This window comes from Propithecus coquereli, unplaced genomic scaffold, assembly GCF_000956105.1.
Source record: "Propithecus coquereli isolate 6110/MARCELLA unplaced genomic scaffold, Pcoq_1.0 Scaffold39, whole genome shotgun sequence".
Lineage (NCBI taxonomy): Eukaryota > Metazoa > Chordata > Mammalia > Primates > Indriidae > Propithecus > Propithecus coquereli.
Genome location: NW_012149618.1, coordinates 2,812,375 through 2,879,478, shown reverse-complemented (window position 1 = coordinate 2,879,478; position 67,104 = coordinate 2,812,375). Strand labels below are relative to the sequence as shown.

At 50.0% G+C, this 67,104-nt stretch overlaps 5 protein-coding genes and 2 non-coding genes across 11 annotated transcripts in view; 1 reads left to right on the top strand and 6 right to left on the bottom strand.

The window, feature by feature from the left end:
* Positions 1-6,933, bottom strand: part of EMILIN1 (elastin microfibril interfacer 1) — a 7,892-nt gene extending 959 nt beyond the window's left edge. Inside the window, exons 1-7 of one of the 2 annotated variants that reach the window (XM_012652464.1) lie at positions 6,261-6,933; positions 5,175-5,300; positions 4,493-4,713; positions 1,461-3,398; positions 959-1,075; positions 480-497; positions 182-319 (exon numbers count right to left, since the gene is read on the bottom strand). In XM_012652464.1, the coding sequence (XP_012507918.1) occupies positions 182-319; positions 480-497; positions 959-1,075; positions 1,461-3,398; positions 4,493-4,713; positions 5,175-5,300; positions 6,261-6,433 (2,731 nt within the window). In that variant the 5' untranslated portion in view covers positions 6,434-6,933. Of the gene's footprint in view, positions 1-181; positions 320-479; positions 498-958; positions 1,076-1,460; positions 3,399-4,492; positions 4,714-5,174; positions 5,301-6,260 lie in introns of those variants that run through there. The other variant, XM_012652465.1, reaches the window with a different exon arrangement.
* Positions 6,934-12,763: 5,830 nt separating this feature from the next.
* On the top strand, positions 12,764-14,022 carry OST4 (oligosaccharyltransferase 4 homolog (S. cerevisiae)). Its single transcript, XM_012652479.1, has 3 exons — positions 12,764-12,862; positions 12,989-13,126; positions 13,767-14,022. The coding sequence occupies exon 2, from the start codon at positions 12,990-12,992 to the stop codon at positions 13,101-13,103; it is 114 nt and encodes a 37-aa protein (XP_012507933.1). The 5' UTR covers positions 12,764-12,862; position 12,989; the 3' UTR covers positions 13,104-13,126; positions 13,767-14,022.
* Positions 13,866-30,333, bottom strand: AGBL5 (ATP/GTP binding protein-like 5). 2 transcript variants are annotated; one of them, XM_012652467.1, is made up of 16 exons: positions 30,163-30,333; positions 28,790-29,050; positions 28,370-28,541; positions 27,883-28,046; positions 27,130-27,307; positions 26,680-26,858; positions 25,803-26,259; positions 25,157-25,326; positions 24,679-24,814; positions 23,830-24,032; positions 22,996-23,210; positions 16,965-17,120; positions 15,767-15,879; positions 15,409-15,455; positions 14,785-14,918; positions 13,866-14,400 (listed from the first exon to the last, which is right to left on the bottom strand). In XM_012652467.1, the coding sequence occupies exons 2-15, from the start codon at positions 29,002-29,004 to the stop codon at positions 14,870-14,872; spliced, it is 2,454 nt and encodes an 817-aa protein (XP_012507921.1). In that variant the 5' UTR covers positions 29,005-29,050; positions 30,163-30,333; the 3' UTR covers positions 13,866-14,400; positions 14,785-14,869. The 2 variants fall into 2 exon arrangements, with proteins under 2 accessions (XP_012507921.1, XP_012507920.1); XM_012652466.1 differs by lacking the exon at positions 15,409-15,455.
* A 347-nt stretch (positions 30,334-30,680) lies between these two features.
* TRNAA-AGC lies at positions 30,681-30,753 on the bottom strand. Its single transcript has one exon. It is a non-coding gene; the product is annotated as a tRNA-Ala (tRNA).
* A 342-nt stretch (positions 30,754-31,095) lies between these two features.
* TRNAY-GUA lies at positions 31,096-31,185 on the bottom strand. Its single transcript is given in 2 exon segments — positions 31,096-31,131; positions 31,149-31,185. It is a non-coding gene; the product is annotated as a tRNA-Tyr (tRNA).
* A 13,698-nt stretch (positions 31,186-44,883) lies between these two features.
* TMEM214 (transmembrane protein 214) lies at positions 44,884-53,712 on the bottom strand. Of its 2 annotated transcripts, none has more exons than XM_012652468.1 (17): positions 53,483-53,712; positions 52,340-52,539; positions 51,609-51,759; positions 51,187-51,321; positions 50,865-50,947; positions 50,352-50,457; positions 50,158-50,239; positions 49,775-49,876; positions 49,239-49,380; positions 48,715-48,806; positions 48,391-48,439; positions 48,082-48,195; positions 47,755-47,872; positions 47,072-47,168; positions 46,360-46,528; positions 46,063-46,208; positions 44,884-45,906 (listed from the first exon to the last, which is right to left on the bottom strand). In XM_012652468.1, the coding sequence occupies exons 1-17, from the start codon at positions 53,634-53,636 to the stop codon at positions 45,780-45,782; spliced, it is 2,067 nt and encodes a 688-aa protein (XP_012507922.1). In that variant the 5' UTR covers positions 53,637-53,712; the 3' UTR covers positions 44,884-45,779. The 2 variants fall into 2 exon arrangements, with proteins under 2 accessions (XP_012507922.1, XP_012507924.1); XM_012652470.1 differs by having other exon boundaries at positions 49,239-49,275.
* A 3,774-nt stretch (positions 53,713-57,486) lies between these two features.
* MAPRE3 (microtubule-associated protein, RP/EB family, member 3) lies at positions 57,487-62,314 on the bottom strand. Of its 2 annotated transcripts, none has more exons than XM_012652474.1 (6): positions 62,188-62,314; positions 61,260-61,405; positions 60,444-60,645; positions 58,991-59,145; positions 58,711-58,863; positions 57,487-58,415 (listed from the first exon to the last, which is right to left on the bottom strand). In XM_012652474.1, the coding sequence occupies exons 1-6, from the start codon at positions 62,306-62,308 to the stop codon at positions 58,347-58,349; spliced, it is 846 nt and encodes a 281-aa protein (XP_012507928.1). In that variant the 5' UTR covers positions 62,309-62,314; the 3' UTR covers positions 57,487-58,346. The 2 variants fall into 2 exon arrangements, with proteins under 2 accessions (XP_012507928.1, XP_012507929.1); XM_012652475.1 differs by having other exon boundaries at positions 60,489-60,645.
* Between the last annotated feature and the right edge of the window lie 4,790 nt (positions 62,315-67,104).

Below are 67,104 nucleotides of genomic sequence, written 5' to 3'. Positions count from 1 at the left end.
AATGATTCTTCACCCTCCCCACCCCACATCCCAGCCCAAGTTGTGGTAAGAGTAAATAAATGAAGGAAAGAGTAGGGGTCTCCTCAAATCAGAGAATGAAGATTCACATTGTCTGAAGAGGCTGTCTGCACAGCCTCATTCGTTTCCCCAAGTGCTCAGCCCAGCCCCCTGCCAGGTTTACCTGTCTCCGGATCGTAGTAGCCTCCATCATTGAGCAGGACTCTGTCGAAGGGGACTGTGCCTGGCTCAGACCGGGGCAAACTCAGGGCAGCTGAAAATGCCACGCGTGGCACAGAGAGTGCTGGTGCCCCCTCCACTCCTGGGTGGGGGAGGGTGGATGTTAGAGTGGATGCTCAGGGCAGAGCTGCCAGCCCCCTTCCCCTCCTGTATCTCTACCCCCAGGGCTACCTGAGGACTTCCATCCTCCAACCCCTAGTTCAGTTCTCCTCCCTCAAGAGAATCAAATGAGAGGAACTTACCCTGTTCACCCTGGGGACCTGTGGGAAGCGGAAAGGGAGCAGTGAGAAGTAGGGTAGCTCTCATTAAGTCACTCAGCAAACATCTGCTGAATCTCTCTTGCTGTGCTGAGTGCTATGCAGACTTCAAAGCAGGAATGGGGGTGTCAAGAAAAGGAGGAATAGGTGGCGTCCATTCTGTTCAACTACTGGGCCCTGAGCCCTAGCCCCCAGCCTCTTACACCCCAGGCAGCCCTTCTAAGCTCAGCTTTAGTCTCCAATATGACAGTGGGGCCAACATACCCAATTAGGCAAACACAGTGACTGTCCCGGCTCCTAGTCATTTTCCTCTGTCTTCCCATTATCAGCCATGTAGAACCTCAATTCCTCACCCCTTCCCCCTTCTCTGTTAAATACAGAGTGGAATGTCTACACTGGGGCTGCCTGGGGTGGGTGGGAGGTGGTGGCAACCCTGGCCACAGCAAGGGTCTCAGCCCACATACCTGGTGGCCCAATGGGCCCCTTTTGTCCATCCTTGCCTGGAGATCCTGGAGGTCCAGCAGGGCCTGGAGGCCCCTGTACCCCAGGAGGCCCTGGGGGCCCAGCTTCTCCTGCAGGCCCTACAGTGACAAAATTAATTTTTTGAGAGCCATGAAAGGAGTTCCCAACAGACAAGGAAGATGATGACTCTGTGGGCAGGGAGATGGATAAAACAAGTGGGGCTTTGCAGTTTGAGGGGGAAATGGGGACCCTTGCTGCCCATGCTGGACACCTGCTGGCGCAACATCCCACCTCCACCCACAGGCCTATATGAGCAGCCAGAGGGAGGGCAGGGAGCTAAGACCTTGCATCATCTCTTTCAGGCAAGCTGTAATGGTTAGGGCTGCAGCTCATGCTGTGCAGAGCGAGGAGAAAGTAGATGAGATTGAGGTTAGGCTGTTGTGGGGGAGTGGGGGAAAAAGGGGCTTGAAAGGGGTCCCTCCATGCCTCCGCTTGTCCCCTTACCAGTGAGGTCCCTCAGGCTGAGCTGCTGCAGATGGTCCTCCAGGAGCAGCAGGGAGCTGTTAAGGGCACCAAGCCGTCTGCCCAAGCCCGCCTGTGCCCCCAGCAGCTTCTCCAGCAAGGCTGCCTGTGTCTGGCTGGTGCTGTTGGTTTCCCGTAGCCCAGCCCAGAGCCCAGCCACGTGTCTGGAAAGGCCCTCGCGCAGGCCCTGCAGTCCCCCGGCTACAGTGTCCAACCGCTCGCAGACTCCCTCGAGACGGCCCAGTCGCCCCTCTAGGCTGGGGCACTGGCCAGCCTGTGTCTGTCCCTCCTCCAGGCCTCGGAAGCGTTCCTCACTCTCCGTAGCATGCTCTGTGGCCTCCTGCTGCAGCCTATTAATCTCAGAAATGATGCGGTCCTTGGTGGCCCCCAGGTCAGCCAGATCAGCACCCTGGCCCTCCACAGTGGCCTGGAGCTCGTGCAGTGAGTCATTGAGGGAGCTGAAGGTGAGAATAACCTCAGACAGCTCTCCTTGCAGGGCCTGTAGGGCTGAGCCTGAGCTGCCCCCAAACACGCTGAAGCCATCCAGGGGCCCACGGCTTGGTCCCCCAACACCTGGACCGGCTCCAGGGCCCCGTGGAGGTAACAGGGGGCAGGAGCAGCGCTCCACACCATCCCGAAGGCGGCCCAGTTCCTCTTGGACACCACCACAGGCCCCACAGCCCTCGTCCCCCCGTGCCTGCAGCAGACCCTCCAGTTGGCCTAGGCGGGCCACTGTGAGATTTAGCCTCAGTGTGAACTCTGCAGCTGTCTCATCCTGCGCATCCATGCGATCCTGGAGCCGGCCCACGACCCCTTGCAGTCCCTCCAGCATGGCCTGCTGGGCCTCCCCAGCTGCTCCCACCTTGTGCAGGCCTGAGCCCACCAGCTGCAGCTGCCCCTCGCTGTCTAGCACCCTGCGCTCTAAGGCACTGAGGATCTCACTGACCTGAGAGTCCTGCTCCCCAGGTGCCCCAGAGCAGAGCTGCCCACATGCCTGCACAGCTCCTGCCACCTGCTCTTCCAGCAGATCCAGCCGCCCCCCCAGCTCCCCGCTCACATTGGCCAGCAGCCCCCCCAGCTGCTCCAGTCGGCCCCGGGCAGCAGGCAGCCAGTGGCTCAGCCCACCAGGATGCCCGGGCCAGCCCTCCTCCTGTTCCTCTGAGGGTCCCAGGGTGGAGTTGAAGCGGTCCTCCAGGCGAGACAGGCGGGAAGCTAAGCTGGTGTAGCCTGGGGGGTGGCCCCCCTGCCCCGCAGCTCCTCCCAGCTCTGTGCCTCTCCGTCCGCTGAGAACTGTCACCGAGCCAGCCACTACGTCCAGCCTGCGCTCCAGCTCTGCCAGTCGCCGGCCCAGCTCTGGAGGGCAGCATTCCTGAGGAGGCCTGCGGCCCATAGCCGACCCAGCGAGCTGCCGCTGCCGCTCCTCCACGGAGGCCAATAGCTTCTCCAGCGCTCGAAGCCGTTCCCTGTCCTCCTGCTGCTGCCGGCGGAAGCCATCCAGCCCTGCCAGGCACACAGAGCAGGACTCCTGCAGCCGCCGCTCCAGCTGCCGCAGAAGCTCCTCACTATGGCCAGGAGGGGCTGGGGCTGGGGCTGGGGTCCTGCTGCCACCTCCGCCGCCACTGCCACCACCACCACTGTGATGGTTGTTGAGGTGGCCCAGCTCCTGGTCGTGGGTGGAGACGCGATTGTCCAGGAGCTGCAGCTGGTGCTGGATCTCGTTGAGGGTTTCGTGCACTCCAGGGCGGGCAGCTGCATCTGCTGGCTGCTGCCTCCCATTGAAGGCTGTCTCCACAGCTCTCTGCACATCTTCTGCCAGGCGCCCACTCAGTCCCTGCAGGACCCCCCGAAGGCCTTGCAGCTCCTTCGTCAGGCTCTGCACTTGCTCCTCCAGCTGCTGCACCTTCTCTGACTCCCCAGGACCTGAGTAGGATGGGAGGCAGAGGGCAGAAGGGCTAGACCTGAGAGCTTAGGACCTACCTCCTAGATCCTGCTCACCCCAGCTCACCCCAGGCCTGCTCTGCCTCTCCTTTGGGTGAGTTAGGCAAGAAAAGGAGACAGGACACTCCATTCACTTAGTGCTTCTAGGCCAGATTTGAACCATGGGTTTGTTTTCCTTACAACAACTCCCCTGGGCAGATACCACTAACTCTTCCCATTTTACAGAGTGGGAAACAGAGGACCAGAGACGTTAGGTCGCTGACCATGGATTATAAGTTTAAATGAGTGGCAGTGCCTATTTTCAAACCCAGACTGTCTGGCCACCAGGCCCATGTCCTTTCCACCTGTCCAGTGCCTCTTAACTTCTTGGAAACGGTTTCCTCCTCTGCGAAAGGAGAATGACACTATGTGTCTTCTGTCATAGGGCTGTCAAGAGTGAAATGGGAATGTGGGGCAGGCACCTTGGACAACGCAATAGCAGCTATTACTGGGCAGCACTTTCCTACAACACCACAGGGACAAACAGGGGTCTGTGGATGGTCAGAAAGTCAGCCAGAAGTTCCTGTTTCCATAATTACAGTATGGCTATCTCGCTGGCAGGGAAACACAGCACATCCGGTGTGCCCAGCACACAGGAGGGAAAACAAGCAACGGGGACTGCTGCATTCTGGGACCTGCAGTCTCCAGAGCCACAGAGGGGGCTGGGACCTGTAGTCAGGTGCAGTGCATGCTAGGACTTGTAGTATCCACTGTCTATCCCCCTCGGACCACGGACCAGGCTTCTCAAAGGAATTCCCCTTCCTCCTGCAGCTGCTCCCAGCTGGGCAGGATCTTGGCCACACGTGGGCATCTGTGAGCAAGTTCTCACTCTCTGCCTTCTGTTTCTCTCAGTCTCTCTGTCTTTTGGTCTCTCTCTCTCTCTCTCTCTCTCTCTCACACACACACACACACACACACACACACACACACACACACACACACACGGGAAATCTCGAGGATCTCACCAACTCCCTTCTGTCCCTCTCTTCCCTGGCCCCGACTGCCTCCCCTTCCCGCCCTATGGGGCAAGCGCTCACCTTCTCCCCCCAGCCCGCTGAGGTGGCTGCCTGCACTGGAGCCGGAGAGGTTGGGGCGGGCAGGCCGGGGCGGGGGGCGTGGGGTGGAAGGTGTGGGGCCCAGCGCTGGCGCAGGACCCTCGCCACAGTCGTCGCCCCCATAACCCTGACAACACCTCCACTCCATATCCGTCACCGTCTTGTAGGCCACACGGTAGCGAGGGCGGAGGAAGCTGCGGTACCTGGCAGAGGCAGAAGGAGGCTTTTTGATTCCTCCCTGCACTGTCAGTGGTCCTGTTCCCTCAGAGATGGGCAGCCACTGGTGGGCAAGGCCTACCCCTCAGGCTAGGTCCCCCTTACTGTCCAACACGTAGCCTCGCTCAGTTGACAGCTGTCAGCTTTTTGGCCAAGGGCCAAATCCCTGTTCTTCCTCCCCTTGCCCCATGCTGGAACTCTGAGCTCCTCTCCCAGAGGGTGACCCATCCCAGAGAAGGCATTTGGGGGCTGGCAGGTAAGGTGAGTTTGCCCTCAGTATCCCACCAGCCAAACCGTTGCCTCAGCATCTGCTCAAAATGGCTCTGACTGCAGCCGCTACCCTGCCCCTGCTACCTGCTGTGTACAAATTCCCCAGTCAGCCACCCACCTTCCTTTGGCCCTGGCCTAGCTCCCACCAAGTGCCCATCCCCCACCCCTGGGGACTCACATGATGCTTCGTGGACACTGGGGCTGGCCCCAGCCACAGGGCTGGTAGTCCGGCTTGATCAAGGTCTCCACTCCATCCTCAAGGACACAGCTCACTGTCCGGGTCACCACGTAGGCACACCAGTTCCTGTAGGTACAACCCCATCTGGACCCAAGGACGACCAGAGATACATGTCCCAGAGGGGGGCCGAGGGGCTACCAGAGGGGCTGAGGAAGGGTCAGAAGATGAAGGGCCCTTGGGGGTCAGTGAGAGGGCTTTGGCAGGGGCACCCCCCACGCTTTCCTGTGTAGCAGGAGCAGATAAAGACTTTTCAAGATAGGCAGAGGTGCAGAATGGAAAGTCACAGCCACAGAGAAGTCAGTCCTCATGGCTATAGGGTCCTGGGGAGCCTCTGAATTCACACAATCATTTGAGTCCCTTTCTGGCCCTGTCTCAACCCTCAGCTTGGCCTGCCATGTGCAAGCCAGCCAGCAGGTCCCTGTGGGTAGTCCCCTGGATGTTGGCTTCCACCCACCCCTCAGGGGAGAAGAGAGGGCAGGCCAAGGTCCAGCTGAGGGTTAAGTAGAGAATAAGCCATTGATGAGCCCTGACCCCTCGGGGCTTTTAGTTCTACGCTCTTGGCCCCATTCATGCCAGCCTCTGATCTGTGTCCGGCTGGAGAGGTGGTAGGAGCAGAGCAGGAGTGGTGTCAGAGTTGCAGATTGCTGGATGGGGCCAAGGAAGCCCCAGAAAGGGACAAAAGGTCTGCCTAGCATCCAGGGCTGCTATAGCGCTGGCAGGAAGGCCTGGCCCATGACCCTCAGGACACTTTCCCCGGGACATCTGAAAGCAGGGCCCTGTGGGGAGGATGTAGGAGCTGATCCCTTTAGGTTACCTAGGCCATGTATCTGCGCAGGGCACCCTGGAAAAGGCCCCGCAGGAAGGTGGGCACGTGAGGAGCCACCTGATGGCTGGGCTTCCTCTCCCCCTCTTCCTTGCAGTAGGGGACACAGCCAGGGAAGGGTAGCCAAGGCAGTGGTCAGCATACCCACCTTCCCAGGGCCCTTCTCACCCACCCCGGCCTCGGGCTGGGACCCAGACTCTTACCTGTGGCGACTGGCAGGCCGGGGGGCACTTTGGGCCTGGGGGCCCCCAGGGCTGAGGGCCCCGCCACCGCCCCCAGTGTAGAGGCTGTAGCCCCGAGGAGGGTAGTTAGCTGCTCCTGCGGCTGCGGCCAGCAGGCAGCAGAGGTAACAGCTCCAGAGGGTGCTGGGGGCCATGGTGAGGCGCTCGGCAATAGCCCTCAGAGACACATCCTGGCCTGACCACTGGCGCCTCTGCCCGGCCCCGGGGGATGCCGCTGCTCCTCAGGACAGCACGAGCCGAGCAGTCCAGTCCTGTCCCCGGCTTCCTGCCGGCAGCCCCCAGCCACACGCCTCCTCCTTGGCTGCCTAGCCTGACCCCTCTCCCCCTCCTCTTTCCTCCTCAGGCTGCCGTCTGTCCCTCCCTCGGTTCCTTCCGCTCTCCTCTTCTCCACTTCTGAGGGGAGTTTGTTCTCTGTGCCCCTGGCCTCCTGTGCCTGGTCCCTGCCCCACTCAGATGCCGCTTCCTGGGCGTCCACCCCCTCGCCCCAGCTGGCCCTCTTCTGGCCTCCCTGTTCTTTTTTCCTGATGACCGGATCCTGGGGGTGACAGGGCTTTGCCCCTGTGGCTGTTCAGAGGCGCAAGAGTGGCTGTGGGGCGGGCCCAGGCCTCCTCCCTCCCTCGCTCACTCCCCTCCCCTCCCCCCTGTCTGGCTGGCGGTCCAGCCTCCCCCTTCCTCCCCCTACCTCTCCAACCATCGTGCGCCACATCTGCTTCTTGTTAACTCCGGGAAAGAGAGGGAAAAAAAAGGAAAAACAGAGAAATGTGGAGTTGCCGCCGGGCTTGGGGCCAGCCTCTCAGACGGGCCACATGGAGCCTGGGCCAAAGCTGGGGAGGAGGCCCAGGGCTGGTCCCTTAGACAGGGAACGGGAGCCAGAGCCACAGCTCTCCTGGGGCTGAGGCAAGCCTCCCCCGGGAGAGAGGACCCCAGGGAGCCCAGAGGGGAGAGCAGGACGGCAGGGCAGGACGGTGCAAGGGAGAGTGAACTTGGGCTCAGCAGGACATCACTCACCATCTAGCCCAGCTGCCTCCTTTTAGAGATGTGGAAATTGAGTTATTTCCCACTCTGGGAAAGTAACTTGTCCAGGGTGACACAGCACGGTCAATGGTAAGGCTGATATCTCTTCCTTGATGGCTGTAAATAAAAGCAAAAAAAAAAACTGGTAAGGCTGAGCTCACACCCAGGTTGTGACTTGGGAGAAAGAAGGAGAGGAGAACAGGCTCCCAGGCCAGGGAGAAAAAGGAAAAGGACTCCACTGAGGCAGGCAGGAAATCCAGAGAAGAAAGAAGAGGAAGAAAGGGATCTGGAAATGGGGAGCAGTCTTCTGTCAAGCAATGGAGGGGACATGGGCAAAAAGAGAAAGAATGTTTCTTAAAGGGCCAAATAAATATGGGTCCCAGGCTGGTCTCGGTGAAGGTCAGGCAATAACTGGGCGGGGTGTGTGGGGGTAAATTGGGACCTATCTGTACAGCACCAAAGGAAGTCACTCCCTAACCTGGAGGCAAGTCTGGTGGCCTCTGCAGCAGGGCAAAAAACCATCAGGCTGACCTGAAAGCTGCTCGTGAGCTGTCTGGACCTGTCAGTGTGGCCTCCTTCGCCATCTGGCCCTCAGCACTGTGTTCTACACCAGAGTCTCCCACATGGTGAGATGCTTGGGAGAGAGAAGTGGAGGGGACAGGGAGATGCCGTGTGCCAGGCACTGTGGAGGTGTCCAGGTAGCAAAGGCACTGTCCATTAAGGAGCAGCTGAGGCTGTTGGGGAATGGGACACAAGCCCCCAAACAGAGAAATGCCACAGGCACAACAGACCAAGTGTCAAGGGGACAGGACAGGGGGATGAGGCATGTTCTCGCTAAGAGGAGGGAAAAGACAGTTGACTGCTGCAGATGCTCAGAGGAGAGCTGAAGGAAAAGATAGAACCTAAACCGTGTTGGGGGGAAGGCAAGTGAAGAACAAAGACAAGGGAAGGGAGAGATTTTAGGCTCAGGAAAAGTGGTCAGCCTCAGTTTCCTCATCTGTAATGTAGGAATAATAATAGTACTCTCCATCCTAGGTTTGTGAGGATTAAGTAAATTAATGTATATAAAGCATTCCGGAACAGTGCCTGGCAAATGGTAAATAATAAATGCTATCTCTTTTTTCTGTCAGGAAGATGACTGGTTAGGAGGTTGCATTACAAGTTTTTGAGGAAAAGAATATATACATACACAGAAAGAAGAAGATATTGTTACTGAGAGCAATGAATAGGGTGTTGGAGCACATGAATCCAGTTCTGGTTCCGCCACTAAGTAGTGCTGTAACAGTTAGTGAATCCCATGACACCACCAGGAGTCTGTGTGTAGTCCAAGGTCCCTTCCAAATTCTGCATTGCAAAGTGATGTAAACTTGGGCTCTGGTGGTAACAGTGACCATGGAAAGGAAGGGAAAGCTGTGACTTCTTGGCCACTGCTTGGGTCATGAGGGACCAGATGAAAGGAGACACCAGAGAAAATTCCAGGGTTTGAGCCAGGATGGGGAAGTAGAGAAGAGAACAAGTTTCAGAAAGAAAGGTGACCTTAGTTTGGATATACTGAATTTAAGATAAGAGTAACACATCCCAGTGGGCATAAATGTCCAGGAGATGGTTAGAAATGTGGACCTTGATTCTAGGAACTATTTGCAGGGCAATAATTGGAAGGCATGAGAATGGATGCCACCAAATCTTCAATGTGACTCTGAGTGATCTGCCTCTGATGTCCTATGGCCCAGAATGTGACCTGGATGGCTGGGACATATGTGGGTGAAAAGAAAGGGTGGTGAAAGTAAATGCTGGAATCAACAGAAATGGAAATTTGTGGCTGACCCTTAGAAGCTTGGGGATCAGCACACAGGGACACTTGAATGAAATGTTCACAGGAGATCCCACTTTCGAAGAAGTTGTCAGTGGAAGGTTGCAGCTTTGTCCCTGGTCTCTGCATCAGTTCTGGGTCCTACTCTGGCCCTGGCAGAAAGCCAACCCACTTCCCTCCAGATTGCCCCAGCTGCTGCTACAGGCTTGCTTTCTCTTCTCTTTCCCTCGCTTCTCCCTTCAGGGGGCCTCTGGTAATCTGAAAAATCATCCCAGCCATCTTATCGCTGCCCAATCGTCACCTATTCCCTCTCCTGCCCCTTGAAGTTTAAAAATCTGTTGTAAAATTCAAGCGTGTCAAGTAAAAAATGTTGGCTTTGAAATACACTTGCAGTAGGTTGCATTTCATTTAGTCTTTTATTAGGAGCCAAAACCTAGGAGCTGACATGAATGTTTGTGAGGTCACAAAGCAATCGGTGGCTCTGAGTTCATCGGGGAGGAAAATTCCCATTGCTGGCTTGAAAGTGGGCAAGCAGGCTGCAATGGAGATGAAGGTTAAGTAGAAGGCAGTGCTGGCAGTGATGTGGCAGTGGTGGTGGTGGTGGTGGTGTTGGCAGGCAGCCATAAATATCCAAAGCAATTGGCAAGAGTTTCCGACACCAAAAAAGGCTAAGTTCCTGGGGCACCAGGACAGGATTTATTTTACAACCTCTCCAAGAGGGGGGATTTCCAAGGATTGAGTGCCAGTGGGAAATCTTGGCCATACTAGGCAACTAACTCATTCATTCAACCATCACTGACAGAGCAATGAGCTCATGTTTCCAGGGCCAGGACAGCCAGGGGGCAATAAGGAGCATTTTATGTGTAACCTCTCTGTCAGAGGACTGAATATTGGGAGGGAAAAAAGGTAGAATAATGTGAATTGGACCTTGGGTCATGTCAACCCAGATGGGAATCTGGGAAGCTTGTGGGGAGTCTTGAGCAAAAGTCCACCCTTCTCCAAATGCATACACTTTCCTTTTCCTTCCAACCCTTCCTCTAGCTATAATACTATAGAGCATGACCTCCCTGGACATAGTCCCCCCTTTCCCAGGTCTTGTTGATTTCTCACTCCTGAGCCTAATCCTAGCCTCACGTCCTTTCCTTGAAAATGTCACACTAATCAGAGATTCAGCTCTACAATTGCCACCCCCATCATCCCCACAAGTCCCCCCAGGGTAAGGCTTCACCCATCTCACTTCCCACACACTATTCTGTCCAAGTTTTTTTCAAGATTTGTCAGTTCTTAGTCGAGTCTAGTTCAGCCCTGGAGACCATTTTTTAATCTCAGTTCTTCCAGGCACTAGGCCAAATGACCCATTCAAGGCTGATAAAGACTTGCTGACCTAGGCACAGGAAGTTCTCGGAGGTGAAGGACATTTCTGGGTGGCTCTAAAACAAATCCTTTTCTGCTTGTCACTTATCCTAGGACAGCTTATTGAGTCAACAGTCTGACATGGAATGTAGAATGGAGGTAAGAGGAATAGGTGAAACTGTCTTTAACCAGTTGTGGAAACCTGGCCAAATCAATTACCTTCTGGGCCTCAGTTTCCTTCTTTATAAAATGATTTGAAGGCTCCCTCAGCTCTGACAGTCTAGGATACTATGCACCTGGGTCAGTTGGTTTTAGGACAGTATTGGAAATCTGAAACACTTCTAAAGCCTTCTCTCATGTTCATTTTCAGTCTAGAATGTTTAACTTCCAGGGTCAGCCTAAGGGTAGGGCTTATTTTAAAAAGGGAGGTCTAGTTCTGATTCAACAGTAGACATAAGTGTCTGGTTGGGCTTGGATCTGCTTCAAATTTCTAGGAGACATGAAGCATATTGATGTGTAATCCTTAAAATTTAGACCCTCACTCTCCCAGAACAGAGCTGAGAACAGACTGCTCACTGAGGCATGCCTAAGGGAGTACCTATCTGGGGTTTCACCAATGTTATGTGGAGGGAATGTGGGCTTGGGATTCTAAATATGAAACTTGGCCGGGCATAGTGGCTCACGCCTATAACCCTAGCACTCTGGGAGGCCGAGGTGGGAGGATTGCTTGAGCTCAGGAGTTCAAGACCAGCTGGAGCAAGAGCGAGACCCCGTCTCTCCTAAAAATAGAAAACATTAGCCGGATGTGGTGGCTTGAGCCTGTATTTCCAGCTACTTGGGAGGCTGAGGCAGGAGGATCCCTTGAGCCCAGGAGTTTGAGGTTGCTGTGAGCTAGGCTGATGCCACAGCACTCAAGCCAGGGCAACAGAGCAAGACTCTGTCTCAAAAAACAAAACAAAACAAAAAAACCCCAAAATACAAACAAGAAACTGAAAATAAATAAATAAATAAGAAATGTTTGGGAAATATTGAGTGGGGGCTGGGAGTTAGATAGGGGAGGCCAGGAGAACTACAGACTACTAAAGGCAGAGAATGTGCTTAGGAGCCACTGGGCTCAAGCATGAGGGCAAACTGCTAATGGTCCAGGCCAGGCCAGGGAAGCCCACTTTGGGCCAGTGCATCCCCAGCTCAGAGCACACACACAGCAAGTTGGTCCCCTGTCCCAGCCCCATGGCAGCTCCTGTAGAGTTTTCTTTGGCTCAGAGAAGCAGAGGCCTCCCCTGAGCCCCGGCCCCCTCCCCCCCCACTACCGCAAAGCAACTGGCTTCCATTACCCCTGACAGCTCCAGAGCAACAGCCCAGCCCCCGGCCCCAGCCTGGCTCTGTGCCGTTCCCTTTTATGGTGAAGCTGAGAGAAAGCAAGGAGCGAGGGGGAAGAAGCTGCTGGCTGGGCATATGGTTGTACAGTTCCAGGGTGCCTCCTTCCTCGCCAGAGACCCTAGGTCCTGTACCTGCCGCCACCTATCTTTTTTCTCCTCGGCGACCCACTCTGCCCCGAACCCACGACCCCTCTTGCTTGGCCCAACCCTCCTTCCCCTTCACCATTCCCCTCTTCCTCCTCCCTCACATCCGGGGGGGTGATTTCCCACTTGGCTGAAGTCCTACGGTTTGAGTTTTGATTCCGGGAGGGTCCACCCTATTTCCGACGCCCACCTCGGGGGGAGCCCGGGTAAGACAGGCACTGGTCAGACCACAGGCAGGATCGTTCTACTTGGTTGGATGTGGGTCAGAAAGGCTGGCGCCGGAGAGAGGAGCACTCGGCAGCCCTGGGCCTGTCCCCATTCTACCGCGCCTCCCACCTCCCACCCCCGTCCCCGCTGCCCGAGCCAGGGCGGGAACACTGAGGGCAGGACCCAAAGGAAGCACCTGGCTGGGCCGGGCCGGGAAGCGAAGGGTGGGCAGCAGTTTGGGGGGCTGGGGCAGGAAAGAGTTGGAGCCGAGTATCCCGCCCGGCCCCGCCGCCGCACCCTCGCCCTAGCCCACTCCTGGGCTCGGGGAAAGCGGCCACCGCAGCGTAGCTAACCCGGTCCCGGGCCGCGCCAGCTACGGCCAGCTGCGGCCAGCTGTGCGGTGCTGAGGCCCGCCCCACCCGAGTCTGGCCCTCCCACCGCAGCCCCGCCCGAGACGCCGCCCCAGACCCGGCCCCTGGCGAGGGCGGGCGCGACGCGCGGAGCAGGCGAGACGGCGGGCTAGAGAGGCCGTTCGACCGCGCCGCCCGGCCGGAAGTGGCTGGTTTGAGACTATGCTGGCTCTACGAAGTTCCGGCCCGGGTTTCCTACCTCTGGCTTGTGCGCTGAAGGCGTTGGAGCCGAGCGGAGCTGATCAGGTGAGAGGCACGCAGGCGCCGTCCCATGGCCGGCGCTGCTGTGGCTGGCCTGTGGGGGCGAGGACGGGTCCTTGTGAGGGCGGGGAGTGCGCCGGTCCAAGGCTCAGTCCCTCCTCTTCTCCGCAGGATGATCACGGACGTGCAGCTCGCCATTTTCGCCAACATGCTGGGCGTGTCGCTTTTCTTGCTTGTCGTTCTCTATCACTATGTGGCCGTCAACAATCCCAAGAAGCAGGAATGAAAGTGGCGCTTTCGCCGCCCCAGGTAATGGTCCGGGGCTGTAGCGCCCAGCCCCCAAAGAGCCGAGTGGTGAGGCCACGCCAGGGCCTGCAGGGTTCGAAACTTCAAATCAGAAAGTGTCGGGCCAAGCATGATATAGTCCAGAAGAACTGGGCCCTTTATCCACACAGAGAGTGCCTTGCCCCCTCCCCCTAAATTGCTCCTTGCTAGAATGGGAGTGGGTTTCTAATCCTCCTCAGTACCCATCTTCTGTGGTCCCCAGTAGGTAGATGCCCAAGTTGGGGTAGGGTTACAAGGAGGCACTGACACCGATAGGAACAAAAGTACTGAGAATACCCTCCAAATTGAGGATTTGGGCTCTTCACTTAAATAGCCCTCATTTTCCCGTTGTTTTAGCCTTATTTACGCAGAATTTTTTGGTGAGGGGGTGAAAGATGTAGAACTCTATTTCCGTGTTCTGAGGCCAGGGGCACTGATTGAGGGTTTAGCTACTGTAGACCATAGAGAAGTGGGGGGAGGGAGGGGAAGGGGCCTGGGAACCAAGTTTAAGTGTGGGTCAAAAATGTAAAGGGGAACAGGGTGAATGGGAGTTGACTCCCAAAGGATTCCCCAGAGGAAAGCTGCAGCATTTTCCTTACCTCAGGTCTTTCCCCCTCTTTTCTAGGGTTCCAGGACATAGTCTGAGGCAAGATGGAGGGTGTGAGGGGCCTTCACACTTCACTTCATCCCTTCTACCCATCACAACATACAAAGCAACTACACCTGGATTTTTCCAAACAACTTTTATTTCCTCAAAGTCTTCCTTAACCCTATGGAACAAGAAGCTGCCACTGAATAGGGCCCAGTGTAGGGGCTGCTTTCTTTTCTACTCCCTCCCCCCAATATAAAAATATAGATAATATTTTTTTGTGGTCCCAAAATCTTGTGCTGTGGAGGGAGGGAAGGGGTGGCAGGTTCCTGTTTTGTCCCATCTCAAGGTGATGCTCTGCAATGCCACAGTGTGGCTTGCATTCCAAGGAGTTATGGTTGTCACATGGAATCAGCAGCTGAGGGAGGGGACTGGCATATTTCTCACTGTGTTTCCCCATCTTAGGGGTATACCCTGGGCACGAATGTAAGAGCATTATCAGACCCGGGGAGAAACAGTCAGTAGGGGAGATTTAGGGACAAAACAAACCTCAGGTTGGCCCAAGGGCCCCCCACTGTAACAAATCCGGGATGGGGAGTCAGACAGACTACAGGAGATAGGAGAAAAGGCAGGGGCAGAGCGGGGCCGTGGGGGCCCGGCCTGAGGCAGCCTGCAACAGAGAAGAGAGAGGAATCAGGATAGTGAAAACTCTGCCCCTCTTCTGGTCTGTTAGCCAGAGGCTGGCAGGGGAAAGGTGGAGAGAGATTAAGAAGGGTAGGGATAGCCAGGGTGGTTACAGCACAGTGGTCTGATGCTGGAACCAGCCAGCTCCTAGGCCTTAGGCCCTAACTAGATGTTGCTTTTTTGTCTTTGGGAGTGAAGAATGAGGCCATGGTGGGAAAAAAAAATCAGGGACTAAATTCTTAATGAAAGTACATTTAGTCTTTGGGGTCAAAGGCAGTAGAGAAGGAAGAAAATTATATTCGAATGACAGAAATGGGAATGAGGGCCTAGAAGTCAAGGGTGGAGTGGGGAACTAGACCCTGATGCTCACCCTGGTGTAGCAGAGCGGGGTCCCGGCTCCGGCTCACTGCTCTCTCTGGTCCGGGGGATAGGGGATGTGGGGCCTGAAGAGCCTCTCATCCCTCTGCAAGTCGGCGGTGAGCCCCGGCCCAACCTGGGCCTAGCCTGTGAGGACAGGGGGTGGGCTAAGCCGCTGGATTTTTCCATGAGCTTTTTTGCTTCTAGGTTTGCTTCTAGAGTTTCCATGCATAAGAATGTAGTATAGGGATCAACAGAGGTACCAGGACCTTGAATTCCTGGGTACTGTCTGAGGGGGTGAGGTAGGATAACAGCCAGAGAACTCCTAGATTCAATTCACAACTGTGCACTCCAAGTCTTAACTAGGGGTAGCAAAAGGATCCAGCATTTAATCTCTGTGGCTATCTCCATTTAATCTCCAAGGTCTGGCTGAGTAGAGAAGCAATATGTAGAAAGATGGTAGAGGGTTGGTAGATGTCCCTCAGAGCCTTCTATGCCTCAGCCCCTGCCAGAACAGCTTAAGCTTCACCCATCCAGTCAGCTTCTGCCTATATTCAACTTTAGCTAACCTAGCATGGGGATTTGGACTGAAGTGGAGTTGGTGACTGTTCCTAGGAGCAGCAACCAGATGTGTTACCTGGGGAATCCGGGACCCCTCCTGGCGGAAACTCTCCTCGGGCAGGTCTGGGCAGAAAGAGAGGAGAAGCTAAGGGCAGGGGCAGGGAAAGCCAAAGCTAGCAGGCTGAGGTTGGGATGCATCTGACAGGGACATGGGTTGGAAGCAAGCAAGAGACCTGGCTGGTGGGGATGGTGGGAGGAGGAGGCACTGGACAGGCATGCACTCAGGCACCAGAGCAGCTCTCTGATATGGCTGGGGGTAGAGCCTGTAGAGAAGTGCTGAGCATTGTCCCCCACCACTACCCAGAGGAACAGCGCCTTGCTGGGTTCTGCCAGAGTTGTTATGCTAGGGACTGGGGAAGACCCAAAAATGTTACCTGTAATCGAGTCCTGATGCAGGGGATTCGAGCTCCAGTCCCTAGCAGACCTTTCCCAATCACCATGACAGCCTCTGGCTTGTCCCCTGAGGACATAAGTGGGCAGCTGCTCCCTAGAGAACGGAGGAAAGTGGTCATCAGGGTAGGGGCCACAGAGAAGAGCAAGTAACTTCCTTTAGATGAGGGTTTCTCAACCTTGGCACTATTGACATTTTGGGTTGGATAATTCTTTGTTGTGGGGAGCTGTCTTGTGCATTGTAGGATGTTTACCAGCATCCCTAGCCTCTAACCAATATATGCTATTTCCTCCTCTGCCCCCTCCCCAGTGTAACTACTAGAAATGTCCCCAGATGTTGCCAAATATCCCCTGGGGTGCAAAATTGACCCTGGTTGAGGCTCTAGGGTGGTCCACAGGGTGGAACAGCAACTTGGGACTACAATCAGAACCCACCCAAGCTTAAGTGCCATGTAAATTTACAGACTTTAGGGCCTACCCCAGTCATATATTTAACATTTAAGGATCACGTCAGCTCTATGCAAGACTGGTGAACTGATGGCACCCATTGAGAGTCAACAGGTTGGGAATAGAGGGCTCAGAGTGAGGTGGAAGATGTTGGACTGGAGTCTTAGAATCATTCCCATCCAATCCTTTACATAGCTGGGTCTATAACTTAAAAGGAGAGTAGCCAGCTTAAGTTTTGTGTGAATGATATGGTTACACAGAACATCGCAGTGATGACAGATGGAAGGCCTATGCTTTTTTTCATTCTCCAGTTTTGTTGCCCAGCTCCTGGAGTCAGGGAACTTGGGTAAGTAGTACTTTGCAGGTAGAAAAAGTCCTCAGGTTCCTCAACTGTAAAAATGAGGATCAAATGAGATCAAGTGCATAGAGCAGTGCCTGGCACATAGTAAACGCTCAATAAATGTTAACTATTATTTTATTATACAAAGACATTCATTAAATTCCAGCTTCCTGTACAAAAGCACTGGTGTTAGGGGTTTAGGATACCAGGAGGATAACTGATGCCCCTGGTCTGGAGTGGCCTGCATTATATCAAGTCAAGAAGGACATCCAGGTCAGGTGGCAGCGTGGCTAGGGAGAGTTCTTCAAGCCTAGTCAGGAACCTGGTCTAAGCCCTGGGAGGTAGGTAAGGGAAGAGATGGGCCAACCCAGATTTCAGTGGCAGTGAGTACAGACCTGATAAGTTGAGCGGATTGGGGAGTAGGCAGGAGCCCAGGTTGCGTGAAGGAGCTGGGCCAGAACTAGTAGGACCTGGGGATGGGACCAGGCTGCTTGCAGCAGGGCGATGGTTCAGTGGCTGCTGCCGTCGTCTCCTGTCCTGGCTTCGGGGCTCTGAGTGGAAGGGACACAAGCAGATAAAAAGGCAAATAAGTGGGGCACTGAGAAAGCCTTCACTGACCCACTGGCTCCCCTTGCTTAGAAGATACCTGTTTTCAAGCTTGTCATCAGACCAGCATTCCTCTTCTGAAGTAACTGTAAGATGGGTGGAAAGACCTAATTATCCAGTTCTCAGCCAGCCCTCATCCTACCAGTTCATTCTTTTGGCAAAGAAGTTATTGAGCTTGGCTTCTAAAACAGCTTTCCTAGGTTCTCTTACCTCTAACTGCTCCTCTTAACTCCCAAATCTCTTTTCTAGCCCTCTTCTCCTGAAATCCAGCTATAATTGTCCACTGGACATTTCTCTCTGAAAGTCCCCCACAACCAAAACAACTCATTCTCTCTCTTCCTCTTCCATTCTTCCTTCTTGGTGGAAAACCTAGCTGCTGGAAACTTTGTTTCATCTTTCTACTCCTCCCTTATATTTAGATTTGTGTTTAATCAAATCCTGACAATTCTACCTGTGCATTCATCTGAGTTCTTCCTTTATTCTCCCTCTCCCTTGTCATTGCCAGTGTCCAGATACAGGTACTTAACTCACTTAGGCTTTTGAAAAAAATTCCCTACTGGTCTCCCTCGCTTGAATCTCTTCCCTCGTACCATCTGTCTTTCACACAGGTGCCAGAAATTATTCTAACACAGAAACCTGATCAAAAATCACTGTGGCTCAGGCAAGGGGGAAATACTGAAGATCTTTTAAAGGATAAAGTTTAAACCTTTTAACATGGCACCTTCAGAGCCCTTCCCACTATGGTTCCAGACTACACATCCTTTGTAGGATGCTGAGAGAAAGAACAAACAAGAAAGTGAAAGCCTGTGGGACATTTCTAGGTTTGAGTCAGAAACAGTGATAAGAAAGAAGGTCTGAAGCAAAACAGGCAAATGATGTAAAAAAAAGTCAATGCAAAATGGAGAAGTAGGCATCAAGGGAAAGATACTAAGGGTACAACCCAGGAGTCTTGTCTCTAATGAGAGTTTCAGGATAGGAGACAAAGTCTGATTGAGGAGAGAGGCCTGATAGGGAAGACATACAGTCTTTAAAGACGGTATTTTAATCATCACTTAAAAGACCATCTTAAGACCTGGACAGGCCTGCCTGTAAATTTGTGAATGTGAGTACACAGCTTTGTTTCTCATGTTTTGACTTTTGTCCCCTGGTATAATCTAGGCCTCTCAGTCCCCATTGAGATAAAAAGTAAAAGGAGGAGCCCCAACTATTTCTTGGTTCTGAGCTATAGCAGTTCTGAGCTACATCAGTTTAAGGCTGAGTGCAGAAGTGATATGTGATCAGTTCTGCTTCCAGAGGTTATGAGATGATATTTTATGGTAATCAGCTATAGGTTCCATTTTGGGGGAGGCAGGATAGTATTGGGGCAAAGATCTGAGAGTTTGAGCCATACTGACTTCTCCTTGAATGAGTTAGAATGAATACTTCAAGGTCTTACAATTTAGAGGAGCAGTTATTTGACTCATGCCTAGGTCCTGTATCATTCCCCCTAAACATCTTTGGAGCTGTCCCTACATGTAGTACCCCAGATCTTATTGAATCCCTGGGATGATCAAAGATCTGATTTGTGCCCTCTAAGGGGTAGAAAGGTGAGACAAGTATTCAGGCTTCTAACTTCTTGCCTTTTATTCATTCAGTACATATTTGCTGATCACTTAATACGTGCCAAGTACAGTGCTAGGTGCTAAGGGAGTAAGATGTGTTAGGGGACACTTGGAGCTTTTGTTTGCAGTGGAAAAAGTAAATGTGGTGACAGTGATAGAGGCACTCCTCCTGTGTCCTGGTGACTCATTCCACAGGAACCTCCACTCACCATTAGACGTTGGCTGCTCTATCTAAAGTTATCTGTCAGCTGAGCCAAGGCATCGCAGAGACCAGGAAAGAGTTTTGCTAACCTCAAGGTTAAGTGACAAGAGCTGGGAAGGATAAGAGCAGTGGTGGTACGGTGACAGCTGAAGGCTCCTGCTTTTATACTTAAGCACCTTGTCTTTTGTATCAGCACTCTACCGGGTAGGCTGAAGGGCCAGGGAATAAATTCCAGGTACAGAGTAAGGACTAGGATGACACAAGTGAGGCACCTAGGGTGCAGAATTGAAGGAGGCACTGGCATGACCCTGACAGCGAGTGCCTTCTTCAATCATGTGTCCTAGGTGCCTCCTGTGCCTCCCCTACTCCTTGCTTTGCTTTAATCCATATATAACTGCAAGAAGGAGATGCTGGTTTACCTATCACCCTCTCCCCAGCAGGCCCTTCTGTTAGCTCTGTTTGCATCTGTTGTTGCACAGTATCTTGCAGGCTTTTGACTTCCCTTGCTCCATCACTGGATTAGCTATTCTCCAATGGCCTCTTCTTCCTCTGCACCAACAGCAGCTACTGATAGTACTGTCTGCCCTTCTGAGCCAGGTGGATGGGAACATGACTACGGGTCTGGGAAGGGGGTATTTAGAACATGTTTTGCAGCTGGGGAGAACAAGGTAGAGAAGATCCTGGCACTAAGGTCAGGGGGTGCTGGGAGTGAAGACTTATTCTGAGCTCTTTCAATCTCCTGTTGGCCTTCTAAATTGCCATCCTCCCAGCCTCCTGGGATAGAACTCATCAGACTAGTTCCCTGAATCTTTGCCTTAAGCTTCTGGCTAGGCTGCTTAGATCTTTACTGAAATTTCCTGGATAACCCAATATCATGTTTTGTTCTAGCCAATAAAGGATAGTCATTAATTAAATGTATAGTTAAATGTGATATAATTTTTATACATTACTGGAAAATTTCTTGTAAATAAATTCACAAGTCAAAAAAAATCCTTTGACAAATCACAATCCCTATTTTCGATTTGAAAAGTATAGCTGGTTTACAGTTAGGTTTCTGAGACATGGGGGTCATGTTCTTGCTAGCTTGGAAAACAAAGTATGCCTAGATGTGGCAGAGGCCAAAGAGCCAGATGTGTGGAACCAGGAAATGTCACAAAGCCACAGTATAGGCCAGATCACACTAGACAAAGATGTTTTCCAAAGTGTTGGTTGATGATACCAAGTCCAAATGCCACAGTCTGCATTATGGCCCCTCTCCCAAACTAGGGCCAATTTCCCATCCTGGAGTCAACAGGGATTTTAAGAGATGAAGCTGCAAAAATCAGCACCAGCAAATGCCCAGGGGAACACTGGAGTCAAGATTACTTGGATTTCACCTTTCAACCCCTTATAGTGTTCCTGTTTGGTATTATTAGTAACCCTTGTCTTGACCCCTTGACTTTAGAGATACAGTTTCCTAGTACTTACAGATATTTATGCAAGTCTCCTGGGGTGTCTCTGTACTTAAGCCAGCTCTCTTTCTGCTTCTAAACTCATTGACCTGGGGAATATACCTTCTCTCAGTAGGTTTTACCTGCCTCCCCCATATGTGGATCTCCAACCCTGTCATCTTCCCTTTTCCATAGTTCTGTCCCTTTTTGCCTGCAGGGCATCTCCATTTAGATAGCCCATGACATCCAAGCATGTCTAAAATAGATAACTCATCACTTCTTCCAACAAATGTCTTAATGTCACTATGACTTTTTCCTTTAGCTTGTAGACTTGAAGCCTTCTTAGTTCCTCTCCTGTCACTGAATCCTGCTGCTTCTATTTCTACTGTCTCTCTTTTTTTTTTGAGACAAAGTCTCACTCTTTTGCCCGGGCTAGAGTGCCGTGGCATCAGCCTAGCTCGCAGCAACCTAAAACTCCTGGGCTGAAGCGATCCTCCTGCCTCAGCCTCCCAGGTAGCTGGCACTACAGGCACGCGCCACCATGCCCGGCTAATTTTTTCTATATATTTTTAGTTGTCCGATTAATTTCTTTCTATTTTTAGTAGAGACGGGGTCTCGCTCTTGCTCAGGCTGGTCTCAAACTCCTGAGCTCAAACAATCCGCCCGCCTCGGCCTCCCAGAGTGCTAGGATTACAGGCGTGAGCCACCGCGCCCGGTCTGCTTCTATTTCTAATACTTGTATTTATCTCTCCTTTCCAGGCCCTGGTACAGCTTGTTGTCATCTCATGTGTAAACTACTGCAAGGCTCTTACCTCCCTTTCCTGTCCAATATGTATATTTCACAGAAAGTCTCTTGCTTTTGTTCCCATTACTCCTAGAAGCACACAGTTGTTATCATATGTCTCAGTTAATTCTTAATCCTTGTTCTCAAAATATTTCAACAGCTGTCCACCTAATTTCTCTTCACCTAATTTCCTTGGTGAAGGGCTTGGTCTTTTGCACACCACCTAGGTATATATGCTTTTTGTCTTCTCTATCCATCAGCTCTGTTCCTGTTCTGGCTGTCATTTCTCATTTCTGGAATGTTTTTGTCAAACCATATACTACCCATTCTTCAAAACTGTTTCTTAGCTGAACATTCTTTGGCTAGTCACCCTTGTGTTTATCTACCACAATAGCTCCCTGAGTCCCCTGGATGTTTGTAGTATGTGTGCTTTTATGTCATATTTACTGTCCTGTTTCCCCTATTAAGTTTCAAGTCAATCAACCAGGAAGTACTCAATATTGACTATTTATATTTTCTATTATTTATCTGGGGAAATAACAGAGAAACAGAATACACACCCCTCACCTCAAGGAGCTCAATGCAGTGTTTTGCATTGGGAGAGGGTCAAGGAGGATGTCAATAAACTACTAATTAAGAACTGCCTAGAATCTTCCAGTGACAACCTAGAAAAGGCTCTTTACTATTTCCCTTTTTAGTCAGGGAAGGAAAATTTGTGGTGCTGATGAAGGAGTTCCCAGAAACTACAAGTTAAGAGCTAGGAGAGGCTGACCAAAAAAGAAAGGAAGGAAAAGAAATAGAAAAACTTTATCCATATTTAACATGAGAAACTAGGTATACTGGAGCATGAAAGGACATAAATTTGAATAACTTAATAGCTGTGCAATCTTGGACAAGCCACTCTTAAACAGCCTCAGTTTCTTCATCAGAAAAATGGAAACACCATCCATCTCATAGGGTCCTTGTGAGGATTAAATGAAATTATACATGTAATACTGTCTTGTTCACTGTTAAATGCTATTTAAATGTGAGCCATTATTACTACTTTACTACTCTCTTTCAAATGCAGTACACAAAAGTGTCCTTTCCCAATGAAGATAGAATCTCAAAGAATGGGGCTTGGAATATAAGCAGGGATAATCAGGTTGTATAACAGAACATCTCAATGGTCAAAGCTGGTAAGAACCACTGCTTTCTCCTCTGTGGCTTCTCTAACTAGTTGAGCAACTGTGCCCACTGCTGGAAAGGGCTAGACTGTTGCATTCTATGCCTAGACTAGGAGCTGTCTGCAGTTCCATTTTTCTTTGTAAGAGTTGAAATCCTTCTGATATCATATTCTGAATAAGCTCTGAAGCCAGGAACAATTTCATCCCATGGAGACCACGGATAAGATTCCCCATCATTCTACAGTGCTGCAAGTTGGATTCCAAGAACATTCTCTTACACTGTCCTCACCTTAAACTGTCCCCAAGAAGACAGACATTGTCCTTGACGTGGAGGATCCACATCTCTGTTTGGCACTGCTTTGACTAATGTTTCATCCCCGGAAACTTCCCTGGCTCCTACCATGCGCTGAAGCCCAAGATACCCAGGACTCCCACCTGAGGCCACACACAATACTGCTCCAGAGTCATGCCGCAAGGAACACCAAGGTCGCAGGAGAGGCTACAGATTCTGCTACAAACTAATTTTATTGATTCACCCCTTGGTCCCAGGCCAAGTGTATATCTTCAAGCTCTCACTTCCCCCAGCAATGCCCCAAACAACCGAACACATGTTGCAGGGGCTCCCAGACTGGCTTACCTCTGACGGGGCCCAGCACCCGATGGTTGACCTTTTGGGTGCTAGAGCCCAGGCCTGGCAGCCCTGCAGGCCGACTGCCATGAAAAGGAAAGCTGGGGGAGTTCTTCATTTGTGGAGAGTTTTGTTGGCTGCTGCTGCTACCACCAGCACTTGTGCCAGTGCTAAAACTTCGTGCCCGGCTCAAGGTATTTTCAGAGCAGGAAACAGGCAATCCACTGCAAAGAAGCAGATGCCAGTTAGCCCTGGACACAGGAAGTTTGTGTCCCAAGGCTTTCCCCAGGGGCTGATGCTCAGTGAAGCTTCACCTCTGGGGTAAAAAGGCATAGGGACCCATTCTAAGGGAGAAGCCTGACTAATTTTCCTTTCCTTTCCTTTCCTTCCCTGTCCATGAGTGAGGTATCTAACCTGGGGCTTACCAGCTAATCTCAGAATGTCATAGGGGCCATCCCTTAGCAGCTTTATCTCTCAATTAATTTCCCCCTTGCTGCCTTGGCACTGGCCCTTAAACTCCCTTCAGTCAGTCACAACCACTGGAAGCTGAGGCCTGTCCTACCCCAACCACAATTATATCTGATCTTGTGCAGGGCTCTGGAGCAAGGAGTTCCCTAGCCTACTTTTCAGATATCTTAGAAGTATGTAGCTTCAGGGAAAAGGGAAGAGGATCTCATTCTCAAAATAGGAACAAATCTTAACTAATTTTAGTTTACCCTGAAAATATTCGCCACATGGTACTTTTAGGAGGAGGGAAAGAATACAAAAATCCATTGGAACTCCTAGCTCTAGAGCCCCGTCCCACTTTCCTACCCTTTCTCCCTTCCATCCTGCTGGTCTTACTTGTGACTTTTGGGTGGAGTTCGAGAGCCCCTCTTCTTGTTGACACCCACATTCATAGTGCTGCTTAGGCCTCGGCTGTTGCGCACATGTTTTAGCATCCAGGCCCGTAGGTTAGTGAGGCTGCTGTGCTCTGACAGCACAATCCGGGGCCATGGATTACACTCTGCCATGTCCAGAGCTGCGATGGCCATAGCTCGTCCCACCTGTGGGGAAGTCCAGTCTGGCTCAGCATCTTGGTCCTCCAGTCTAGGCTGCTGTGGGGGTGGGGTGCACAGCACAGTGGAAGGGAAGGAGAGGCCAGACCTAAAATTTGCTCAGTGGGAACCCTAACCTTTGTGCCCAGGCTGTTTATCTCAAGTCGATTTAGAACTGTTCCCTAAGCCATTGCCCATTTTAGGTCCCTCATCCTTTATGAACACGGGTGGGTATGCTTTCTGTCTGGCACCATGAAGGAATTCTCCCAGCAGAAGAAGGGGTTTGGCTCTCTTCTGTAATTTGCAGCTCTTTCTACTCCTCTATGTGTCCTAGGATAATGGAAGTCATCGAGACCACTCTAGTGCAGGTGCTTTTGAGCCCAGGACTGAATAAACCCGAAAGAATGAGGAAGACAAGCTCAGAGGCAAAGAATCTGACTTAGATGTGCTAGGGGATTTTCTGTGCTGTGGAGTGAGAAATGGTGCCTATTCACCTTCTCAATACCATTAGAGTCAGAGTCATACTCCTGGTTACTGAGGAAAGTAACCAGAGTGGTGAGCCATCTCTTCATAGGATCTTAGAGTCAGGCAGAGGAGTGAAGGCCTTTCTAGAGTTAGAGGTTCCCCTTTTTCCATTTATCCCATGTTTTCATACCTGCTCAAATAGTTCCACAGTGTATCTGGAGGGGAAAGCCGGCGGGGGAGGAGGGCTGGCACGCCCATTGTCATGGCAGGCAGCAGGGATGCTGTTTACTGAGCGTCCAGTGTTGTAGTTGCATTCAAGTGTGTAGCTAAGACACAGAGACCTTTATCAGTGTCCTGCCTGAACAGACATCAGGACACAACCACAGTGGACACCTCAGATAAGTTTAAGAAGGTAATCACTTGGAAAAAAGAGAACACAAATAGAAAGTGCTAATAACCCCCAGCAACTTAGCAATTGACCTTGGCAATATACCGTATACCCAAGAGGTCCCCCCAAAATAGAGTCCTAGACAGAAGATAATAATGGTAATCGTGAGGTTCTCTTTTGAGAAGACTCAGGCAGTCCCCTGCCTCTTAAACATCCTGGACCGGATATTGTTTTCTTTAGGGAAGCTATTTAATCAACTGTATCCCCATTTCTACCCAACCTGTGAATTATCCCTGAGGCTTTGAAGATTGCAACACGGCCGCTTCCCTCTTTAGACTGGCCATCTCTACGGTCTCGGGCATACATGTTCTTCTCTGAGAAATTACAGCCCTGGAAGTCGAAGTGGGCTGAGTTCAAGGAGATGAGCTTTGGATATAGCATGTTTTCCACCTGTTTGGGGAGGAAAAAGCCAACTCAGAAGGAAAGACAGAGAGAAAGAAGGGACAAGGGTCAAGGAAGAGATGGCAAGCATGGGACACAGCAGATATCATCACAACCATCCAGTAATCAACGTTTCTTGAGTTCTCACTCTTGGACACGATTTCTAGGTGTTGGGAAGCAATTCCACTTTCTTTTAAATTCTTAGCTTCTTCCCTTCAACAATGCAAAATTTTCCTTCTCCCCTGGATTTCCAAACTCTAGCAAAGACTATGATGCAGACAGCTTGACCCTCACTAAAAGGTCATGATGTAATGACTGGGACACAGGTCCCTATGCCATCTCTCCTTGGCCCTTCAAAGCTGATTCAGAGGTAGTCTACGTAGGCCTTCCTGCCATAAGGCTACTTTCCCTCTGTTCGTGCCCTAACCCTTATCTCCCAACCTGCAACACTTCCCATACTCACATGACATTTGTAGGCCTCCTACCTGGGTGTTCTCATCACTAAAGCTGTTTCCATACATGAAGCAGCCCCTTTTGGAAGCATGCCCATGCAAGTCCACATAGTAAGCAACCCCACTCTCTTTGGGGGGGATGGTATCAGGGGCTGGCCCCTCAAGCTCAGTAGACTGTTGTGGCATAATCCACATACTGCTGGGCTTCTGTTCTGCTGGCTCTGTCTGGGTCCAGGCCTCAGGGTTATCCCCATCAGATGAGCACCCATTGGAAGTTTCATTTTGGAGATTGTTGGCTTTCTCAAGGTCATAAAGAGGACCATCACAAGGGATATGGGGACTGAGCTGGTGCTCAGAGGGACTCTGGGAGTTCAGACGAGAATGCACATGGTGGTAGAGAAGCACAGCTTTAGCCCCATAGATGGCTGGGTGCAGGACGGCATCAGGCTTCAGGTACTGACGGTTCAGATTCACTCCACGTGAGTCTGTGCTGTAGGAAAACAAGGACTGAAGCGAGGTCTAGAAGACTGGGCAGTGAAAAGACATTAGAGCAGACAAAAAGGAGACAGAGGGAGACTGACTTAGCAAATGAGAGGCTGAAGTTGCATTAGGAAAGAAAGAATTGAAGACAGGCCCCCTCCTTGATCTGCTGTCACCCCTACCATAGAAACCTACAGATAGCTTCCTCTACCCAGATGGGCCTACATTCATCCTAGTTTTGCTCCTTCCCGGGAGTGCTAGTAGGTGCGATCTGCCTTCTCAGGTCACTGGAAGATGAGCTGGGTTTGCCCTTGTTAGGGTGCAAGAGGATTGGGAACACAGGAGAATCTAGAAGACTGACAGTATTTCATTGAGATGCAGTGCATGAGGGGGACTGGGAACAGTCCAGACAGGCTGGAAGGCCACTTACCGGTAGTGGCCCCGGACCACACCATCAGGGTTCAACATGGGAATCAGCTTAAAGACAAAGAGGCGACGTAGGGTTTGGGCCCGTGGGTCATCAGGTCGAAGGATGAAGTCCAGAAAGCCATTGAAGACAAAGCTAGATGGAGTCTCCCCAGGGTGTACCCTACTGCTTAAGAAGAATATCTGAGGTGGAGAGGAGAGCAGACATTAAGTTAGTTACCCTATAGTCCTACTCTGACAGTATATTGGGGGAGGGGGGCATGGATGAGGCAGGAATAGCCATTGGATTTCTAGCTGGCTGAGTCTGCAAGTGGAGCAAGAGTCATCACCCTTGCCTTGGGTTGCAGGCCAAGGCTGTGTCCAAGATGCCTAGAGATAAGACAGCCGTAAGCTATCAACAGTGCTTGGAGCCAGAGAAAAGCCAAAGAACTACCTTTATGCTATTCCCACTCACCCTCTTGCCTGTGAAACGGAATGGTCGGGGGGTGCTGGTGTCAGGAAATAGCTGCTCTAGACGGGGCTCTCGATCTTCTCGAAGCCCATGGCAGGAAGTGACCGTTAGCAGATCTACACGAAGTCCATCCAGAGAATAGCAAAGGAGCTCTCGGTGGTAATAGATGGTATCTAGGGGGCTGTAGGGATAAAAATCATGAAGCCAGGAGAAGTCCCTAAAGTATCCAGCAAGAGGTGAGCCTTGCTATCACCTCAGGATTTATAAAATTTGGTCCTTCATCCTAACCTTTGGGGCCTTACAGTCCCTTACAATGTTAAATGAGGCTAATGATTTGGGTGGGTTTGCATTGCCAGAATGCAGAGTACAAGACCGGGTGAACTTACTGTTTTTTTCTTCAGTGGTTCCCTAGCATAGGTTACTTTGTGTAGACAAAGAGAATTGCCCTCTGTGGAGGCAAATAAAAAGGTGTGCTGAGCAATGGCAGTGCTGGCTAAATTCTGGGGGGATAACTGATGGGAGCTGGGATAGTAAAAGGCATGAACTGGGCAAGTGAAAGAGTGCAGTGTAGGTGGACATATGCTGACAACATGGTTACACAGAAATGTATTTTTCAAAGATACCCTAATTCCCACATTCTGTACGGAGAAAAGACCGAGGAAGTTTTGGTTCAGAGATCTTAGGGCAAATTCCAGAAGAAGCAGAGGGGCTGTCTGATCCAGGACCTTGTGGCAGGAGTAAGAATGGGGATGGTACCTGTTGCGGGTAGGGTGGTTCTCCGGAAAGCGCTGGTCTAGCTGGTTTAGCAAATCCTGGCAGTCACTGTAGGAGAAGGGGTAGCAGAAGGCGAAGAAGGTGGTGGCCCCACGGCCCTCCACAAAACGGTGAACAAAGGATAACACAAACTGTGTTTCTGTCATCTGAAGAGTAGAGGAGGAAGAAGGAGGCAACATGCCATCGGTGTCGGAACAGAGCTCCTGCTGGGGCCACCAGGAACTGACCTCACATCCTTATCACCTTTGCCAACTTCCCTCTCTCTGATACTTTCCATGTGACAACCACCTCCTTCTAGGCTTCCTGAGGCAGGGGTTCATCTTGGACTCTGGCTAGCACTGGAGGGAAAGCTAAAACCAAAACCTGGTGTTCTGCCTGCCTCATCCTCTGTATCAAGGGCAAACTCCTCTTTACTTTCCTCTCCACTTTCAGCACCCAAGTCTTTCTTTCCTCCTCAGGGAAAACTTACTTCAAAGGTAGGCCGGTCTCGAATGCGTTCCCACCGTGGCCGGGTGGGCAGTGTGCGCACAAAGGGGGCCATGCCCTGGGAATACAGCTTGCTTTGCTTGTTCATGTTCATAATGTTGATCTTGATGAGTTTTCCTGGAGTTCCTCCCCGGACACTGAAGTAGAACCATGACCTGAGGGCCAGAGTAGAAGAGATAGGTATATATGGGAGGGTTGGCGATAGGATCTGTGGAAGAGCTGGAGCAAGCCAAATTGGAAAAGGACTATTTAGCAAGGAGGGAAGGAGGCAGGAGGGGTTGCAAGAGGAAGAGTAGTTTGCTGGTATGAACAGGCAAGTAGAAGGGCTAACTGAGGCATGGGTTTGGGGACTTGGACATTCCCTCTTTTTTCCTCTTTCCTCCCTTCATTTCTTTCCTCGTACCTGTTCCCATTCTCAAATTCCGTTTCAGCACAGTCTGGTCGGGTCCACACGTTGAATTCATAGTCAGGGGAAGAGGCAATGCCACCAGTAGGGGCTGATGCCCCACCTCCTATCCCTTCCCCATCACTAGACACAGATTCCACCTTCTCCACATGGGCTAGGTTCCCCGAATCAAAGCGTGAACTGAACAGCAATCCCCCACAGCGCAGCTCCATGGTGGGGCTGGGGAAGCATCCTCCTGCTCCACACTGGCCCTGAGAGCTGGGGAAAAATGAGGGTGGGGGTAGGGAGAAAAGGGAAGAAAAATGGAAACGAGTTTTTTTGGTATCTGGATAACTAAAAGCTATTCTTATGGAGTGTACCACGAAGCAAAAGGTGCTCTCCCCCATAGAAAACCAAGTGGCCTTCCAGCAAAGGCAGAGAAATCAGCACTTTGTCCCCTACACTAAGGGTTATAACTGACTTAAAGGGACCCCATTTTACTACATCTTGGCTGTTCCCAAATCAAATACTCAGTGGCTTAACTATGTTGAGAAACACTAGACTCTAATAAGCTTCTTTGCAGCCCATAGATTAGAGGATACAATCAAAGAGGTCAGATTTCCCAAACCTAGCCAAGATACACCCACAACACATGGCCATCTTTAGAGATGGGCCATTCTGGATCTCTGGTTCCTAGATTCGCTCTGCGCTTTCCAGCGCAGGGTAAAGAGAAGAACCAAGTTTTTAAGTTTAAATGGGTAGCTGCCTGTCTTTACCCCTCTGCCCTCACAAGTACTGACCAGACACGTTCTGTTGATGCTCCCCCCAGGAGCCCTGGAAGGGCTGGTTCTTCCTTTTTTTGTTCCTACCCTATGCCGACTAGAAAAGCGTGGCCTTCGCCAAGCCAAAGGACACTGGGCAGATGCCACCTGCTTACCTATCGACTGAATTCCAGTTAGGGCATGTGTCTATACAACCCCCTCCCACCCTGGAAGCACTGGACCCCTGCAAAAGCTACCCTGGTAGTTGTAGGTGAGCAGTGGGTGTCATAGGCACCCCTAAAAAAGGTGGGGTGGTAGAGTCCCATTCGGGGGCAGGGTGGTGGCTTCTCGACCCTCCGTTCGAGGACTCTCACACTGACCAGGTTTGCCCTGGGTAGGGTGGGGTTGGGAGGCAGGGGAGGGTTGAGACAGACTCACGCTGGAGGTGGGGAGGAAGGCAGGGCCTGGGGGTCAGAGGTGAGGCCACAGAGGCAGGGATGGGGCCGGGGAAGCCGCGCTGAGGGGCAGGGAGGGGCGGGGTGGCATTCGACAGGGACTCGGGCTGAAGGGGCTGAGAGAAGGGGGCGGGGCCGGGGCTGGCGGGGCCCGCAGTAACGCAGAGCCCCTCACCTCTCTCCGGGCCGGTGGTCCCGCTCCCTCTCCCGCTAGCGAGGCGGCACCTCGGGCCCCGGCACCCGGGCCCTCCACCCGGGACCCAAACAAAACCCGAGCTCCGCGGTGCCGGGACCCCGCTCTGCCAGGAAACAAGAAGTCTCACGCCTATTGGCCGCGGCTGCAGCTGGCTACCCGCCCAGTATAGCTCACTGCCATTGGTCAGCACGCAGGGTTCCTCGCACGTTAGTGGGTACCTGAGTGAGTGCCGTTTGGGGTCCCTGGCGGGCAGGCCCAGCCAGAGGATTCTAGCCACGGCTACTCCTAAAACGGCTAACGGCCTGCCGGGAGGCGGAAAAGACAAGGTGACCGAACGAGAAACTGGAAAAGACTCACCTGTGAAATAAAAGGGTATCGTGTGGTACAATTCATTGCTTAGTGTGCTCCTGTGTACATAATGACACTGTAACTGTGGTTCGGGCGATTTCACTCCCCCTCCCACTCTTCGGTGCTCTCGTGATAGGGCAAAAACCGAGTGGAGGATGCGGGCATCGATCCCGCTACCTCTCGCATGCTAAGCGAGCGCTCTACCATTTGAGCTAATCCCCCAGCTGGTGTTGGTTCTCTTCTCTTTACCTTACAGGTTGTTTTACGATGTCCGCAGACCAGGGTATCAACAGCAATTTAGGATATTTATTTAGCAGAGAATACAATGAGCAAGATATTTAAATAGGCATATGATAATACACCTAAGCAATAGCGATAAAGGCTAATATTGGAACACGTTACTATATCTTTGCATCTAACGCACAAGAGAGCTTTACCGTACACTACTTAGTATATGTGTCTTACTATCAGCAGTACTATGCAGAGTCAACAGGCAGCCTCTAAGTACACCTTTCTCCCCAGGGTGTAATTGGATTAAATTGAGACAAAAAGCGTCGCACGAAGTCCTTCGAGCCGGAATCGAACCAGCGACCTAAGGATTGCCGCAACTACATCCACTACAGTCCTCCGCTCTACCAACTGAGCTATCGAAGGCTCCGCTGCTGTTGGACCCTGCCGATTACTCTCTAATACTTACCGAGGCCGCATTCTTCCAGGGATTAAGGGGTTTCAAATTTGACTCCCACTTTTTCTAGCTAAAAGAGTCCTCCAGGATCAGAGCCCCTTGGGCCTCACAGAGCAGAGATAGCTGGAGACGGAAAGGCGAGGAAAGGACGCTGCCAAAAGACCCGGTTCCCAGCCCGGAACGAAGGAAACACAGGACATGCGCTTCCCGGGCATTCCCCTGCTTTTTACAAAGCGCTACCAGCGCCCGGGCAGTTTCCACAGCGGGCGAACGCCCAGCGAGCCGCCCGCGTCCCGGAGCCCCTGGGCGGCTTTCCCCCAGGTATGCCAGCGCACACTGGCTTTGCGGCCGCAACGCGCAAACTCCGTTTGCAAAGCCGATGGATCACTTTTCCTGTTTCTGCTCCAAATTTCCCTTCGGTTTCTCCTGGGGTGCAAGTAAAATGCATGCTCTCCTGACGTGAAGGACATTCCTTCAAGTAACGAACGTTTCGTCGGCATCTATTCATCTTGACTAGAGCAAGAAAGACACAGGCCACCGAGTGCTCGAGGCAGCAGGGCAGGGCAGGATCCGGCAGGTGTTCCCGTGATTCCGGGACCGGCCGGCGTGGCCGCGAGGCCCCCGGGAGGTGAGGAAGTGGCCCGTCGGCTGCTACGCGCGTGGGGCCGCGGGGCTGGAGAACAGGTTTTCCCGCCCTCGGAAGTGTTTACAAGCCAAGGGGATTCCTCTGCAGCAGGCCTCGGGATGGACACCCACATAGGGTCGGGGTCGGGCGGCCCTACAGTGCCGGGCACAGGCCACTGGTCTCCCTTGTGAGTTTATGCACAGGTCCGCTTACCCCGGGGAAATCGTGGGTTCCCCAGGGCCAGGGAAGGGTCTTCTGCCTCGTTTGAGGCCCCTCCCCTGCCACTGTGGATATCTAGATGTCTTCTGTGGGGTCATGGACTGACCCCTATGGGTCTTCCCCCACCTCTGTCCCTATCCCACTCACACCTTCACCTCTCTGTTCCATGGGCCTGCAGTGTCGGTCCACAATCCTTTGCCCACCGCAGCTACCGGGTTTTTAAAACAAAGAAGCAAACCTAAACCCAAGTCCTCTGTGAAGCCTTGCTTTGTACGTAGTCTGGCGGGGTGGGAGTGTGGGGAGATCTGGCCTGGGTTTCCAGCTCTTGGCCAACTGCCTGCGCTACCTCGAGCCACCCTTGCCTGGGCAAATCCAGGTCGGGTGATGGTTTCGCACCTTGCAGCTCCAACATTTTATGATTTCTCTCAGGCCGAGCTTTAAATCCAAAGCTATCTGCTAACACAGAGCGCAACGCGGCTTTCTCCCTTGTGACCATTCACAAAGCAAGAGGTTAACATCTTCCCGTTGATTTCTTGGTGTAACTTCATTCTGCCGATGCAAATGCGGCCATAGTGTCTGAGAGCTGTAGCCTGGGGCGGTATTTCTTGGCACGGTATTTAGTACTATAAGTGATATATTGATTCTCTCTCTCTCTCTCTCTCTCTTTCTCGGGCTGGGAAGCGGAACACATTTTATTATTTTGCCTTTTTTTTTTAAAATTCAGGTGAAATTCACATAACATACAATTAACCATTTTAAAGTGAACAATTCAGTGGTATTTAGTACAAAGACAGTGTTGTGCAAATATTACCTCTCTCTAGTTTCGAAACTTTTTTTTTAATCACCCCAGAACACCTTGGACCCTTTAAGTAATCACTCCCCATCATCACTTCCCCTTATCCCCTGGCAACCACTAATCTGCTTTCTGTCCCTATGGATTTGCCTATTCTGAGATCGCATATAAAATAAATCATAAAATATGTGATCTTCTGTGTCTGATTTCTTTCACCTAGCATAATGTTTTTGAGACTCATCCAAGTTGTAGCATGTATTAATACTTTGTTCCTTTTTATGGCTGAATAATATTCTGTTATATGTCAGTCCATGACCCCACTGAAGACACCTAGACATCCACAGTATGTACACTATTCCCTTGTAGTACGGATATTCTACAATTTGTTCATTCATTCATCTATTGGTGAACATTTGAGCTATTTCCACCATTTAGCTATTATGAATAATGGTGTTGTGAACATTCATGTACAAGCTTCTGTGTGGACATATGTTTCATTTTGCTTGGGTATATACCTAGGAGTGGAATTGCTGGGTGAAATGGTAATTATATGTTTAACTTTTTGAGGAACCACTGAACTGTTTTCCACAGCTGCTGCACCATATTACATTCCCACCAGCAATATATGAAAATTCCAATTTCTCCACATCCTCGCCAACACTTACTTTCTGGGTTTTTTAAAAATTATAGTCAATATTTCAGTAAACTGAGCTCAACTAATTATAAGCATTTTCCTATGTAACTTAAGATACTTTAAAATCACTATTTTTTTCCTTTATGGCCATCATTTATTAAAAACTAATCATTGATACATTCTTATTGAAAGAGCTAAAACATTTTTCCTTGTAGCTTGTAGCTGACCCTCTGATAAAGGTATGTATAGAATGCTACAGAAACACAGAGAAACTATTTGGGAAAGGGGAAGAGAGGGAGCGAGAGAGGAAATCAGTTTCAGAGGTAGTGACAGAGCAGAGCTGAATTTTGAAAGATAGGTAGGATTTACACTGAGTGGAGTGGACATCAGGCAACAATCGCTGGGAGATGGAAATATAGGACCCTGGTCATGGAGACAGGACAAAAGATGAAAAATGAGCAGAGACCAGGACAAGATGGAACTTTCATGCAAAAGAATTTGAACAGCAATTTCTTATGTGTCAGAGTCCTCACAATTCTAACAATTTTGTTGTTAATAGCAGTTAATATGAAAATCTGGGAAAATCATCAAGTGGTGGAGAAAGTTTAGCTAAACAACAATTTAGTGAGGACCCATTTGGCACCAAGCTTGGGGCTAACACTCATGAATTAAAGTGTGGACTTTAATATTGTGGTTATCAGTTAGGTTAAAATCCCTTTTTAAAAATAGGAGATGTTGCAAGTGAGTTTGAATGAGTAGGTATTTCCAAGATTGGATAAGAGCATACAGCTTCAGGGTCTAATTTAACTGATAAGTGATCCACTCGTTTTTTTGTGGGGGGACAGAGTCTCACTGTGTTGCCCAGGCTAGAGTGCCCTGGTGTCAGCCTAGCTCACAGCAACCTCCAACTCCTGGGCTCAAACAATCCTACTGCCTCAGGCTCCCAAGTAGCTATAACCGGCATGTGCCACCATGCCCGGCTAATTTTTTAGTTGTCCAGCTAATTTCTATTTTTTTTAGTAGAGATGGGGATCTTGGTCTTGCTTAGGCTGGTCTCGAACTCCTGAGCTCAAATGATCTGCCAGCCTCAACCTCCCAGAATGCTAGGATTACAGGCGTGAGCCACCACGCCCAGTTAGGAAGGTGTACCTTTTAAGAGCATTGAAGAATTTTATACTTTTTATTGCTTTTATTAATGGAATCTTTACCTCATTTTATTCTCCAACTGGTTATCACAGAATATGGGAAACCTTTTAATTTCTATATCTCATATCCAACTAATTTACCACTTATTAGTTCCAAACATTTTTTTTAAAACAGTAACTAGGAATAAAACCCTTTCATCTGCAATTGATTTTATGTACTATTTACATTGCTTATTTGTTTTTCCTGCCTTATTGCTCTGGCTAGAACAGCAATTCTCAGAATGCTTGTATACTCTTAAAAATATTAAAGATCATGAAGAGTTTTGATTTATGTGAATTACATCTATCAATATTTATATTAGAAATTAAAAGTGAGAACATTTAAAAATATTATTTAATCAATCAATAGCAATGAAAACTCCATAGCATTTTAAATAAACAATAAGTATATTTTCAGAAACAAAAAAACTTTGATGAGATTGGCATTATTTTACATTTTTGCAAATCTCTTTACTATCTGGCCTAATATAATATAGCTGTATACTTGTGTCTTCTGTATTAAATCTCTTATTATTTGTTGCTTTGGTTGAGCTATAAAAAGAAAATCTGATTAGCCAGAAGAGGTGGCGCACACCTGTAGTCCCAGCTATTCAGGAGGCTAAGGCAAGAGGATTGCTTGAGCCCAGGAGTTTGAGGTTGCAGTAAGCTATGATGATGCCACTGCACTCTAGCCCAAGCAGCAGAGTAAGACCCTGTCTCAAAAAAAAGAAAAAGAAAGAAAAAGAAAACCTGGTTTTGCAGATATGTAGTTAGAAAAGGAAAGAGATAATTGTGGACATTCTTCTGTGTTACCACATCAAAATTTCAATTTTCAACATCTTTTACATTAAAATGTATTGGTCTGTCCTGTACTTTGAATAGATCTTTTACTTATGCATTATTTTGCAACATTATGCATTGGTCATTTGGAAAATATTGGTTGACTGAGCTTTGCAGATCTCTTAAATGTTGACACATTTTATTATTTAGTATCAAAAAATCACATTTATGAATATTACTTCCCATGTCATCAGAAAGGGCTTTAGTGTTAAGAAGCTGCCAAGCTAATGGAGAAAGGTACAAGTTTTCCAAAATTCTAATTTTATTTAAAAGTTCAAATTCTATTATTGGCAACAAATACTATCAGCTGTTTTCCTAGTAAAAGGCTCACTATGTTCATTTAAAAAATGTCTGTCAAATACACACTAAATAATCATAGTTTGTCAGTTGTCCTTTCAATTAAAAATAGTGTTCCAGGACATTATATATTGATAAAAGGGTCACTTTGTCAAGAAGATATAACAATTATAAACATATATGTGTGAAACAATAGAGCCACAAAAGAAATGAACCAAACATTGACAGAATTAAAAAGAGAAACAGACAGTTCTACAATAACAGTAAGGCCATTCAACATCCTACTTTGCAATAGATAGAACATCTAGACAGAAGTTCAACAAGGAAATGGAGGACTTGATCAACACTACAAACGAACTAGACCTGTCAGACATACATAGAACACTTCACCTAACAATAGCAGAATATACATTCTACTCAAGTGGACATGGCATATTCTCCAGGATAGACTACATGTTAGGCAACAAACCAAGTCTCAATAAATTTAAAAAGATTTAAATCACACAAAGTACCTTCTCTGGAATGAAGCTAGAAATCAATAACAAGGAAAACTCCACAATTCACAAGTATGTGGAAATTAAACACACACTGTTAAGCAACCAATGAGTTAAATAAAAATAACACAAAAGAAATTAAAAAATACTTAGAGATTTATAAATGAAAATGAAAACACAACATACCAAAACTTATGGGATACAGTGAAAGCAGTGCTCAGAGGGAAATATATAGCAGTATATGCCTACATAAAAAAAGAAGGTCTCAGATCAGTTACCTGATTTTACACCTTATAGAACTAGAAAAAGAAAAGCAAACTAAATGCACAGCTAGCAGAAGGAAGGAAATAATACTAGAGTGGAGTTAAATAAGATAGAGAATAGAAAAACAATAAAGAGATTTGATGAAACCAAAAGTTGGTTCTTTGAAAGGATCGATTAACAAAACTGACAAACCTTTAGCTAGAATGACAAAGGAAAATAGAGAAAAGACACAAATAACTAAAATCAGAAAGGAAAGTGAGGACATTACTACTGACCTTAGAGAAATAAAAGTGATTAAAAGAGAATACTATGAACAATTAATTATATGCCAACAAATTAGATAACCTAGATAAAATGGACAAATTCTTAGGAACAAAATACCTAGAAGACTGACTCAAGAAGGTACAGAAAATCTGAAAAGAAATATACCAAGAGATTAAATCAGTAGTCAAAAACTCCCAACAAAAGAAATCCAGGACCAGAAAGCTTCAACGTGAATTCTACCAAACATTTAAAGAAGAATTAACATTACTCCTTTCAAACTCTTCCAAAAAATAGAAGAGAAGGGAACACTAACTAATTCATTCTGTGAAGCCAGCATCGTCCTGGCAGCAAAGCCAGACAAAAGCACCACAAGAAAACTACAGATCGATATCCCTTATGAATATAGATGCAAAAATCTTCAATAAAATGTTAGCAAACCAAATCCAACAGCATATTAAAAGGATTACACCATGACCAAGTGAAATTTATTGAAAGAATGCAAGGGTGTTCAACATAAGAAAATTGATCAGTGTAATATAGCACAATATACCACATAGAATGAAAGAAAAAAAAACACATTATCATCTCAAATGATGCAGAAAAGACACTTGACAAAAGCCATCAGTCTTTTATGATAAAAACACTTAGAAAGCTAGACATAGAAGGGAACTTCCTCAACATGATAAAAGACATTTTTCAAAAACCCACAGCTAACATCACACTCAATAGTGAAAGACTGAAAACTTTTCCCCCTAAGCTCAGGAACAAGACTAGCATGCCCACTTTCACCACTGCTATTCAACATTGTACTGGAAGTTCTAGCCAGAGCAACTAAGCAAGAAAAAGAAATAAAAGGCATCCAAATTGGAAAGGAAGAAGTAAAAACTATTCCTATTTGCAGATGATATGATTCTACATATAGAAAATCCCAAAGAATCTACAAAAACATTATTAGTGCAAATTCAACAAAGTTGCAGAGTACAAGATCAACACACACACACACACACACACACACACACAAAACCCCAGTTGTGTTATGCCAACAATGCACAATCTGAAAAGAAATTAAGAAAATAATATCACTCACAATAGTATCCAAAATGATAAAAACATCTAGCAATAAATTTAACTAAGAAAGTAGAAGACTTGTACACTGAAAACTATAAAATATTGCTAAAAGAAATTAAAGAAGCCCTAAATGAATGGTGGAAAGATATCCCAGGTTGATGGATTGGAAGGCTTAATATTGTTAAAATGGCAATAATACCCCAATAAATCTACAGATTCAATGCAGTCCCTATCAAAATTCCAATAACTTTTTTTTGCATAAATGGAAACTGCAATCCTCAAATTTGTATGGCACTGCCAGAGCCCCCAAATAGCCAAAACAATATTGGAAAAGAAAAACAAAGTTGGAGGACTTTCTGATTTCAAAACGTACTACAAAGCTACAATAGTCAAAACAGAATGGTACTGGTGTAAGGACTGACCTATAGACCACTGAGATAAAACTGAAAGTTCAGAAATAAACCCATATATCTATGGCCAATTGATTTTTGACAAGGATGCCAAGACCATTCAAGGGGGAAGGAATAGTGGTAGGACAACTGGATATCTACAGGCAAAAGCATGAAATTGGACCCCTACCTTATGCCATATACAAAAATTAACCCAAAATGGATCGATGACCTAAACACAAAACCAAAACCATAAAACCATTAAAAGAAAACATAGGGGTAATCTTCATAGACTTTGGAGTTTTGGCAATGGATTCTTAGATTTGACACCAAAATCACAAGCAACAAAAGAAAAAAAATAGATAAATTGGACTTCATAAGAAGGCCAGGCATGGTGGCTTGTGCCTTTGATCCTAGCACTTTGGGAAGTAAGGAGGGAGGATCACTGGAGGCCAGGAATTCGAGGTTACAGTAAGCTATGATTGGGCCCCTGTACTCCAGCCTAGGTGACAGAGCCATACACTGTTTCTCAAAAAAAAAAAAAAAAAAAAAAAAAAAAAAAAAAAAAAAAAAAGAAAAAAGAAAAAGAAAAAGAAAAAAAATTAAAAACTGTGGTATGTGAAAGGACATTACCAAGAAAGTGAAAAAGAGGCCGGGTGCGGTGGCTCACGCCTGTAATCCTAGCACTCTAGGAGGCTGAGGCGGGTGGATCGCTCAAGGTCAGGAGTTCAAGACCAGCCTGACCAAGAGTGAGACCCCGTCTCCACTAAAAAATAGAAAGAAATGATCTGGACAACTAAAAATATATATATATGGAAAAAATTAGCCGGGCATGGTGGCGCATGCCTGTAGTCCCAGCTACTCGGGAGGCTGAGGCAGGAGGATCGCTTGAGCCCAGGAGTTTGAGGTTGCTGTGAGCTAGGATGATGCCACGGCACTCTACCCCAGGCAACGAGTGAGACTCTGTCTCAAAAAAAAAAAAAAAAATGAGCAGATTCTTCCAAGGCACTCTGGATAAATATCCATAATGCCAGGTCCCTCAGCAGTGTGCAGAGATGGAGCCAAACAACCAAGAGGAAAATAACAAGTGTTGGGGAGGATATGCAGAAATTGATTGGGACCCTCGTATGTTGCTGGTGGGAATGTAAAATGGTTCAGTCATTATGGAAACGCTTTGGTGGTTCCTCAAAGAGTTAAGCATAGAATTACTATATGACCCAGCAATTCCACTCTTAGGTATATTCCCCAAATAATTAAAAACAGGCACTCAAGCAAATACATATACACTTATGTTCATTGCAGCACTGTTCACAATAGCTGAAAGGTGAAAACAGCCTGAATGTTCAGCAAGGGATGAATGGAAAAACAAATTGTCGTCTATACATATAATGAAATATTTTTCAGCCATGAAAAGGAATGAAGCATTGATACATGCTACAACTTGAGTGAACCTTGAAAATATTCTTCTAAGTGAAAGAAATTAGAAATGAAAGGTCATATATTATATGATTCTATTTATATGAAATAACCAGAATAGGCAAATCCACAGAGATAGCGAGTAGATTGATAGTTTCCAGGGGCTGAGAGAAGAGGGGCATGGTGACTGCTAATAGGTGTAGAGTTTTCCTTTGGGGTGATGAAAATGTTTTGAAACTAGATAGAGGTGATTACTATACAATACTGTGAATGCACTAAATGCCACGGAATTATTCACTTTAACATGGTTAATTTTATGTTATGTTAATTTCACTTCTTTTAAAAAAATATAAGGAAGGTGTTCCATGAAAAAAGTGACTAGTTTAGCTTGGAACTCAAGCAATTGCATACAAGAGCTTTTCTTTGAGGCAACCACTGTACTTCAGTATGCACAAGTGCTTTATGCAGTCTTCCCGTTTCTTCACAAAGAAATTTAAAAAGATATGTTTTAACAAAAGTAATAAATTTTACTGCTTCATCGAGGACATTCCTAAGTGAAATTGGGTTTTTTAAAATAATGTGAATGTGTGGTGGTGAAGAATCTGACTATTGGTACGCTGTCTTGATTCATGCTAACGTACGAGCAGTTTTACTTGCTTTTCCACCCAAAAGAGTAAATGTCAACAAAGGCAAATGACATCTTAGCATTATTATGAAAATAATTCTGACTTCTTAGAATCCCAGAAAGGGTCTCAAGGATCCCCAGAGTCCACTGATCGCATTTTGAGAATTGGTAGTCTAGAAGGTTCACATGATGTTTAATAGTGATAGTCATAGTAGGCCCACCCAGGTTCATGACATCAGAGTCTCAATAACTTCATAGCCATCACCGTCAGTGAGGACTTGTCCAGCTAGCATGCCGTTGGCCCTGGTTTGGCTTCTAGGGGAATCTCACTTAATGGCCTTCTATTATTTAGGTACTGAGTGAACCATAGAGAGAAATTTTAAATTACCTCCCACCAACTTCAGGAATTCCCCTACCATCATCGCATTGGGATCTTAGTAAACCTATTCTTTCTTCCACACTACAGTGTGTAGAAAATATAATTTTCTTCCAATATTCCTTGATCTGGACCAGCAACATTCTGTAAGTGACATCTGACCATAGGTGAAGACTAAGCAACTCTTTTTTTCATAGCTTTAAACTTGCAGACACCCAGGCCCAAGAGTGGACAGTATTGCTTTCCCTCTAATGCCTCAAGAAAACATTTTTAGGTGTCACTTTCTACCCCACTGTCTTACTCCCTACAGATTCTTCCAAGGCAGTGTTCTGCCCCTGAATAAATGTCCATAATGCCAGGTCCCTCAGCAGCGTACAGAGATGGAGCCAAACCACCAGGAGGAGAAGTGGCTGTGGGCCCGGGAATTGTGGAATATGTGGCCCAGTGAGAACATGGTAAATGTACTGTCAAATCCTCATTTAAATGAAGCAACTTTTAGTTGAGTTTTCCTTTTTCAGTATAGTTTTCTAACCCTGTCAGTTCTCTGTGACTATTAGAAACACGAGTTAGAATCTCACTTCATCTGAATCCCCCTCTCGTTCAGGACCTGGAACATAGAACTTTTCTCTTTGGTAGGAGGCACTATAATCTAAAATATGTGTAGTAACCTCTTATGGAGCTGTCTGAAACAGATTGGATATCACCTAGCCTTGCAAATGAGAAGAGCTGTTAATAAATAGCACCCACTCATATAACTGAACAGTATCTGTGGGTGAAGGCTGGGGGTATTTGGGAATATATGGGAAACTATGGAAGGGATAAATATTTTATTGTAGATAATGGAGAAGATAATAATTAAAATAATTTTAAAAGTCACAGACTGGGATAAAATATTTGCAAAAAACCTATCTGACAAAGGACTGTTATCCAAATGCACTGAGAATGCTTGAAACTCAACAATAAGAAAATGAACAACCCAATTAAAAAATGGAGAAAAGATCTGAATGGACAACTAACCAAAGAAGACATATGAGTGGCAAATAAGCATATGGGAAGATGCTCAACATCATACTTCATTAAGGAATTGCAAATTAAAGCAACACTATCTTCATCCACCTATTAGAATGGTGAAAATCCAAAGTATTGACGACACCCAACGCTGGTGAGGATGTGGAGCAACGGGAACTCTCATTCACTGCTGGGGAGAATGCAAAACAGTACAGCCCCTTTGGAAGACAGTTTGGCAGCTTCTCACAAAACTAAACGTACTGTTACCATATGATACAATCAAGCAGTTGTGCTCCTTGGTATTTACTCAAATGCATTTGAAACCTATGCCCACACAAAAACTGTACACAGATGTTTTATCTTTTTTTTTTTGTCCTTGTTTTGTTTTCTTCTAAATCATCCTGTCTCTGCTGACCGCACACATATATTTATAGCAGCTTTACTCATAATGGCCAAAACTCAGAAGCAACCAAGATGTCCTTTGATAGGTGAGTGGATAAACTGTGGTACATCCACACAATGGAATATTATGCCGTGCTGAAAAGAAATGAGCTATCAAGCAATGAAAAGACATGGAGGAAACTTAAAGGCAAATTACCAAGTGAAAGAAGTCAGTCTGAAATGGCTATGTACTCTGTGATTTTGACTATATGGCATTCTGGAAAAGGCAAAACTCCAGAGACAGTGAAAAGATCAGTAGTTGCCAGGGGTTCTGGAGGAAGGAGGGAGGGAGGAACGGGTGGAGCATAGGAGATTTTGAGGGCAGTAAAAAGAAACTATTCTATGTAATGGTGGATACATGCCATTATACGTTTATCAAAACCTATAGAACGTACAACACAGATAATGAACTCATAATGTAAGCCATGGACTTTGGGTGACAATGATGTGTCAATGTAGGTTTACTAATTATAACAAAAACGCCACCCTGGTGTGGGATGTTGATGGTGGGGGAGGCTGTGTGTGTGGGGGGGGGTGTGCAGGGGATGGGGGAGAAGTACATGGAAACTCTCTCTACTTTTGCTCAATTTTGATGTAAACCTAAAACTGCTCTAAAAAAAGTCTATTAAAAATTAATAACGGTTGTGTTACCATAGTAAAAAATTATATCAAGTCTCACCCAACAACACATTTGAACTAAATGTTTTTATTAATGGGCAGAATATTTGATATTCAATAAATATTCACTCATACCCTGACTGGTGGAAACTCCCCCCAAATTCCTGCTTATACGTCAAGTCTAGGGCAACAAAACTGCTCGGTATAAATGGAATACCACATAGGGAAAACAAGGCCTTTTCTCCCCTCAAGCCCTTTGGGGAGCAGAACTGCGGAAGGTATGTAGTAAAAAGATACATCACTTTTTAAGTGTCCACTTGAATCCACTTATCTATCCTTTGGGAGAGATAAGACATCAAAATGCTCAGAGGTCAGCCAGCCATTGAAATGTCTGATTGACAACTGGGCCATTCTGGACTAGGGCAGGGCAAGCATGCCTGTCTCTGTGGCAGACGTTCCACCCTACGGTGCTGGCGTTTTGAGAATGGACTGGCCATGCCGCAGGTGTGAGCCCAGCCACATTACCCACCGGAGTAAGTCAGGCCACCCATTAAGCTGCGCTGCTCTAAAACAGAAGAGTTGCCTGGATACAAATAACCAGGGGAATATGGACACTGACTTGAGACTTAGACAAACGGGAAGAAGTATTTCAAAATGAGTCGTGTATTATTTTCAGGTACATACAAGAATTGGTAATACTGCCCTTCAGTTTTAGGCATGTTATCTGTGTGAAAAGTTACAATGTCCAGATGTGACTCTCTCAGGTGCCAGCTCTCTTCTGTTCTTCCCGTAACATCACCACCGGTAATGGTGTGGCTGCGCTGCCTGCCAGCACCAGAGTGCACTGGCTGCCCGAGACTCTCCTGTTGGCAGCTCCGCAAACATGAAAGGTCTGGATGTCTGGTTTTGCTTTAATGGAGAGTGGGTGCAGCCTTGGCCTAGTCCTCTGACGGGGAAAATTCTGTGTAATTTCAACATTGGGTCAAACAACTCTATCAAAGCCAATTAAGTTATTGTCAGTGACCCCGTGAGAGGGTATGGAGACCCCAACTAATCTAAATTGATAAAGGAAAATGTTGTATCCAGGACCATACTGTCAGAAGCTAAATGAACTGAATGAGGTAAACACAGTACACACATTGGACGCCAACACAGAACTTGTGGCATTTTCCCAGTTGCTGGATGGAAAGGACTCAGCCTAGCAGCCCCGGACTCATTGCAAGACGGAGCGTCATTTTCCTTGTCTTGTGCTGTTATCGACCGTGCCTCACAACTGCCCCTTTTCTTCCACGCCCTTGAAAACAGCCCAGTTATCCTGCCTAGCAGTCCTAGACCTGGGCCCTTTGCCAGGCAAGGTTCTTTTCTCCAGGAAAAATGGTCTTGGTTAACTGCCTCTAGGAAAGCAAGGGGGTCTGCCCAACATGGGCTAACTCCCAAGAGGAACAGTAGCAAAAACAGGAGATGCTGTCATTTCTGTGACCTCACTTTGTGTCCAAGGTTTTCTACACTTGCTACTTTATAATCTCACCACTGGAAAAGCCTCAGGGCACCACGTGAGACGGAAAGCGGTAACTGCCATGGGTCCAGCGGATCAGTGTGGGGAGTTCCCTAGGGAAACAGAAACCAGCCCTTGGGTGGTGGAGTGGACAGCGCATCTCCAGTACTGCTTGGACTTGAAACATTCAAGGAAAGAAAGTGTAGGTGAGAACTGAAAAACTAGCAGTTATCTTATTATAGTCTCATATCAAAAATAAAAAGGGACTTTGGTGATAAACCCTGGACTTGCATGTCTCTTGTTCTAAATCTTTCATTCACTGCCTTATAAAACAAACCAATCAGTAAATTAAGGTCCTGGCAAGGAAAGGACACTCCCTGATCATTGGCCAAGAACTCCCCTAGGAGACTCCCTTCTGCTTTTCCAAGCATAAAGCTATCAAGGTGAACCTTGGGATATGCATCACAGTGATAAGTCAGATGATATAATTAGAGAAGCAAGAGAAAGAGTGTCTAGAACCCCCAACAGGCCAAACTTCGGAATGATGGATGTGGGCTTTCCCTGCCAGCAGCTCAGTTACAGCCAGTGGCTATAATCCCCAGGAGGGCAGGGGCCCAATATTTTGTTGTTCTGTCCCTTAACCTGGAATTTCTGTATGAGGATGCAGAGAGGAATGCCAGAAGTCAAGTCTGTGTCTTTTATTCCGCCTAATAGGTACACCCAAGATCCATATGCTGAACCTCTCAACAGGCTGATGGAAAGTCTCCTGGGCCCGAGGCACACAGCTGCCTGGGCTCTGCTCTCTAGATGGAGGGTAGCGTGGGCAGCGGAGAGTAGCTGAGCCTTGTGGCAGAGCCCCCCAGCATGAAGGGGAATGGAGAGCTGAGGAAGTAGGACTATGATGGAGAGGGCAGCGAGGGTACATTCGGCGTTGTGAGGTGACAGGCATTTCCACCCAGCCCCCATGTCCACGGACAGCCAAAGCCAGACTGCGAGTAGAGGTAAAGCTGCTGTTGCCCAACATGGTGCTATGTTCTTCTGGAGGTCCCTTTCCTTTTTCTGCTGTGGCTAAAGTTGTGACTAAGATGGGAACAAGAGGTGGGTAGTCTGGAAGCAGGAATCATTTGTCAGATGAATACAGAAGCCACTGGCTGGGAGTCCCTTCTTTTTGGAGATGAGCTGTTTGGGGATTCAGAAATTCGATAGAGGGCAGTGGAGAGCAGCGGGCAAGAGAGGAACTGTGAGAGCCTGCCAGCCCAGGGATGGAGCTGGGAGCTGTGTGCACCAGGGCCAGAGAAGTGTTCATTGGAATCTTGAGTAGGTGGCTGAGAGGCCACTGGGTCCAGTACCCACCGAAGATGGAAGAACTGGGGCAGAGGCGACTGGCTACTTGCCTAAGAGATAGAACTTAGGCACCAAGTAAAAAAGACTCCCATGCAGAACTGCCATCCCCCTCCCCCCAGCAGTCTCAGATGGCCTGCCCACACAGAAACCAGTGGCCAGGAGGCAGGGCCTACTGCTGGGATATCATGGCGAGTACCCAGTCCAAGAAAGCCACTGTGATGTCCTGCAGGCAGAGCCAGGTCCAGTGGACAGACTTGCTGAACTGTGTTTTCACGCAGTCCCAGGTGACCTCACCTCTGGAAAGAAAGCACAACATTTTGGGGTATGCGTGTGTGAAGCTGTGTCAACTCACAAGGCTGCAGCTGTGAGTGGGGCAGAGTGGCCAGGGATGAGCAAGGGGCAGGGAGTGGGGCCACGGGGGATCCTTCCAGAGTCCTAGGTAAAGGTCTCACCTGCATGCCTCATGGCAGTGCTCCTGGGCCCGGGCCAGGGCCTCAAGCAGCAGGTGCCACAATGGCAGCAGCACGTTCTGGCAGAGAAGCAGGAGCAAGTCCCTCAGATAATGGAGCAGCTGGTTGAGGGCATCAGGGAACTGGATCTGTAGCCGAACCACGGAGAATGGATGGGGTCAGAGTGCCCAGGGGAATGCATCCTGCTCCTTAGGACCCCGTCCATGTGGGGCTGCCCCTTCCCAAGAACTCTGCCCCTGGGAAGGCGGGCCCTTCTCTGACTCCCTGTCTCTGGCTTACCCTCTGAGAGAGGCTGGTGAGGCTGTCACCAAACCAGGCAAGGTGGGAGGCACAGTGGGTAGAAAGGAAGCTGACTGTGGCATTGGTGTGCGCCCAGGCCAGCTGCAAACTGGGCTGCACCATGGTGAGCAGGTGGGAGCCCCAGGCCGGCAATGCCTCCTCTAGCCAGCTGTAGAAGAAAGAGAGGAGAGAAGAAGGCGTTGAGTTTCCTCAGGCCAGCTTGGCACCCAAAGAACTGCTGGGGATGGCCGGGCGCGGTGGCTCACGCCTGTAATCCTAGCACTCTGGGAGGCTGAGGTGGGTGGATCGCTCAAGGTCAGGAGTTCGAGACCAGCCTGAGCAAGAGCGAGACCCCATCTCTACTAAAAAATAGAAAGAAATGATCTGGACAACTAAAAAAATATATATAAAAATTAGCCGGGCATGGTGGCGCATGCCTGTAGTCCCAGCTACTCGGGAGGCTGAGGCAGAAGGATCACTTGAGCCCAGGAGTCTGAGGTTGCTATGAGCTAGGCTGATGCCACGGCACTGTAGCCCGGGCAAAAGAGTGAGACTCTGTCTCAAAAAAAAAAAAGAACTGCTAGGGAAAGTGAGGGGGCAGGGAACTACAAGCACTTCCTGCTGTCAACACCTGGCCGAGTCACCCTCACGTCCCTGACATCTAAGCCTTCTCTCTCATACCTCTCCTCTCCCCTCCCTGGGAGGAGCTCACCTGTAGGTTTGCAGGCCGTAGGAGTAGAGCTTGGCACACGCTTGTTGGCTAGCAGGCAAGACACCAGATGATCGAAGCAACCGGCCAGTAAGGGAGGCTGAGTAAAGGGGGCCTCTGGTGAGCTGAGAGACGAGAGGGGCCGGGACTGGGGATGTAGGCACTACGGGGCCCCGGGCAGACACTGTGAGGCAGTGGGGCAGAACTCGGGGTGCTCACAGGGTTGCAGAGCTGGCTCCAGTCTTCTCTGGAGCATGCATGGAGGAGGCATGCAAGGCTGGGGGCTGAGCCCTTTCGCCTGCTGGGCCAGGTGAGCAGGAATGGGGCCGCCACGTGAAGCCCTGGACTCAGGCGTCAGGAAGCCGCAGGTTGAGGGTCTGCCCTTCTACTTACTTGCTGTGACCTAAAGCTAGTTACTAAATCTTTCTGAGTCTCAGTTTCCTCAGGAGTTAAAAGGAGATAACACCTACTCACATGATACCATGAATATGCAAGCATTTCTATACTGCAAAGTACTAATCCGACTGGAGTGATAACGTCTTATCTTTGGACAGAAGAATCTGTCTGAAAAGTGTTTACTCTGCAGTACTGAGGACTCATCAGGACAAAGGTGCGTGGAGGGGGACTATAACCAGCTCTGTGCCCCACCACCGTGCCATCTTCCTTGCTTGCCAGTTGCGGCTTACCCTGGAAAGAGCTGTGTGACCGGAAGTCATGGCACAGGAAACCTAAGGCAAAGACCAGTAGCAACAAGAGTAGCCGTGCCCAGGGCAGCCGGGGACCCCGTGCCTGCTGCAATAGGCCCTAGGGGGACAGGGGAGGAGACAGTGGTCAGAAGGGAGAGGGGCTGGTCCCTGCCTCAGAAGGCACACCTCAAGCCCTCACAGCATCCTGGAGGCAGCGGGAGGCTCCACAGACAGGTGGGGCAGGAATGTGACACAGGCCCAACCCGGGCTGTGCTGAGGCAGAGATGCAGGACAGTGTGTGGGTTGGAGGGGGCTGGGTGCCAGCACCTTGCAGGCCTCGTCACAAATGACGACATCCTGGTTGTTACAGTTGTCCCTTCTTAGCAGCTCCTGGTTGGTAAGCTTGAAGGACTGAATGGTTTCTTGCAAAGACTTCTGCACCTATAGGATAAGAAAGGTCTGGGTTGAGAACATAAGATCTAACCCACGAGAGAATCCTGAGCCTCCATCCTGTTTCATTTTCTATGCCAAGTGCACCAACAGAACATGTTCTCAGGGAAGGGAGAACAGTGGCAGAGGGGCACAAACTCAGAACCCAGACAAGGCCCAGCCTGCCATGTCCTCCCAGCTCCTCACCTTCTTGGGAATCCGCTCCCAGGAGCTGAGCAGGTGCTCCAGCAGCAGGCTGTGGGGAGAGCACAACCCCCTCCAGTCAGGCAGCTCGCTTGGCACCTCCATCCTCCCGTCCTGGCTCCTTCGGGCTGAAGGACCCCCCCCCACCCACCCACAGAGGAGCAGCTTCCTAGAGGCCACGTCAGCAATGTTCCCACTCAACCTGAGAGGCATGAGCCCACAGAACAGTGACCGTGTTCTTCTGCTTCTAGCAAAGGGACAGGGCAGGCTCAGACTGGGACGCTCCTTTGTGCAGATCAGAGGTGGGCAACCCCCCACCCCACCTGCCTGGACTGTGACAGGTGCTTGGGGTACAGCTGTCTCCAGACACTGGCACTGAGGGGGTCCACAGTCAGGCACTCGGTCAGGCTGCCCAGGAGCTGCATGGGGGGACAGAGGAGGACACTGCTGCGGCCATGGGACTGGTGGAGGGGGAGAGTGTTGAAAGGTCAGCATCCTCCCCTGAGTGAGGCCACCCAGGCAACACATCCACCCTTAGGGGTAGAGAAATAGTGTCAAGACTCCAGAAAGCTCTCTGAGAGGCTGTAAAGGGGAAGGCTGGGGCTCCCGAGATAGAGCTTTGATTTCAAAGATCACACGTCTGCAAGTGACAGGGCATCAGACACCACCCAGATGTGAATGCGCTGCCCTCTCTGGTCCATTCTTCTGAGGGCAGAGTGCGAGTGAGTGGGGCAGGTGGCTGTCAGGAGCTAGCTCAGGACATGCCTAGGAAACGGGCCCTGAGAAGGCAGATAGAAACCACTGCAGCTGACCCCTGGGAAAGGGAAAGAAGCCCCCCACCATTTCCTCACCTCCTTCTTCATCTCAGGCGGACAGCTACGGGTGGCTCTGGACAGGAAAGAAGGGAAGTAGGTATGCAGGGTGGAGTCCGGCTTTGCTCCAAATGCCAGCACCTTCAGTCGGGGGTAGAGCTGACACAGCTGCTCCTGCAGGCTGGGATGGAGGTGGGGAGGAGAGCCGGCCGGGCACAGGCTATAAATGAAGCTGTGTGACATGAGCCTTTTGCCTGCTTGAGAGCCCATGCCCTGCCTGAGGGATAGAGTCACTAAGGGCCTTACAATGGTTCCCAATCTTTTTACTCAGAGATGCCTTGGAATATCTGTTGAAAGCCACAGACCCTCTTCCTAAGAAAATACCCATAGGTCAATCATACCCAAAGGTCCATAGAGTTCCAAGGGTTCACTGATCCCTAAAACCTACCTTTGAACTTCCAGCTAATGAATCCCAGAGCCAGTGTGGCTAGGGAAGAAGGAACAGGAATGTACTGCCTGGTCCTGCCCCCGGCACTGGGATCCCTTCACAGCAGGTGTGCCCAGAGCAGTCCTACCTGGGTGTCAGGGAGTTGTTGGGCATATAGGCAAAGTCCAGAAGTGGGAAGAGGTCCTTGGGGCCAATCATGCCAAAGCCCTTGGTGAGGTTGGGATGCATCCTGCAGGGAAGGGAACAAACAGGCTTGCTGGAGACCATCACCCAGGCCAGCTGTTTTGGCCATGACCCTAGCTAAACAAACATCTAGGAGAAAGGGCATAAACTCCACCCACCCCAGCCCTCAATGGCACCCTCCTTTCCCTTCCTCGCCATCACATTCTGAGGTGGGAGGGGCTGATTCTCCTCACACCTGCGGAGACCAGGATCATAGCATCCTACTTTGCTGAAACAGCCACTTGCAGACACCCTGGGCCTTCCCTGTGCTGTCCCCCCATTACTCACAGGAGCAGCCGATCCAGGTAGGCGATGGCAAAGGGAGACAGAGACTTGACGCCCAGCACAGGCAGCATGATCCCCAACCACACTGTGGAGACCAAGGACAAGGAGGAAACCTCAGGCTGGCATCCACTGGGGACACTGAACAGGAGCTTCCTGGCTCCAAGTGCATCCCTCTTCCTTGCCCACTTCCTCGTTACCTTTTAGTCCCTCAGTGAGGTTGGCAAAACCTGCTTGACCCAGGGCCCACATGATGGTCAGACACTTTGCTGGTCGGCTCTGGTGGGACCTCAGGAGCTCCAGGAACTGAGGAGACCGGTGGGGAAGGTGGGTTGGGATAGGGCAAAGAACCAGGAGCCCCCAAAGCCACGTGGGGAGGGAGATGTCAACTGGGAGAGGAGGGGCAGGCTGAGCGGGAGTGGAGCACTATGGCAGCATGGTGTAGTGATTCTGAGCATGGGCTTCTCCCTACACTCTGCCATTTACTGGTTGACTGACCCTAGGAAAGTTACTGAACCCTGCTGTGGCTCAATCATTCCATCTATAAAATGGGAACAACAGCAGTACCTACCTCATATATACCCAAAGCAGACACACAGTAAGTGCTAATAGTATTACCTAGTATTACTAGTCTTACAGAGTCTTCCTCTATCCCCTAACTGCCTAGTCTCCCCAGTCCTAGCCTCCTGGTATCCCCACCACCCAGAGCTCACCTTGCCTAGGTTCGTGGTGGCAATCTTGGGCTTGTCTTGCAGAATGGCCTGGATACAGATGCGGTAACCGTGTAGGGACTCCCCTGGAGAGATACTCATTCTCAGCTCTACTCATACTACTTGGCATCCCAAATCTGAAATCTCCCTTTTGGCAGTGGTGAGCCCAAAGCCCTGGCCCAGTGAATCCTAACTTCTTCCTCCTTTCCAAGGAGTGTCAAGATTAGCACATTTCTCTACTGGAAAGAGAACCACTCGGCCATGCTGGAAGCAGGAAAAAAGGAGTAGGCTCCCAAGATGGTCATCCTATGTGGGCTCCTCTCACCTGGTGTCTTATCCAGCTCCTGCAGCATGGTGAACAGACAGTGGTCAAAAAAGAGCTCCAGAGACCCTGCTGCCTTCACCAGCAGCCCTCGGATGATCCCACGCAGCTCACGGCTCACCAGGCTGTAGGGATAATCTGGGGCCATGGGCCTCTACATGAGTGCTAGACCAGACCCTCTGCCAGCTCTGAGAACTCTGGTGCTCTCCCTGAGAACATGAGTGGAGGCAAAGGTCCCAGCACTGAGGCTGGCATCCTTCCTCTCCCAATGAACCCCAGAAACATTCACAGCCATGATGATCTGAGACTAGCTCAAATCACCCATGTAAATCAGGACTGTGGGGGCACTGGACTCTATGACTAACACACAGCCTCTTTAGAATGTTCTTAAACTTGTCTGAGCTGAGGGAGTCAGGAAGACTTACCATGAGTATGCTGACTCAGTGTGGGTTCACTTAGAGGAGCTTGGAGCTTGTAGTTGAGATAGCTGGCCAGGTCCTTCAACCACACGGACGGGTTCCCAGAGAACATGCTCTGGCTCTTGTCCAGTTCCTTCTGCAGAGCTGCCACGTCCAGCTGCCAGGTACATCCCCCCCACCCACCCGCCATGGTGAGTTGTGAGTGAGGGGTAGGCAAATGGGGTAGGGGTGGGAAAATGGTTGAACTAGGTGGTGGTAGGAAGAAGGGTTTCTGTTTTTAAGCATAAGTATGTGGAATGCTATAATTTTGCTGCATCCAAATCTTTAGAAAGTAAGGAAGAGGATAACTGAGGATGCTGATCTGAACGCCCTTATCCTCTTAGGCCCTTCACATGTTCAAGGGGAAAACAGAGGACAAGATAGAAAATGAAAGATCACTGCTTCCGTGGGACAGGGAACTACAACCTGTTTCTCCACATCCTCTCTGGTGTTCCCAGGCCTTCAAGGATTTCCTCTCATCAATCTACGTTTCCACATAAACTTCTCATTTCCTTTCTATTTTAAGGGTTGACATTCTGTTCCCTTGGGGTTTTCATCTTTTCTGGAACTCCTCCTCCCAACTGATAGTATCCCAAATCCCACAGGTCCCTCAGATGCCTGTCCCTCTTGCCCTCCTTTCATCTTCTCTACCCCTTAAGCCCCCACTCTTGCCGTGCCTGAAGACTAGGCACACTCACAGCTTTCAGCGCTTCCTCCAGGCTGCGGAAGCGGCCCTGCTTCTGGTTTTGGTTGGTGAGAGCTGCCACCTTCTTCGGCTGCTTCTTGTTCCCTGGTTTCTTATGCTCCACAGCGGGGGGTGGAACCTGTTCCTTATTCTGCCGCTTCATGATTTTCTCAAAGCCCCGCTCATAAAGAGTGCTTGTGGTCTGGATTGGGGCTGGGTGAAGACAGGCAGAGAAAGGAGGGCCACCCTTGAGTCCCCAGGGCCTCACAGTAACAGGGGTCCCTTCCCCCACACTGTTCCCTAATTCATCTGCATAGAGGAACCTGTCTCAAAGCCCTTTCTTGCTGGACTGCTTAAGCAGCAGGGCAGGGAGTCCTTCTGGTTGCTTTTCATCATCACAGCTCTTGAGTCCATAGGCTCTTTCATAGAGATGGGGCAGTTCTTTATTAGACAAATCAGAGTATGTGGGAGCTAGGAGAGGGGTGGGATGCAGAGAACTAGCTTCTTTGGTAGGTAGCTACTAGTCTGGGAAGACAGGCTTTTTCCACCTTGGTTCTACCCCAGTGCCTCTTGATTCAGACATGCCAACTCTATAATCAACAAGTGGCAAGCTTTTCCCACTCCTCTGGGAAACAGGCGCCACTGAGAATAATACCTACTGGGTGTTGAGTGTGTGGCAGGTCATTTCTCCCAGCTGGGCCTCCTGTCCATACGACCCCCACCCCCTGCTGGTTACTTAAGGAGGGGGCACCGTGTATAATGATCCAGGATGCCTCTTCCCTCTTCCCAGCTCTCAGACACCTGCCCAGAGAGAACAGGAATGCCCGGGACAGCTGGGGCTTGTGTGTAGTGAACTGAGCCTCTGAAGACCGGAATGCTAGTTCCCTCTGACACCTGATCCTGGGCAAGGTGTCAAACTTCACCGGGCCTCAGTTTACTCATCCATGAGGTGAGGACGGCAATCCTCCCTTGCGCTGCCTGCCTCTCGTGAGGCTCCAAAGAGACAGCGCAAGGGTGGCGCTCGGGTGTCAGCCTGCGAGCTCGCGCTCGGAGAGCCGGCCGGTGTTCTGCTCTCCTGGGCTCTAGGAGTTGCTCGCTGCTACCCAGCCGGGCCGGGCCCAGGGTCGGCGGCGGCGCGGGTCGGGTGGGTACTCACGGGTCGGGTCGTATTTCCACACTCCGTTCGCCTCCCCGAGCGCCCGGCGGTCCCCGCCGCCGCCTCGACTACCGCCGCCGGCCGCAGGCCGCCGGCCCTTCTTCACCACCTCCCAGCGCCCCCCACCCGCCGCCTTGGCCGCCTTGGCCGCCATGGCTCCGAGCCTTCCCTCCTGGCCACCTCCCGGTTCCGGTCCGGCGCGGGCGCCGGGCTCTGCCACGTCTCCTCGCAGGCCCGTGCGCGGCGCCCGTCGCAAGGCAACCTGGGACTTGTAGTCTCTCGGCGCTGCCAGGCTCGTCCCGGCGCGGAGTGGGTGGGGCAAAGGATCCCGGGGCAGAGGGTGCTTGCAGCAACCTCCTGTGCACAGGCCAGGAAGCTGGGATGAGTGGCGATTGCATTCCGAAAAGTTTTATTGAGCACCCATGTGAAGGCCACTGCATTGAGTGGCTTGGTGGACCTGTTTCCAGTCTGCTTTTTTTTCTAGTAGCGCTAGGATGGAATGGAAGCCATTTTCCTCACCTCCTGGGAGAGTTTGAAGATTAAATGCTTTCTTCCTTCTAGGAAAGTGCTGGCTTTTCTGTTGCTAGTGATTAAACTTTGGATTTAATGGGGTAGACAAATCTATTGCCAAAGAATAAGGAAGAGGATGGGGCTTGAGGGAATAGGTAGTGTTGGGGGCCTGGGGACTGGCGGGGAAGAGGTGAGAGGTGGAGAGTCCTGATGGGAGGCTGAGAAAAGTCTGGTGATCTGGGACAGCCAGGGTTGGGTTTCCCCTTCCAGACAATGGGCAAGAACCACTGTCTCCCACCACAAGAGTCAATCCCAAGTTCTAGATGCTCCAGGGAAATAGTGGAGAGCAGCACCAGACCTGAGGAGCCACACAGACAGGTACTGCTCGGATGCCACGTGGAGGGCCTCCCGCCAAGCTTTCAGTATGGTGTGGACCTCAGAACCTTGAAGCATCCTTGCAGAGGAGAATGTGGGAAGGTGAAATGCAAGTGATTTATCACAATTAAGGAAATGTGCTGTTTCGTGTACACCTGTGTGTGAGGATGAGATTCATATGTGCCATACTGAGGTATTATAGTAAGAACTGTAAGAGTCCAAAGTCCTACAGGATGAACAGCTGAGGCAGTGAGGAATTCCTTAGGAAAGAGATGGAAGACGGCTTCTTCAGGGAGATGGCAGTTGAGAAGGGTCCTGAGCAATAGGATTTTCATTGGCTGGGGATCAGGGTGGGTGAAGAGAATACACCAGTTGTGTGGATCTGTTGATTTAAACAAATGCAAACTGGAAGTAGTTCAGTGTGATAGAGCATAATGGGATTTTGGAGGTGATGAGGTTGGAAAGGGATCTGAGCCCATGTGACAAGGGCCTTGCCTGCCAAATCTGGACATTATCCTTTGGGCCCTGAGAAGCCAGAGGGAAGGTGGTGGCATGATCCACTGTTTTGAAAAGGTAAATGAGGCTGTGTGAAAGGTGGGTGGGGGAGGGGAAAGGCAAGAGGTAGGAGATGACCAGCTCTTGCTGCCTTCTTCTGCCTGGCTTCCAGCCCTGACGGTGGCTGACTTTGCATCATGTAGCTCTGAGATAGAGGGCTTTTGCCAAGAACCATATTTGAGCTGATCATTAATCAATTCATTTTTCAGATCTCAGAGATCAACAACAATATCCTCTCTTTGTTCGATCCCTTCTGTGTCACCTGTATGATCCCAGAAGAGATCATTTTTGGAAGAGAAACGGAACTGGTTTCCATAGAGGCAAAGGAGGGGGCTGCTAGGTGGAGATACATAGAAGGGGAGGGGAAGGATTTTCTTTTCTTTCATAGGAATAGTCTGGAAGATCATCAGTTGTAACCTGGCATCTAAGGGATAGAAGTCATTCATTTACTTATCCAGTAGCATTTCCTAAGCACCTTCTCTGTGTCAGGCCCTGTGCTAGGTAGCACTGGGGGATACACCTCACTTGCTTGTGAGTAACTTGAAGCCTGTGTGGGAAGCAAATATATAAACAGAAGAATACAGTTTACCATCTTAAGTGTTCCAGAGGACAGATACACTTAGTATGAGGTACCAGGAAGAGGTGGGGGAGAAGGTAGTGGCTTTACATCCCTGAGCTCTAGGCATTCAAAGAGCAACCTTAGCCACTAGCCATGGAGGTGGGCTTGGATAGGTCCCCCATGGGGCTTGAAGACCCAAAAAATGTTGGGTCAAGGAAGACAGGTGGGTGTCTAGTGTGGGGACATGAAGAACAGTGAGCTCACTGAAGCACTATCCCACGCTATTACTTTTCTATTGCTACTGAAACAAACTGCTACAAACTTGATGGCTTAAAACAACATAAGTTTTTTATCTTATAGTTCTGGAGGGCAGAAGTCTGACACAGGTCTCACTGGGCTAAAATCAAGTTGTCTGCAGTGTTGTGTTCCTTTCTGCAGTCTCTAGGAGAGAATCCATTTCCTCGCCTTTCCCAGCTTCCAGAAGCTGTCTGAATTCCTTGTCTCACAGCCCCCTTCCATCTTCAGAGCCAGCAATAGTGGGTTGAGTCACTCTCACATTGTATCACTCTGACCTCTTCTGTCTCACTCTTCTACTCTTAGGGACCATCGTGATTATATTGGCTCCACTTGGATAATCCAGGCTACTCTCCCTATTTTAAGGTCAGCTGATTAGCTGCCTAAATTCCATCTGTAACCTTAATAACCCTTTGCAATGTAACCTCACATATTCCGGGGGTTATGATGTGGACATTTTTGGGAGGAGGCATTATTCTACCTACCATACCCACTTCACGATCAGGGTGAGGTTTTGGCCTAAAGATGAAAGCTGGGCAATGAAGAATAATTGCCTTTTCCTTTTATAGCATCTACCTGTAATAATGGAGGGAAAGCCTTTAAAAATTAGGCAAGGGAGTTAAAAATTATCAAGATAAATAAAAGCAGGCAAGGAATTTGTTGGAGGAGAAAAACAGAGATAGAGTAAGGCCAGAAGGATCGATGTATTTGGGGGTGGGAGTCAAAAGGAGGAGGAGTGAATGAGGAACGAACAGACATGAGTCACTCATTTAAGGCTTGTATCCGGAGTCATTAGAGAAATGGTGGTAGTCCTGAAGGAGGGCCATGGGGTGGGGCCACAGAAGAGACACAGCCTCAACTACATCTGGGTCATACTCAGGACAGTGAGGAAACATCTACCAGGGCTAGCCTGAAGCTAGAGGAACACTCTGAAGGTCACACCTGTGCAGTCTTTGGGGGTGAGCCCTGAACCTTGAGTCAAGAGGTCAGAATTCGAGTCCAGTTTTCTACCACCTTGACAGAGTCATGCACGTGAGCCTCAGACTCTCCTCAGTAAATGGGGGGCTGGCCTAGGTGACCTCAAGGCTCTCACATTCATTTCAGCACTCTTGGTCCCTGTCGGGCTTCCAGGACATTGGGTATTATGGCCCTTTGTCAGGCACAGCACAGGAATGGCCCTGTGTGGATGACATCGGAGGGTTCCTGATTCCCTGTTCCCACTGGAGCTTGTTCTACAGATAGGATTGCTTAGGCACTGCCGTCCTTCTGGGCTTCAGCGCTCAGAGCTGCTTGCTTGTTGTAATCCTCCTAGCTCTGTCACAGGAGCCCTTGTCCTCAGTTGCATCACTGTTGTGAGCTGTATGAGCTTTGACAAGGGGTGGGGACAACATGCAGTCCAGCTAGCCCAAAGGAGATGGAAATCAAGTCCCTGTTGGCCAGGCCACCCCGTTACATGCAGCCACTTTACTGGGCTGACCTTCATCATGGTCATGGCCCCAGGGAGTTTTCCTCCTCCGGGATTGGGGTTTGGGGCCTTACCTTAGAGCCCTGTCACCAGTGTTGCGAGAGAGGGCTAGGGCAGCCTCTGGGCCTGCGAGAGGCTAACAACAGGGCTGTGCCGCACAGCCGTGACCTCAAGAGAGAGGGGTGCACAGGAGGAGGAAAGCACCGAGACCCAGGCTGTGGCCTGGTGGAGGGAGACATGGCATGGACTTTTACCACACAAGTTTATTTAAATAAAAGTGAACACGTATGCAGGCTGGTGCCTGAGGGGCAGGGGTGGGGAGGGGGGTGGGAGGCAGACGTACAGTAGGGTCCAGGCAGAGTCTGTGTGGCGTGAACCGGGCTGCGGGAAGGAGCGGCTGGGGGCCTCGGGGCAGTGCTGGGCTTCGGCACTGGGGGCAGGGGCCTGGGTTGGGGAGCCCGGTGCCAGGAGGTCATTTCCGTCCCTCACATGCTCCCCTCCCTTCTCCCTGACCCCAGGGCCTACAGCACCTCCTCCTCAGCCCCTCCTCCCTCTTCTGACATCAGCCTTCCCCTTGAGTACTGGGAAATCAAAAGATAAAATAAATAAGAATTGGTGAGTCCTGCCCCAGCCCCCAGCCCCGGGGAAGGGAAGCCAAGCCAGGCACACTGCCCCGAGCCCGTGCTGTCGGCCCTGGAAAAGAACAGGTAAAGTGCAAGGAAAATCCAGTAAGTAAAAATATACCAATGACTTTGTCAAATATACAGCTGCTGGCTGTCAGGGAGCAGGTGGCTGGCTGGGGTGGGTGGTGGCAGCACCCTGGGAAGTGTTGGCCGACACAGCATAGAGACAACGGAAATAAATAGGGGTGGGGAGTGGGCAGGGGTCCCGCCCGCTGGGCCAGTGCCACTCGAGGACAAGGACGGGCCTCTGCCTGCTCACCTGCCCCAGCCCCCAAGCCCCGCTCGCCCCGGCTCCCCAATGCTGCAGCGCTGACACAGAGCACCCGGCCGACCTGGCTGTAAGGAAAGGATTATAATGTGGGGGTGGGAACAGGGAGGGGAGGCACGGGGAGGCCGTGCAGTCAGCCAGGGCCGGAGCCGCCCTTAGTACTCGTCCTGGTCTTCTTGTTGGTGTTCTTCAATCTCATCGTCCTCAGGGGGTGCAAATCCTTCCTGGAGGGTGGGAAGGGAGAGGGAAGTGGTGGGCCCGGCAGGCCAGGCTGAGGTGTCAGGTTCTATAGGAAGCTGAGGAGCAAGGGGCGCAGAGCCCAGGAGCTCAGAGTTCTGTCTGACTTTCCCTGCTAATGGTGCTATGTGACCCTGGGCTAGTGACTTCACCTCTCTCCCTTCATCAGCAAATGTTCTCTAAGGTCTCTTCTGGTCCTATCATGCTTCTGGTCTTAGGGCCAGGCCAGAATGAAGAGGGTGCAGAGGGCCTGGGGCACTAGCAGGTAGAGAGGGAGCTCACCTCAGTGGCATAGAGAATGCCAATGATGCCTGAGATGACAGGGCTGTTTTCACTTTCATGCTCCTGGCAGATGAGCTCGATGTCACGAAGTTTGCTGAAGTAGAAGTCACGCTCCTTCTCCAGCCCATCCACAGTGAGCTTCAAGTCCAATAGCTGCTTGGCGAGAAGGCGTATTCAAGCCAGGGGGCCCGGCCTCACACTCCCCTGCCTGCCCTCCTCGTGTCCCTGCAGACAACCCAGGGGCCTGGCTTTTGTAGCTGCTCTTACCCATCTCACTCACCTGTTGGTTGAGTTCAAGAATTTGGGCATCAGTTTCATGGCCCCCATTTCGGGCTGATGGGGGGTTCTTCCGGAGGATGCAGGGTGGGGCCACGTTGCTCAGTCGGCCAGAGGTCTGCATGTTTTTGGGGCCTGTGGGGGATGTCCTCTGTGGAACTGCCCAGAGGAGAAGAGTCAGGTGAGGCCATGTGAGCCCACAGTGCGCGTGGCAGGAGACAGCCTGGTGTAAGGACTGCGGGGACAGGCCCATGCGACAGGCAGGCACTCTCACCCCCTCCCCTCCCAGCCACTCAGGAAGGGCATCTACACCTAGGCCCCAAGCCTTGGCCACATGGGACACTACGGCAGCTAGGCAGCCCTTTGCTGCCTAGCTATAGGGAACTATAAGGAATTAAAAGGCACTACAGGGAACTAAAAGAAGGTGTGAGGTGTTGGGGTGGGGAGAGAGCCAGCCCGAGGGAGAGAGAAGAGGGAACAGTGAATTTGGAGAAGTGGGGCTGGAAGGGTTTGGGGCCCTCTCATACTGATAGCCAGAGCCCGATGAAAAGCAGCTGGTGCAGGGTCTTTCCTACCAGAAGCCCCAGCCCAAAGCCACCCTCCCTGGGGGTGACCTCAGAGTCTCCTGACTGGAGGATACATAAGAAACCTGGCCCCTGCCTCTCCCAGCCCCTGTCTCAGGATGGGCTCTGTTCCCCTCTGCTGGGCTGGACCAGGTGTCTATGCAACGGTGGCTGAATCAGGGACCGGAGCTCCTTCCCAGCACAGCCGGCATGCTGTGGCTACTTGCTCTCTAGGCCTGCACCTCCCTAGACAGAGCGGGCTGATTCTAATGCAAAGCAAGCAGGCAGGTGGGGCAGGCCCAGGCAGGACGGCAGCAGCGGCAGCTTAGATGGAGGAGGTGGCTCTGCTATGACGGGGTCCGACGCGGGCTGGGGCTGCTCCTCTCCTTTCCCTTCTGGGACCCAAACAAAGCCTCCTTTCTAGAGACTCATCCATGGAGGACGTAGGGCTATGGGCTTTTGGCATGGGGGAAGACCTGATCCAGCTTGGCAAACTCCTGCCCCTGGGCATCCAGTGGGCCAGGGCAAGAAGGCGCTGGCACCAGGCCCTTAGCTTGGATGGACCTGGATGGGGAAACCATGCCACCTTACGGCTCCATCATCTGGAGGCAAACAAGTTAGCTCATGCTACAAAATGAAGTGCCCTGGGCCTCCTGCTACCAGCTGCCACTATCACTGGTGCTGGTGGCTCTCCTCTTAGAAAATTTTTGGAGCCCTCTCACCCCTTATTGTCACTCCCCCAGTCTAAGTGGGCAGCAGGCGGCGTCATCTGAACTCCGTGATAACAGTCTCCTCCAGGTGGCAGGGCCGGACCGGTGGCCCTGGGGCACTCATGGCTGTAGAGCCCTGCCGGCCCGGCCCCCCACACTCCCTCCCCCGGCTCGGGCACATTACCTGCTGTGCCAATGAGTTTCTTGGATTTGTTGAAGATCTGATCACCTGGGTTAGGAGGTGGCGCTACGTCCTGGCCCTGCCGCGCCAGCAGAGGGTTGTAATCCTTTCCATCATAGTTTGCGTCAAAGAATTTCTTAAACCACTGAATAAACTCAAAATTATCTTGGAATTTTCCTTTCACTAATTTCTCTACAGGAATGATCTGAAATAGACCACATAAGCAGAACACTTTAACGACCTACTGCCGTAGGGCCGCCTTCCTCTGTGAGAGAGCCACTGCTCTCAGGAAAGCCAGCCCCTGGGCTGCAGCATCCTCCACCTTCTCCACCTGCCCCCCTCCCGTGGCACCAGAGCAGACGAGTAGGCTGGCAGGCCCCGGCCTCGGATCCAGAGACATGCCTTTCCTACAGGCACAGGAAGAACTGTGTGGGGAGGCATCCCGTGGTTCTGCTGCTTGTATGTGGGCTGGGGGCTCAGGACCCACAGAGCCCTGTGGCCCTCAAGGGAGGACAGTGAGCAAAGAGACTTTTCTTGGGCTCTGCAGAGAGATGGAACTTAATAGGGGCAGTACACAGTGCCCTAGCGTCTGGGGAGGGGAGGAAGGGAAAGGAATTGTTGTCATGATGGGATGTCAAATGTTATGGATTTTCCACTGTGCCGTGAGCTGGAGGAACACATTCCCTAGGAGAGTCGGGAGGTGGAGAGAGGCGTGAGCACTGGGATGACCCCAGCAGCCCCTATGACCCCAGGTGGCAGGCCATCTTCTTCCCCAGGGTCACACACCTCCTCAGGGCCCCCCGGAGCACAAGCACCTACTTTGTCAACACCCATCTTCTTGAAAGCTGCTTGCAGCACCTTGAAGTTGTGGATGTATTCGTGCTCTAGTTTGGCCTGGAACTTCACCTTCCTCAAGTGCACACAGCCAGGGAAGAGCATGTCCATGAACTGGCAGTAGGCTGCCCCTGCGGGAAGCACGGCCAGCTGAGGGGGGCTTGCTGGGCTGCTCTCGGTCCCCTCCCCAGGCCCCCAGAGTCTCCTGACTGGAGGATACACAAGAAACCTGGCCCCTGAGACCTAGGGAGGTACAGTGACTTGCCCAGGGTTGTGCCTCCAGAAGAGGTGAGAGGTGGACCCAGAGTGGCTGGACCAGACCTCGTGCTGTTAACCTGTGGCTTCGCTGCCTGTCCTGGCCCCTCAGCTCCCCGCTCTCCCCCAGCCCCACCGCATAGCCCTTTACTGTGCCTCTCGCCTTTCACTTTTCCTTCTTCCGTTTCCTGACTTCTACTCCAAACTGTTTGACCAGCTCGGGCTCTCCAGCTCTCCTCCTTAATCTTAATTACAAGCTACGATCAGGCAGTCTATAATGTTTCAACGGTGGACCTCATATGTGACAGTGGTCCCATAAGATTATAATACGGTATGTTTAGATATGGTTAGATGGACAAATACCATTGTGTTACAAAATTGCCGACAGTATTCAGTACAGTAACAAGCTGTACAGGTTTGTTGCCCAGGAGCAACAGGCCGTAGCCTAGGTATGTAGTAGGCTATTCCATTGAGGTTTGTGTAAGTACACCCTACGATGTTCTCACAATGACGAAATCACCTAACAACACATTTCTCAGAATTATCCCCATCATTAAGTGACACATGACTGTACGTTCCCTGCTGTGGCCGTTCTGCAGTCCTGCCTTCCTTTCCTTTCTCTCCAACTGGGCCTCTTCCCCCATCCCCGGCCTCCTACCTGAACAGAGCTGTTCTATCTTGGTATAGTTGAGGTGCAGGGAGTCATTGACCCATGCAAGCATATCATGGCGACTCAGATTTTCGCTGGTCACAGATGTGGAGTACACATTGACGGCCATACCCCAGCTGCAAAGAAAGAAGAAAGGTGAGGTCAGCAGCTGGCCCTGCTGTTCTTTAGTTGTCAGGAGAGGAGGGGCTGCATGACCCCTGGGGAGGTGAGAAGCATTCCCTCCAGCACCGGCCTTGCAGTTTAGCCCCCAGAGAAGGGGTCCTTATTCATTCTTTAAATATTTAATGCGTGTCTACTATATGCTAGATGAACTGGTGGTTCAGAGTTAATTGAGATACGGTCTCTGCCTTTGAGTAGTTTATAGACAGGCAAGCGCCCTCAGTAAGGAGCACTGGGCAGTAAAAACAAGCACACAGAAGTTCAGGGATGGCACAAAGAAGGGCGTGATCTCATCTGCTTGGCAGGGTCAGTGAAGGCTTCAGAGCAGAGGTGTTGGAGCCTGAAAGGAATAGGAATTTTCCAGACATAAAAAGGGATGGGGTGGAAGGGCATTTCAGACAACAGGACTAGCAAGAACCAAAGCACAGCTTATTCCAGAACCAAGTTGTTCTGCAGGCCTGGGGAGCAGGTTTTTGTGTTGGGTGTGGCACGACAAGGCTGGCAGGGACAGATTGCAAGGGCTTTGTTTACCATGAGGAGGCGGCTAGACTTTCTATGTAGACAACAGGAAGCCATTAGAAGATTGTAAGGAGACAGTAACTTGACCAGATTTGTGTTTCAGAAAGCCAGCTAAACTTTGCCTCTCCTCTGACTTCAGACTCCATATTCCTGTGGCCTGTGGCCTGTTGGCTGACCAGAGGCACCTAATCTCCATTTGTCCAGAACCTTCCCTTCACACAGGCTTCTCTCCTGTATGCATTACCCCACTGGATGTCACCAGTAGCCACCAGTTGCCCAAGTTAGAAACCGGCAGGATCAACTCAGACAGCCTGTTCCCCTCATGCTCCCATGGAGCCATTCCTCAAGTCCAGGATGCTGCCCCTCAATCTGCCCTGCTCCTCTCACCCTCAGAGTGTATGCATTCCTCACTCTCTGCGGGGGACTGTCCCAGAACCCCAGATACCCAAATCATGGATGCTCAATTCCCTTAAGCAAAATGGTGTAGAATTTGCATGTAACCTAGACATATTCTTCCATATACTTTAAATTATCTCTAGATTACTTGTAATACCCATACAATGTAAATGCTTGTTATTTACAATGTAAATAGTTGTTATACTGTATTGTTTAGGAATAAGAAAAAAAGTCTGTATATGATCAGCAAAGATGCAACCTCCCCCTTTTTTTCCCCAGATATTTTCCATCTGCAGTTGGTTAAATTCCAAGTAGGTCGAATCCACAGACGGAACCCATGGATGCGGAGAGCTGACCATTGCACTCTCTCTCTAGGTCAGGTTAGCAGGAACCTCCTAAAAGGCCTTCCAGCCTCCAGCCCCTCCCTCCTCCTAAGCCACCCCTGACTTGACTGTGCACAGAATCTACCTAAAGGCAGGCCTGGTTGCCCCCCTCCCCAGCGTCAAGCCCTTTTAGTCAGGAGTCACAAAGGAGATGCCCATTGGCTGAATTTGCCTTGCAGACTTTGAGCTGTTTAGCACTCAAAGTGTTGGGAACATTTTAAAATTAGTGCCTAATATTTTCGAGTTGGTATGTTTCATACAAATGATTTGGGGTTTCTGGCTTCTTTTGGAGACGCTGAGCCTATGTTCCCGCAATGAGAGCAACAGCTGGAGCTGAGCCAGCAGGCAAGAGCGCCTCCTTCCCACCCTGCCCCCACACAGAGGCCAAGTGTCAGCTGCTGATGGTCACTGACTTGCACTTTTGAGAGGGAAATATTTCTTATAACTAGGTCTTTATCGGAAATAGAGAAACATAACACAGGTCAAAAGGACTGTGTATTCCGAGAATCGTGAGAACTCATATTTCTGGAGCGAATGAAGAATTTTCTCTAGGCTTACCATGTAGAGTGTCTCTGTAAAGTAGGAATGCACCCAGCCCACTTCCCTGTCCCCTGTAGCCATCTGCTCTTACAATGTGACCCCTCCCTAACACTTATCAAACTCCTAAATGGACCCCATCTCTTCAGCCTTCTCCCACTTTGCTCCCCCGGTTGGGAGCCATAGGCAGCTCTGCATTTGCCCGCTGTCTGGAATGCTGTCCCCACCCCAAAGTCCATCCATTCTCTGCTCCACAGTTCTCAAACTGAGGTCCCGGGACAGCATCACTGGGGTTAAATGGGCATCAGCTTGTTAGAAATTCCAATTCCCTCGCCCCACCCCAGACCCTACTGAATCAGCATCTGCCTCTGAGCGAGATGCGGGGAGGATGTTGGCACGGTCAGGTCTGGGAAGCACTGCTTTAGAGCGGGGCTCGGCATGGCATCTGCCGGGCTGTGCTCCCCCCACGCCCTCGCCCCGACCCCAAGTATATATAATAGAACCTCATTATATGCACATCTAAATGGATTTTTTGAAGAAAAATCATGAGAGAAAACTCTTTTATCCCTAGTCCTTCCTCTTCCTAAAAATAATCCTTGTCCGTCATTGCCCAGGGAAAGGGAGGCCAGGCAGGGCCAAAAAGCCAAGAAAAACAAAAATTATTGTCGTGGGAGCCTCTAAGGACTCAGGACCTGGCAATTTCAGAGATTTCCGAGGGTAATTATGACTGCACTTGAGTTTCCTCTTACACAATGGCTTTCAGCCCACTGCCCTGTACCCTGACCAGAGTGGTCACCAACTGTCTGCCCCCCATGTCAGGAAGTGCCTTGAAGCCAGTAGTAGGGTATCCGGGCCTGTCACAGGCAAGAAGTTCAGAAAAGCTGCTGAACGATTGACACCTCCTCATGTCCCCTCTTTCTGAATTGTCTTTCATCACCTTCTGGCCTGGGTCCCCCACCCCCACTCAACATTTGGGACTCCGCAGTGGAGTTGGCATTGTGTCCAGGGAACTTTCCCTGAACCCCTATGTGAAGATATGCCCCTCCTGTTAATACAGCACCAGAGCACAGCTCATCACGGCATTCTCACATTTCCTTGAGATCACTTGTGTCTGTCCCTTGCCCCTGACTGTAAGCTCTCCAATGGCCAGGCTACGTTCCATTCACTTTTGAGTTCCAGACCAATTCTCAGTGAGTGACAATTGCCTAACCATGTCGGTGGAACAGAATTGCAGAGACTGGAGTTAGGAGAGTGTTTCTGAGTTTCTGGGGACAGACCTAAAGTAACAAGAGCAGGAGGAGTGGGCGGGGGTGGATGGTCACTGAGCTTGCGAAAGAGGCAGAGTGGGCAGGGTCAAGGGACGGGCATTTTATTGTGGTGAGTATTTATTTTGTTACAGACTGTGAGAAATTGAAAAGATTTGCCCTGTCCTCAAGGAGTTCATAGTCTTAACTGGGGAGACAAACACACATGAGCACAGTATAACCAAATGCCCACAGTGTGGTGAAAACAGAGGGCTACAGTCAGGAAGGAGAGAGTGCAGTTAAAGAGAGAGGGATTTGAATGGCCCTGAAGTATTAATGCAAGCGGTCAGCCTCTGCCAGGTCCCCAGGGGTCTGCAGAGGCCTGCCAGGAGCTGGGTGCAGAGGGCGCAAGCTATTCCGGCACTGTCTGGAATGACTATCTGGGAACTTTCCGCAGGCTCAGAGACTCCTTTCTGCAGAACGCCCTGGGGCCCCCTGGGGCACGGTGATTGTGGCCCTGCTGTGGCTGACACACTGCTAGGGCTCCAGAGTCTGGGCTGGTCAGGGGCGTTCTGAGGGTCATCTTAGGTTGGCCCTGGGAGTTCCTGAGCCGCTTTAGGGATTTTGTTCTGTTTAAAGTGTGCGAGTTTCAAGGGTGGATTATTGAAGAAAAGTGGAGGCAATGGTCCTAGTCCAAACTTGTCCTCCAGTTTTTCACTGAAATCATTTGAGCTTTAAGGGGTCTTCCAGTCTGAGGGAAGCTTTCCTGGGGGTCCACAGGACTGGACCTGGTTCAGGCCCACTGCACACATTCCAGAAGTTCTTTACTAGGAGAGCACCTTAGCTTCTCCTGCAGAGGCTTTTCAATAGGCTAGAGGGAAGCCCATGCGGTGTTTAAGATATATACTTATTATATATTACATGTAATGTAATATACATGATATATAAATTTCTTATATAAAAATTTATGTATATTATACACACACACACACACACACACACACACACACACATATATATTTAATACCCCAGGTGATTCTGGTGCACAGCTAGGTATGAGAACCACAGCCCTCATCTGATACATGTGCTCACTTGGGATTTCCTGTCTGTGTTGCCATGGCATAGACTGGGATGTTGGGATGTTTTGTCACCTTCCTGGGAGAGAAAGTGTTAGCTCTCTTCCTCCTTGGCACACAGGAAAAAATCTCCAGTTTCCCTGGAGCTTAGAATACAACTAAAGACCTTGCTATCCGGGCTCCAAGAGTCACCAAAAATTACACAACTACTTGAAAAGATGCCCCAGTCTCTAAGCTTGGCCACAAACTCCCAGTTCTATCAGCGTCTGATGATGGGAAGGCATTTTCCGCACCTCTGATCAGTCTGATTCTAAGGTCCCACAAGTGGCACCAACGTCTGTAAGAAGAGAGTTGGAAAACACGGCTCCTTTCAGGGAGCAGCAATCAATCATGCTGTCACACCCTAGGTGGCTTCTGGGGAAGGGGGCAGCTGATACTAGGAACAGAGCCTTAGTCTCCCTCAGGACTGGCTCAGGTCCTCCCAGGCGATGCTTCTGTCTGTTCTGGCCGAGGTCCATCTGGCTCAGGAGAACTCATTCAGGGCACCCAGGGGTTTCTGCAAGGAGTCTCTGCCACACTTGCTAGAGCGGC

Coding starts and splice junctions, on each gene's coding strand:
- OST4 (XM_012652479.1), top strand. CDS start 12,990: ATGATCACGGACGTGCAGCTCGCCATTTTCGCCAACATGCTGGGCGTG.
- AGBL5 (XM_012652466.1), bottom strand. CDS start 29,004: ATGGAGCTGCGCTGTGGGGGATTGCTGTTCAGTTCACGCTTTGATTCG. Junction 26,260..26,679: donor GTGGTCCGGGGCCACTACCG/GTAAGTGGCCTT, acceptor GTTTTCCTACAG/CACAGACTCACGTGGAGTGA. Junction 25,327..25,802: donor TTAGTGATGAGAACACCCAG/GTAGGAGGCCTA, acceptor CTCCCCAAACAG/GTGGAAAACATGCTATATCC.
- TMEM214 (XM_012652468.1), bottom strand. CDS start 53,636: ATGGCGGCCAAGGCGGCCAAGGCGGCGGGTGGGGGGCGCTGGGAGGTG. Junction 50,458..50,864: donor CCACCACGAACCTAGGCAAG/GTGAGCTCTGGG, acceptor CGGTCTCCTCAG/TTCCTGGAGCTCCTGAGGTC. Junction 46,209..46,359: donor TCACCAGCCTCTCTCAGAGG/GTAAGCCAGAGA, acceptor GTTCGGCTACAG/ATCCAGTTCCCTGATGCCCT.
- MAPRE3 (XM_012652474.1), bottom strand. CDS start 62,308: ATGGCCGTCAATGTGTACTCCACATCTGTGACCAGCGAAAATCTGAGT. Junction 60,646..61,259: donor AGAAGATGGGTGTTGACAAA/GTAGGTGCTTGT, acceptor GGTCTATTTCAG/ATCATTCCTGTAGAGAAATT. Junction 59,146..60,443: donor GAAACTCATTGGCACAGCAG/GTAATGTGCCCG, acceptor TCCTCTGGGCAG/TTCCACAGAGGACATCCCCC.